The sequence below is a fragment of the Delphinus delphis genome, chromosome 1 (genome assembly GCF_949987515.2).
Source record: "Delphinus delphis chromosome 1, mDelDel1.2, whole genome shotgun sequence".
Classification (NCBI taxonomy): Eukaryota; Metazoa; Chordata; class Mammalia; order Artiodactyla; family Delphinidae; genus Delphinus; species Delphinus delphis.
The window spans coordinates 127,334,675-127,388,228 of record NC_082683.1 but is presented as its reverse complement, the minus strand read 5'-3'; the positions used below and the strand labels follow the sequence as shown (position 1 = coordinate 127,388,228).

At 43.9% G+C, this 53,554-nt stretch overlaps 2 protein-coding genes and 2 long non-coding RNA genes across 4 annotated transcripts in view; 2 read left to right on the top strand and 2 right to left on the bottom strand.

Moving 5' to 3' along the window:
- LOC132423576 (uncharacterized) overlaps positions 1-12,763 on the bottom strand; it is a 30,895-nt gene extending 18,132 nt beyond the window's left edge. Inside the window, exons 1-2 of the long non-coding RNA XR_009519007.1 lie at positions 12,629-12,763; positions 12,344-12,482 (exon numbers count right to left, since the gene is read on the bottom strand). This is a non-coding gene — a long non-coding RNA (uncharacterized lncRNA). The remainder of the gene's footprint in view (positions 1-12,343; positions 12,483-12,628) is intronic.
- A 4,616-nt stretch (positions 12,764-17,379) lies between these two features.
- Positions 17,380-19,581, top strand: LOC132423570 (uncharacterized). The gene is made up of 3 exons (XR_009519006.1): positions 17,380-17,532; positions 17,643-17,698; positions 19,514-19,581. It is a non-coding gene; the product is annotated as an uncharacterized lncRNA (long non-coding RNA).
- A 4,230-nt stretch (positions 19,582-23,811) lies between these two features.
- Positions 23,812-38,290, top strand: MYOC (myocilin). The gene is made up of 3 exons (XM_060009464.1): positions 23,812-24,424; positions 35,168-35,293; positions 36,906-38,290. The coding sequence occupies exons 1-3, from the start codon at positions 23,911-23,913 to the stop codon at positions 37,688-37,690; spliced, it is 1,425 nt and encodes a 474-aa protein (XP_059865447.1). The 5' UTR covers positions 23,812-23,910; the 3' UTR covers positions 37,691-38,290.
- A 5,178-nt stretch (positions 38,291-43,468) lies between these two features.
- On the bottom strand, positions 43,469-46,975 carry MYOCOS (myocilin opposite strand). Its single transcript, XM_060015657.1, has 2 exons — positions 46,881-46,975; positions 43,469-43,628 (listed from the first exon to the last, which is right to left on the bottom strand). Exons 1-2 carry the CDS (start codon positions 46,973-46,975, stop codon positions 43,469-43,471), a joined length of 255 nt encoding a protein of 84 aa, XP_059871640.1.
- Between the last annotated feature and the right edge of the window lie 6,579 nt (positions 46,976-53,554).

Below are 53,554 nucleotides of genomic sequence, written 5' to 3'. Positions count from 1 at the left end.
AAAAACCCAACCTTTTATCCCCACCTGACTACCCTACTTTTCACTATCTTCTTCCTGGTCACAGGCTCTGACCCAGTGCCACATGAGAGTCACACATTTCCGAGCATGGAAAGTAGAGCATATGCTCTGTCTCCATCATCCTCTCACTCTCCCTTTTCTCCCTCCTTCTGCCTCCTCCCCTCCCTTCTCTCTGTCATCTCCAGAGCCATCATTATCATCACTACTATTTTGAAACACTCAAGCAATGCCAGGCACAGTCTAGGTGCTTTATATGCATCATCTCAACATTAGTCACTTTGTCACAAACACTCTATTGTTGCAGAGGGCAGACAGCAGAAGCAAGAAGAACTATAATCCTGCAGCCTGTGGAACAAAAACCACATTCACAGAAAGACAGACAAGATAAAAAGGCAGAGGGGCTATGTACCAGATGATGGAACAAGATAATACCACAGAAAAACAACTAAATGAAGTTGAGATATGAAACCTCCCAGAAAAAGAATTCAGAATAATAATAATAGTGAAGATGATCCAGGACCTCGGAAAAAGATTGGAGGCAAAGATAGAGACGATGCAAGAAATGTTTAACAAAGACCCAGAAGAATTAAAGAACAAACACCTAGAAGAATTAAAGAACAAACAAACAGAGATGAACAATACAATAACTGAAATGACAAATACACTAAAAGGAAACAATAGAATAATTAAGGCAGAAGAACAGATAAGTGACCTGGAAGACAGAATTGTGGAATTCACTGCCATGCAACAGAATAAAGAAAAGGAATGAAAAGAAATTAAGACAGCCTAAGAGACCTCTGGGACAACATTAAATGCAACAACATTCACATTATAGGGGTCCCAGAAGGAGAAGAGAGAGAGAAAGGACCCGAGAAAATATTTGAAGAGATTATAGTCGAAAACTTCCCTAACATGGGAAAGGAAATAGCCACCCAAGTCCAGGAAGTGCAGAGAGTCCCATACAGGATAAACCCAAGGAGAAACACACCAAGACACATAGTAATCAAATTGGCAAAAATTAAAGACAAAGAAAAATTATTGAAAGCAGCAAGGGAAAAATGACAAATAACATACAAGCAAACTCCCATAAGGTTAACAGCTGATTTCTAAGCAGAAACTCTATAAGCCAGAAGGGAGTGGCGTGATATACTTAAAGTGAACAAAGGGAAGAACCTACAACCAAGATTACACTACTCAGCAAGGATCACATTCAGATTCAACAGAGAAGTCAAAAGCTTTACAGACAAGCAAAAGCTAAGAGAATTCAGCAACACCAAACCAGCTCTACAACAAATGCTAAAGGAATTTCTCTAAGTGGGAAACACAAGAGAAGAAAAGGACCTACAAAAACAAACCCATAACAATTAAGAAAATGGTCATAGGAACATACATATCGATAATTACCTTAAAAGTGTATGGATTAAATGCTCCAACCAAAAGACACAGGCTTGCTGAATGGATACAAAAACAAGACCCATCTATATGCTGTCTACAAGAGACCCACTTCAAACCTAGGGACACATGCAGACTGAAAGTGAGGGGATGGAAAAAGATATTCCATGCAAATGGAAATCAAAAGAAAGCTGGAGTAGCAATACTCATATCAGATAAAAGTAGACCTTAAAATAAAGAATGTTACAAGAGACAAGGAAGGATACTACATAATGATCAAGGGATCAATCCAAAAGAAGATATAACAATTATATATGCACCCAACACAGAAGCACCTCAATACATAAGGCAACTGCTAACAGCTATAAAAGAGGAAATTGACAGTAACACAATAATAGTGGGGGACTTTAACACCTCACTTACACCAATGGACGGATCATCCAAAATGAAAATAAATAAGGAAAGAGAAGCTTTAAATGACACAATAGACCAGATAGATTTAATTGATATTTATAGGACATTCCTTCCAAAAACAGCAGATTACACTTTCTTCTGAAGCACGCACGGAACATTCTCCAGGATAGATCACATCTTGGATCACAAATCAAGCCTCAGTAAATTTAAGAAAATTGAAATCATACCAAGCAACTTTTCTGACCACAACGCTATGAGATTACAGATGAATTACAGGGAAAAAAACATAAAAAATACAAACACATGGAGGCTAAACAATATGTTACTAAATAACCAAGAGATCACTGAAGAAATCAAAGAGGAAATCAAAAAATATCTAGAGATAAATGACATTGAAAACACGACGATCCAAAACCTATAGGATGCAACAAAAGCAGTTCTAAGAGGGAAGTTTATAGCTATACAAGCCTACCTCAAGAAACAAGAAAAATCTCAAACAAACAATCTAACCTTACACCTAAGAAACTAGAGAAAGAAGAACAAACAAAACCCAAAGTTAGCAGAAGGAAAGAAATCATAAAGATCAGAGCAGAAAAAAATGAAATAGAAACAAAGAAAACAATAACAAGATCAATAAAACAAAAAGTTGGTTCTTCAGAAGACAAACAAAATTGCTAAACCAATTACCAGACTCATCAAAAAAAAGACAGAGAGGACTCAAATCAATAAAATTAGAAATGAAAAAGGAGAAGTTACAACAGGCACCGCAGAAATACAAAGCATCCTAAGAGAATACTACAAGCAACTCTATGCCAATAAAATGGACAACCTGGAAGAAATGGACAAATTCTTAAAAAGGTATAACCTTCCAAGACTGAAACAGGAAGAAACAGAAAATATGAATAGACCAATCACAAGTAATGAAATTGAAACTGTGATTAAAAAATCTTCCAACAAACAAAAGTCCAGGACCAGATGGCTTCACAGGTGAATTCTATCCAACATTTAGAGAAGAGCTAACACCCATCCTTCTCAAAGTCTTCCAAAAAATTGCAGAGGAAGGAACACTCACAAACTCAGTCTATGAGGCCACCATCACGCTGATACCAAAACCAGATAAAGACACTACAAAAAAAGAAAATTACAGACCAATATCACTGATGAATACAGATGCAAAAATCCTCAACAAAATACTAGCAAACATAATCCAACAACATATGAAAAGGATCATACACCATGATCAAGTGGGATTTATCCCAGGGATGCAAGGATTCTTCAGTATATGCAAACCAATCAATGTGATACACCATATTAACAAACTGAAGAAGAAAACCATATGATCATCTCAATAGATTCAGAAAAGCTTTTGAGAAAATTCAACACCCATTTATGATAAAAACTCTCCAGAAAGTAGGCATAGAGGGAACATACCTCAACATAATAAAGGCCATATACGACAAACCCACAGCAAACATCATTCTCAATGGTGAAAAACTGAAAGCACTTCCTCTAAGATCAGGAACAAGACAAGGATGTCCAGTCTCACCACTATTATTCAACATAGTTTTGGAAGTCCTAGCCACGGCAATCAGAGAAGAAAAAGAAATAAACGGAATACAAATTGGAAAAGATGAAGTAAAACCGTCACTGTTTGCAGATGTCATGATACTATACACAGAGAATCCTAAGGATGCCACCAGAAAACTACTAGAGCTAATCAACGAATTTGGTAAAGTTGCAGGATACAAAATTAATGCACAGAAATCTCTTGCATTCCTATACAGTAATGATGAAAAATCTGAAAGAGAAATTAAGGAAACAGTCTCATTTACCATTGCAACAAAAAGAATAAAATACCTAGGAATAAACCTACCTAGGGAGACAAAAGACCTCAATGCAGAAAACTATAAGACACTGATGAAAGAAATTAAAGATGATACCAACAGATGGAGAGATATACCATGTTCTTGGATTGGAAGAATCAATACTGTGGAAATGACTCTGCTACCCAAAGCAATCTACAGATTCAATGCAATCCCTATCAAATTACCAATGGCATTTTTTACAGAACTAGAACAAAAAATCTTAAAATTTGTATGGAGACACAAAAGATCCCGAATAGCCAAAACAGTCTTGAGGGGAAAAAACGGAGCTGGAGGAATCAGACTCCCTGACTTCAGACTATACTACAAAACTACAGTAACCAAGACAATATGGTACTGGCACAAAAACAGAAACATGATCAATGGAACAAGATAGAAAGCCCAGAGATAAACCCATGCACCTATGGTCAACTAATCTATGACAAAGGAGGCAGGGATATACAGTGGAGAAAAGACAGTCTCTTCAGTAAGTGGTGCTGGGAAAACTGGACAGCTATATGTAAAAGAATGAAATTAGAACACTCCCTAACACCATACACAAAAATAAACTCAAAATTGATTAGAGACCTAAATGTAAGACCAGACACTATAAAACTCTTAGACGAAAACATAGGAAGAACACTCTTTGACATAAGTCACAGCAAGATCTTTTTTGATCCACCTCCTAGAGAAATGGAAATAAAAATAAACAAATAGAACCTAATGAAACTTCAAAGCTTTTGCATAGCAAAGGAAACCATAAACAAGACGAAAAGACAACCCTCAGAATGGGAGAAAATATTTGCAAATGAATCAATGGACAAAGGATTAATCTCCAAAATATATAAACAGCTCATGCAGCTCAATATTAAGAAAATAAACAGCCCAATCCAAAAATGGGCAGAAGACCTAAATAGACATTTCTCCAAAGAAGACATACAGATGGACAAGAAGCACATGAAAAGCTGTTCAACATCACTAATTATTAGAGAAATACAAATCAGAACTACAGTGAGGTATCACCTCACACTGGTTAGAATGGGCATCATCAGAAAATCTACAAACAACAAATGCTAGAGAGGGTGTGGAGAAAAGGGAACCATCTTACACTGTTGGTGGGAATGTAAATTGATACAGCCACTGTGGAGAACAGTATGGAGGTTCCTTAAAAAGCTAAAAATAGAACTACCATATGACCCAGCAATCCCACTACTGGGCATATACCCAGAGAAAACCATAATTCAAAAAGACACATGCACCCCAACGTTCATTGGAGCACTATTTAGAATAGCCAGGTCATGGAAGCAACCTAAATGCCCATCGACAGACGAATGGATAAAGAAGATGTGGTACATGTATACAATGGAATATTAGCCATAAAAAGGAACGAAATTGGGTCATTTGTAGAGACATGGATAGATCTAGAGACTTTCATACAGAGTGAGGTAAATCAGAAAGAGAAAAACAAATATCATATAGTAACACATATGTGTGGAACCTAATAAAATGATACAGATGAACCAGTTTTCAAGGGAGAAATAGAGACACAGATGTAGAGAACAATCGTATGGGCACCAAGGGGGAAAGTGGTGGCAAGGGGGTGGTGGTGTGATGAATTGGGAGATTGGGATTGAGATATATAAATTAATATGTGTAAAATGGATAACTAATAAGAACCTGCTGTATAAAAAAATAAATAAAATTCTAAAATTAATTAAAAAACAACCTCCCCCCAAACCCACTCTTTAGTTGAGGATATCAACTAAGAAAATAAGCCTACATTATTTTTACTGTAATTAGAAGGTGAATCTTAAGTGGATTATCTTAACACTATTAAAACAAACCAGTGGTTCAAAACTGGAGGTGATTTTATACACTCCTCCAACCCAAGGACATTTGTCAATATCTGGAGACGTTTTTGGTTGTCATAATTTGGGGTGGGGGATGCTATTGGAGTCTAGCTGGGTGAGGCCAGGGGTGCTGCTAAATATTCTGGAATACACAAAACAGCCCCCCATATCAAAGAATTATCTGGCTCAAAATGTCAAGAGTGCTGAGGTTGATAAGCTCTAAGATAAACTAATTTTTTATAGGGTTTGGAAACAATGCACCATTAAGAAAATCTTAGGTTACCATGGACTCTTTTACATCAAATTATACAATTTTTAAAACATCATCAATTTTTCCACCTTGCTGCAATCATCAGAACTACATTTCAAAGCATTTAAAACAAGTCAAAATTCTTTATATCTCCATAAACTGAAGAGCAAAAAAAGTAGGTCTTTAGCATTATAAAAAAATATAATTTTGTTAGTTAAAAAATGTTACTAGCTCAATGAACAATGACTTCTTTTATTTTAAAAAAAACCTGGAAAAATGTCATTGTTTTGTAACTTTTTCTGTTTAACCTTCCATCTTGCTGACAAGCACTAAACTGAACCTGTTTACTATCCTTTAAGATGAAACACTTATTTCTCATCTTCTCTTTAATCAAAGGGCCTTTTCATCATTGTAAAGGCAGGATTAAAAGAAAAATTTTAAAACCCTCTGTTTCAGGCAAAGAACAACAACAATATCAGCCAACAATAACAAGAACCAAAAAAGCCAATCGTTTTCTTTCATTTCTGGTATTTTTTTTAAAGATTTTTTTTTATGTGGACCAGTTTTAAAGTCTTTATTGAATTTGTTACAATATTCTTCTGTTTCATGTTTTGATTTTTGGGCCGCAAGGCATGTGGGATCTTAGCTCCCTGAGCAGGGATCAAACCTGTACTCCCTGCACTGGAAGGTGAAGTCCCAACCACTGGACTGCCAGGGAAGTCCCTCATTTCTGGTACTTAAGCTCATATTCGTCGATCTAACTTATTCTGTGGAACATTTTTCTTATTCTGTATCTTAAATAGTGTCAGTTTTCCCCTGGCTTTCCTAAAAAGCTTCATTTCCCCCAAAGTTTATATTATCCTGCTTTCCCAAAAAGCTTATATTCTCTTCTAAAATTCACCTCTATACCCATAGTCCGAGTCCCACTTCTTTTTTTTTTTTTTTTTTTTTTTGGTACGCTGGCCTCTCACTGTTGTGGCCTCTCCCGTTGCGGAGCACAGGCTCTGGATGCACAGGCTCAGCGGCCATGGCTCGCAGGCCCAGCTGCTCCGCGGCATGTGGGATCTTCCCAGACCGGGGCACAAACCTGCGTCCCCTGCATCAGCAGGCGGACTCTCAACTACTGCACCACCAGGGAAGCCCCCGAGTCCCACTTCTTGATGGCTTTCACACTTGAGATTCCTTCAGGTGTACAGCCAGCTCTGGGCTTAGCCAAATTGGCTTCGATTTTATAATACATGCCCAAAATTGCCTGGAGAAATATTGGTGCCCGGAACGAAATCCAAGCATTACTTATTTTTAAATTCCATAATCCTTTTCGTTTAAGCACTCCTCTTCCTCTCCCTTCATCCCTGTTTCCAAATTAAATCAGCTTTCAAGTTAGGGCTCATTTTAGAGCCACAAAGTCTTGTTTATCCTAGAAACTTGGCCAGCAGGTTTTGAATTCTGAACAGTATGCCCTACTTAAGAGGGGAGTTTAGGGGAAGAGAAAATAGCTTTTCCAGAAACATGTCGCTAAAATTTTTACCAATCTACTTTTAAAATTTGGAATGATTTCTTCCTTCCTTAGTTTCCAAGAAAGTCAGGTTGAAGGCCATTGTTGCTTGATGACTTCCAAAAGCAGCACTGTCCTATGTTTGTAAACAGGTTGTTTCTTACTAAAGACCTTCATCCTCTATCTAGTCCTCAGTATCTCCTGCCTTTGTCCATTCATCAGTAGTTTATATTATTTCTTGAAGGAAATGGTGATCAGATACTTGTACTGTAATAATTGAAAATACAAGTCAGCTCTAAAGAGATTGATGATTTCCTTCTTGGCGTTCTGCTTGTGATTATAGTTGACATTTCCAAGGAAATATTGGATCCTTGTATTTGGCAGTGGTCCCCAATTGTAAACTTGCTCCAGATGTGATTGAAGTAATCAGGGTGATTTAACAACAAAAAGTACAAATATGAGCATAACTTACCCACTTTCCCCACAACTATTTTGCTTAATATAAATAAATATTTGGAGTAAGACAAAGAAATCTATTCACCAAGGTACAAGTTAGGCTCTCTTCTCACATTAAACCCAAGCATGAAATATCACCATTTAACTATTATTTCTCCCATAAAGATTTTTTTAAACTTCTTCCATTTAGAGTTTGGAAATCAAATGCCTAAACATAGCTTCTGCCTGTCCTAATTACATCTGCCTTCACAGCAACTATATTCTTCATTTAATCACCTTGCTATTAATTCTAATCCTCTAATAAAAGACTCTTTCTTGGGGTTGCATCCTGATATTCCTAAAGTCCAGATTTTTTCTTAAGACTTTTTCTCTGTGTTTTCTTTTCTTAGTTCCCCAAATGGAGAAAACTAAAGAACTTATTGTCTTGTAATAATCTCTTCTCAATCAAGAAAAAATTCCTAAGAAGCCACATCTTCAAAGAACATGTCATCTTTTCCCAAGCCCCTTAATTTCCGTCCTATTTTCTATCTCTTTGTTTCTCTGCAGTGCCGTCTTGGAATATCTTCCAATTTGCTTTCTAGCTCATCAGTTTTCTCTCCATCTATATCTAATTGCTGTTTAACCTCTATATTTCAGGTTTTAGTTCAACCATATTTGTCATTTTTAGAAGTTATATTTATTTTTCAAATCTGCCTTTTCTTTGAAAAAACAGTACCTTGCTATTTTCTTAGGATTTCAAGTCTTTCTTTCAAGCCTTTAATTATTTTTACAATACCTGTTTTTTTAAGACATATTTTTAGTTAAGACGTATGTTGTTGAAGTTGAAGTTCAACAACTGAAGTTCTTGGGCTTTCCTACCCCTGTTGCAGTGCCTGCTGGTTCTTGCTGGTGGTAGATGGCTTCCAGGGCCACCCCAACACATAACTCCAGGAGCTTTGTTCTCACCACCGTGCATGTGCCCCTGCTGTGTGCAACACACAACCTAGGCAGGCACCTGTGGTGGGCCTAATGGGGTCTGCCTTGTTTGGTACATTTCTACTGGTAAATTATCTTTAGTAGGGATATTTTTTCCTGTGGGAACCCCATAGAAGTTGCTTTCCGGTTTCACATTATTTCTGCCAAGCATTCCAAGAGTATTATCAGGGATCTATTTTTTATATTATTTCTCACCTTGGGGGTTTCTGGACCATTCAGGTGGTATCAGTTCAACCCTCAGATCTGTGCAAGGTGAAAGACAGTTTCAGTTTCTTGGAAGGCTTCTCAGGAAACAGACTCAAGCTTCCTTTCATTTCCTTGAGTTGGTAGCTTTCTTTCTCTCTTGTCATTCTTACACTGTTAGACAATACACTTCTGTTGTTTAAGCCACCCAGTTAGTGGTACTTTTGTTATGGCAGCTCTAGTAAATTAATACATTACTATTAGTCCAGAATTGAAAACAACCCAAGTGTTTATCAAGTGGTAAAAGGATAAACATATAATGGTACATCTGTACTGTGGAATACTACTCAGTAGTAAAAAGGAATGAACTTCTGATACATGAAGCAACATGAATGATCTCAAAAGCATTCATGCCAATTGATATAAGCCAAAAACAAAAGGCTGTGTGTCACATATTTTCACTTTTATGACATTCTTGAAAAGGCAAATCTATAGGGACAAAAATCAGATCAGTGGTTGCCAACAGCCAATGAAAAGGAAAAAGGGATTAACCACAAAAGGGCACAAGGGGACTTTTGGGGAGCAAAGGAAATATTCTATATTTTGATTGTAGTGTTGGATACATAACAATATATTTGTCAAAACTCACACATAAAAGAGTAAATTTTATCGTATGTAAATTACACTTCAACAGCCTGACTTTTTTTAAGTCTAAAATCTTTTCAAAATTGAGGTATAGTTGATTTACTATATTATATAAGTTTCAGGTGTACAACATAGTGATTCACACTCAATAGCTTGACTTTTAAAAATTAAATTATATTGCAAAAAAATACGAAGATGAAAACCACAGTATCATGTAATCTCATCACCTAAATATAATCACTATGAACATTTTGCTATATATGTCTAGCTTTTATATATAAAAATAGGTTTATAAACTTAGGTTCACATTGTATATACAGTTTTATAATTTATTTATTTCATTTAATAAAATATTATAAATACTAATATTCTTCTGAAACTTTATTTCTGACTGTTCTACTTTATGGTATATGCTTTTTTCAACCAATTCTCTATTGTTGAAAATTAAGGCTTTCCCTGCAGTGTTTTGCTGTTATAAACAATGCTTCAATCAATACCTTTAAAACTTAGTTGTTATACACATTTAGAAAAATGGAATAATAATGTTTATTAAACAACAATTATAAAGGTATCATATGATATACTGATATAAAGCTACTGGTTTAGGGCTTCCCTGGTGGCGCAGTGGTTGAGAGTCCGCCTGCCGATGCAGGGGACATGGGTTCGTGCCCTGGTCTGGAAGGATCCCACGTGCCGTGGAGCGGCTGGGCCCGTGAGCCATGGCCGCTGGGCCTGCGCATCCGGAGCCTGTGCTCCACAATCGGAGAGGCCACAACAGTGAGAGGCCTGCGTATCGCAAAAAAAAAAAAAAAAAAAAAGCTACTGGTTTAAAGTTGATCTGTTTCGTATATATCCCCATTGCTCTACACTTTTAAGTACTGTCTTCTTCCTGAGAGGAATTTAGAGAGGCTGAATAGCACAGTGGAAATTACATGGGTGCTGGAATCAGGGCACCTTAGTTTGTGCCCCCGCTCTGCCTCTTTGTGACTGAGTGATCAGCATGCACACTAGCTTTCCCATCTGTAAAGAATCCTATGTGGTCCACGCTGTTGGTTGGCTAACCAGATTTCCTTGCCAAAATGCTTCACTCTTGCTCACCTTCACTATAGATGACCTGGAAAAGCTAAATAGTTGCTTTTCCACTCTCCTTTGCAGCAAGGATGGCTGAGTGACACAGTTCTGGCCAATGAAAGGTCCTTTGGGAAAGTTTTTGTTTTTCTAATAAAAGCAAAGACGTTCCTGGTACCTGCTCCTTTCCTTACTCCTTCTTCCAGACTTAAACACCAATGTGATGCCTGGAGCAACTGTCACATTATGAGGGTGAGAGGCCAGCATTCTTATCAGAATGGTGAAGTGGGAGGTAGAAGGAACATGTGTCCTTGATGACACTGTTGGGCCCCACACCAGTTTCAGAATGCCACGTCCCAGCCTCGCGTTAAATGAGAAAAACAACCTCCATCTATTTAGGCCAAGTTTCCTGTTACATGTAGATAAAGGATTCTAACTGACATATATTGTTGTGAAGGACAAATGAGGTGTGTATGGGATTGTGCTTTGGAAAATGGGAACCAACATAAACATTTCAGATACTAGTTGCTGGTCAATTAAATATAGAATTAATAGCATACAGACCGTCTTTATTTGGGATCTTTTTTCTCTCTCTAAGCCTCTCATTCATCAAAAGTTTATATTACATTTCTTATACTCTTTCAACCTTTTTTTCAGTTATTTACTACTGATTGATTATTTTCAGAAACTTTTTATGATTAAACCAAAGTATACTGTGCATTGCAATTTTTGGAAAAGAAATAAAATTAGTTGCCTTATTCAGTGAAATGAGTGTTGTACCAAACAGTACCATACCTATATCATTAAAAGTAAGATTATGAATTCCATTGTCATATTAATGGATAAAAAAGATGTGGTACATATATACAATGGAATACTACTCAGCCATAAAAAAGAGTGAAATAACACCATTTGCAGCAATGTGGATGGACCTGGAGATTATCAAACAAAGTGAAGTCAGTCAGAGAAAGACAAATACCATATGATATCACTTGTATGTGGAATCTAAAATATGACACAATGAACCTATCTACAAAACAGAAACAGGCTCACAGACATAGAGAACAGACTTGTGGTTGCCAAGGGAGAGGCGGTTGGGGGAAGAAAGGACTGGGAGTTTGGGATTAGCAGATGCAAACTAGTATATATAGGGTGGATAAACAACAAGGTCCTACTGTATAGCACAGGGACCTATATTCAATGTCCTGTGATAAACCATAATGGAAAAGAAGATGAAAAAGAATGTATATATATAAAGCTGAATCACTCTGCTGTACAGTAGAAATGAACACAACAGTGTAGATCAACCATACCTCACTACAATAAATTAAAAAAAGAAAAGAATTCCACTGTCAAAAGCAAAGATCCCGATTGCCAGCATCATCTCAATCCCAACAGTTGAGTCAAACCTCTTTAGGAGGGTGGTGCAGCCAAACAGTCCTAAACTATTGCTCCGAGAACATCATTTCCTGAGCTAGGAATTCTCATTCCACTTCCTTAGATGAGAAGTGTTGGAAACAAATGCTGATTATGATTTGAGGATGTAGAGCTCCACATTTATCATCATTCTTTACAGGGTGTTTAAAGAGAAAAGATGAACACTTTGAACAAGTCTGTAGCCACAGAGGCTCAGCTTTCTCACTTTAATATGGGATTGCGGTCGAGGTATTTATCTACCTACCCTGAGGGATATCATTAAGTGTCACAGTAATGTAAATAAAGTCTTGGTACTTACTGGGTGCTTCTTAAACAGAAGCTTGGCTTGCATACCAGGAAAGGCAGCTACCTCTGCATTCCTGAACATCGAAGCTCAGATCCCCTTTATTTAAATCACCCTCATTGGGTGATCTTGGACAAAGCCTCATATTTCTCATCTGTAAAATACAATGATAATAACAGTACCTACTTTATAAGCGTGTTGTGAAAGATTAGTGATGCAATCCTGCTAAAGTGCTTAGCATGGTCCCTGGCACACGGCTATGTTTAATAAGTGTCAGCTGTTATTATCATCAGTACTTACCCTTCTGCTCTGTTGGTGCTTTCGCTTTAGCGTATAAACACATCAAGTTTTCTTCCATCTTAAACTAAAGTAATAGACCTTAGATATTACCTCTTATTTTTTTTCGCCTGTCCAGTTATTTCTTCTCTGTTCATATCCCCCACCTTGCCCCTAGCCACATACACAGAGCCTAGGTGAAGGCAGAGTCAGTCCCGTCTACCTGACTACGGCCCAGGGCCAGGGCAAGCACGGCACAGGGGAAGGACAGGAGGTTAACAGCCAGAGGGTCATCGCTCTGAAGCTCCACAACTTCCTAGGTGTGTTTACCTTGGGCAAATTTCTTGTCATCTCTGAATGTCAGCTGCCTCGCCAATAAGTTGGGGATGTGAACATCTGCCTTGCAGGACTGCATGCAGTGAGGTTAAAACAGATAATGCAAAACAAAACAAAAGAAAAAAGGGACTTCCCAGAGGTCTAGTGGTTAAGACTCCGTGCTTCCAATATGGGAGGTGAGGGTTCGATCCCCGGTCAGGGAACTAAGATCCCACATGCTGCACAGCATGGCCCATAAAACAAAACAAAAACAAAAAAACAAAAACAGATAATGCACGTAAAGTACACAGCACAATTTCTGGAACATAGCAGGTACTCAATGAGTGGTTAGATATAATTATTACCTAAAATATAAAGCGCATTATAACTTGCAATCTATATCCATAGATATAGAGCAGAAGGAAGGAAAGAACCCAGCTAAGACAGAGGAGAAGCAATCAGAGGGGCACAGGAGACGCAGGGAAGATCAGTGTTGCTACAAGAGTGAAGCAATATTCCAGAAGGAGTGCAGAATCAATATTAAATGCTGTAATGATAGAAAAGAATGTAAAATGTTTAAAAAAGGAAGAAAAGCAAAGTTATATTTAACTTGGCTGTGCTATGTTCTTAGTTTTATTTTTTCTTTGTTTTTGTTTTTAGCAGATTTACCTTTTTATTCAGTCTTCCTGGTGCTAATAGTAAAATCATTCTGACTTCCCTGACCACAGGCTAGCTAGATTTTGTGGAAAAGTTGCCTGAGAGATTGGGAGCTTGTTTAGGAAGCTCACTGGACCTGAAATACAGCTACAGAAAACCTGCAAGACACATAATTCCCAGCAGGATGCTCAGGGGTCTTTGACATAAGGTCCTTTCCTGATTTGCCGCATTCGATATTTTTTCACTTTTACATGGGGCAAAAAGCCACAGAAAGATAGCTCTTACTTTTGCGTCCCCCTCCTCCCTCCCCGGAACATTGGCTATAACCTAGCAGCACTGGGTTTTTAAAGGACAAACTGTTCTCCCTTAAACCCAAACTGCCAACTTTAAATGAATGTGTGTGTCTGCCTCCGTGGCATTCTTTCATCATTCAGTTTTGCTGGTGGCAGATCACAGTTCCATCTTTAAAAATAAAATACATTGCAATAGTTTCTTAATTAAAAACCCTTTGAATCATGCTTACTGAAATCTATTACATGGATTTAACTGATCGGCAGGGAAGAGATTTTCTGTTCCCAGTGGAATAAAAGAATTCAGAAAGGAAATGAATGGTTGAAAGTGTTCCCGCAATGAAATCCCTCTCTTTAACACATGTCACACTGAGAAATTATCGACTGGAAAGTTTACTTAACTTCACTCAAGTAAGAAAGAACAAACTGGTCACTCAGGGAGCCCAGGCCCTGGGGAAGAGCTGGGTGCACATCCCAGCTCCCATTCTTACCAATGCGTTTTTCTTTGAGACTCAGAAACTGAATTTATTCAAAAGTCATGTGGGGAAAATACTAAGCATCTAATAGGGTGGTTGAAATGATGATTGCACCTAGTGTGTGATCCGGGCCATTTTATCAGGAAATGATTCTTAACTCTTGTATCATCCAGTCTCATAACAAGAATTCAGGAGAAACTTTCGTCCTTATGGAGCCCCTTTGCTCCACTAGAGGTACAGATGAGTGATAACGAGCATTAAAAATCCTGATGCTATGCTCTCAAGGTTCTCGGTCTAATTTGGCATCTGATCTTGACAAGAGCTTTTTCTGAAGCATTTTAAGTCCAGAGAAACTGAGGTATGACCATGTGACCAGTGCCCCAGGGACACAAGGAGTGAACAGACCAGGTGGAGATATCTAGGTCCCATTTTCTTTTTGCTGTAATATACTGACTCCTAAAGAGCAGAAATATAAGCAATAAATAAAGAGATTGGAAGAAGCTTAAAAAAAATTTAAGGTAAGTTATTTAATAATCACTTAAAATAAGTTCAGGTTGATTATTAATCTTCCACTATCAGACTAAAAGCAATACAATGGGAATATTTCAATAACTTTTTATCACTGTCTATTGAAAACATTCTGCTTTTCTGTGAAAGTAAAGTTTATACTAATTACCTGCCAGGAAAAAAATCAGTATAAATTTAATATAGATCAGGGCTAAAATTGCTTAACTTTTATATGATTTCCATGAGGTGGAACCGCGGGTGAGTAGAGGCATGGGAGAATATGGGAGATGCCGTGGTGCCAGGGGGAGGGCGGTGCTAGACTCTGTAACCCATTCATGGATTGACAAGTCAATTTCCACAGTTTCCTCCTTTGTAAGATGGGGTTAATGGCACTTATCTCTCAGGATGGTCATAAGGTTCAAAACAAACATGAGTTGGTAAACGTAAAAATATGTTTACATACAGAGGTACTATTCAGAGAAATAAGGCAATATTTTATCTATTTATAAATGTTCTCAAAAGCCCACAGTTTTTGCTCATGTGTTTTTACACACCAAGCTCAGTCCATCGTGTTGCTCTTGTGGCACGGGGCTCTCTGAGACTCTCATCACCCCTCCACTGAGCACTGACCATTTATTTAATTAACAGTAGATCAAGAACCACCTCGACTCCACCCCAAAGATCACAAGTGGATTGTGCTCCATCAATAACTGATAAACTTTTAGTGTATGAGAAGCCATATATACATGGCTTTATATATATATATATATAAACTGAATCACTGTGCTGTGCACCTGAAACTAATACAACATTATAAATGGACTATACTTCAATAAAATATAAATTAAAAATAAAATAAAAAAGAAGCATGTTTTTCTTCTTTGATGCAAGCCATGAGAACTCAGCATTTTCCTACAGAAAAATGTAAATGATAAGTAGAGGCCCCCAAAACCCATAAAAGTTTATGTTACCGATGTTCTTACTATTGGCTATTGTGTACTCAGTTTTTTTTCCCTCTATGTGGGTGAGAAGGGAAGTCTAAGTCATCAGGAAGTTGTCTCTGTCTTCCCCTTAACCCCTAACTTTGAAATATCTGTCCCATGCCTAGCACAGTCCTGCGCACACAGAAGTCCCTAGAATATTTATTAGATGAATGTCCCACCATGTTTCCTTCCATGGTAATAAATATTGCCTAAACACGGTGAGGAAGATATTACTTTGGGGGCACTGAACTAGAGTTGCTAGCTATCTCACATCTCCTTCTAAGGGAATCTTTTTTGCCAGTAGGCTTTTCTTTTCTTTTTTTTCTTTTTAACATCTTATTGGAGTATAATTGCATTACAACGGTGTGTTAGTTTCTGCTTTATAACAAAGTGAATCAGCTACACATATACATATATCCCCATATCTCCTCCCTCTTGCGTCTCCCTCCCACCCTCCCTATCCCACCCCTCTAGGTGGTCACAAAGCCCCGAGCTGATCGCCCTGTGCTATGCGGCTGCTTCCCACTAGCTAGCTATGTTACATTTGGTAGTATATGTAAATCCATGCCACTCCCTCACTTCGTCCCATCTTACCCTTCCCCCTCCCTGGCTTTTCTATTCTAAATAGTCCCCTCATCCCCACCCCCACGCAAAAACAAAACAAAACAAAAAAAACACATAATTAAACGGATTGAAGTTGAATTTCTGTCCCAAGGGCAGAACTTCGGTGGGCCACTGGACAACGTCCAACTGGTGTGGTCGGCTTGAATGAATGAGCTCAGCCAATCAAATCTCTCAAGAACATAGTCTGGGGCACTTCCCTGGTGGCACAGTGGATAAGAATCCACCCGCCAATGCAGGGGACATGGGTTCGAGTCCTGGTCCGGGAAGATCCCACATGCTGCGGAGCAACTAAGCCCGTGTGCCACAACTACTAGCCTGTGCTCTAGAGCCCGAGCACCACAACTACTGAGCCTGCATGCCACAACTACTGAAGCCCAGGCACCTAGAGCCTGTGCTCCACAATGAGAAGCTACTGCAGTGAGAAGCTCGCACACTGCAATGAAGAGTAGTCCCTGCTCACCGCAACTAGAGAAAGCCCGTGCGCAGCAACGAAGACCCAATGCAGCCAGAAATAAATTAATTAATTAAAATAAAATAAAATAAAATAACGTGGCCTGGGAGACAGACACTGAGTCAGTAAGCAGAGCTGAAAGGCCCTGTGCTAGGAGGTAGGCTCAGGCCTGGGGTGACCATGGGGGACCAGATGAAAGCTGAAGTCAGCAGGAAGATACTGGTAAAGTAGAGAACAGAGCTGACATGCTGAGAAGCAGAGCCACCATGAGTAAGATTTCGCAGCTCTTGAGAAGCAGGGAAAATAGTTCATTTTTCAAAAGGTCAGTTTCAGTTTCAATTTAGGAGAACACTTCTCATATCCTGCTTCCCTACCCACCACTCCCCTCACACACACACTTTTCTTTTTTCTTTTCTTCTTGAGGAGACTTGAATGGAAATCTGTACCTTGAAACTAAAACAGGAGAATTTCTGTGCTCAACCTAAGGAAGAGTTATACCCTCAGCCCTCACACAGCCTCTGGAGGAGTCTTGGATTGCCCTCAGGGTTAGTCCGGGACTCCCGGGTAACATCGCAGGCCACAGAGCAGCTGCTCATGTTTCTTGCGAGAGGTTAAATAAAACGAGGTATGTGAAAGTGTCCTGTAAAGTATATGTCTTTGGTTGCGTGATAAAGAATTGAATAAGGAGTGTCAGCTCCAGGGAAGTGCTCAGGCTATATCTGCTCTTGTTTTTAGTGTCTGATGCTCCTCCTGACAGAAGCTGACCTTCAGGAAGAATAAGATTCCATAAGGTAAGTCCATTAAGGCGGAGCTAAGAAACCAAACACGACCAATTATGAGACTTGTCCATGTGAAAATCCCAGGAGAGCAAATAATAATGGAAAATGAAGTTTTCCCTTGCTTTTAACTTCAGGAAGAAAAAAATGATGAGAGGGGCTTCCCTGGTGGCACAGTGGTTGAGAGTCTGCCTGCCGATGCAGGGGACACAGGTTTGTGCCCCGGTCTGGGAAGATCCCACATGCCACGGAGTGGCTGGGCCCGTGAGCCATGGCCGCTGAGCCTGTGCGTCCGGAGCCTGTGCTCCGCAACAGGAGAGGCCACAACAGTGAGAGGCCCGCGTACCGCAAAAAAAAAAAAAAAAAAGATGAGAATCAATAGTCAATGAGTAAGGAAAACAGCACAGAAAAAGACATTTCTAAATTGATAATTAAGTACCTGTTCCTTAGGAAGGAACTTCCATGGAAACTTGAAGGAAAAATGGAAAAAACATAAAAAGCATGATCTGATCAGATCCCAAAGTGGATCCTTATTTAAAAAATAAAACAAAACAAAAGCAGACAGTATCACTGTGCAGAGGCGAGCTCAGGAATGTAGGGCAAGAAAAGGACAACAAAACTCTCCAAATGCAGGAAGCAAATGGGGACCAGGCAGGCTTTCATAACAGAAGGTGATGAGGTAGTAAACATGTTCATAACATCTCCCTGTATCAGGAGACACAAACAATTGACTGGGTTAAGTCAGGCTTTTAAGGGAAAGATAAAAGAGCAGAGAGTAAAACAAAAGACTGTTTATAGACACCTAGAACATTGAGTGTATTCAAACCAGCAAGGTCTGATGGCAGGGACCCTAAATCTTTTTTAAAAGTCCAGTTTTCTTAGGAAATCTCAAGAAACTCTCAAAAGAGAACTAATTTTAATTATTCTAAATTAAAAATAGATATAAGTATGTGGCATATAATTAATTTAGACAAGGCTAACAATTTTGTAAAGTCAGGCATACAAGAATACTGTATCCAACTTCTGATTGGTTAGAAATCATTAGAAATCACTGTCCGACCAAGCCTAGTTCTTCTACCCTGATCTATCACAGCCCTTGTAACACAGGCCCGATGCTCTTTTTCAAACTGGGCTATTGTTTGGTCTTTCGAAAGTGTCTCACTTTTTCTTTCCGTCCTTCCTTTCATATCTCCATATCCCACCCCCTAATCCCCTATAGAAATCCTACCCATTAATAGCTGGAAGAAAACCAGCTTAACATGCCATATAATAAGGATTCACGGGATGTTCATGGCACTAGTGGTAGAATCTGTAGGATGAAAATTGCCAACTATGTTATTGTGATAAGTGTGGTTTGACACTATCTAGATGATAGCATGACATTTGGAGCTCTCAGAACTGCCACGAGGGCTGTCCCTATACACATTCACGTCTCATAAAAGCCTTCCTCTCCAGGCAGGGACAAGCTCCTGGGCTATACTTTGTAGCTGCAGCTGCTGGGTCCTACCCTTGTAAGTCCCTCTCTCTCCCACTAGGGAGAGGATGCCCCAGTGCCCAGGGCCAGCTCCCATTGGACAGCACCAGACAAGCACTGGATGGAAGAGAATGTGCAGGGGTCAATGGCTTAAGATCCACGCCCCCCCTCCCAGCTTCCTGCTTTGGGTAAAAGGGTGGTGGGAGGCAGCCACAGAGGAAATAGACATGTTTAATGTGAAAGTGATTCCGCGTGCCTTGTCATTAGACACAAGGTACACTGAAAGAACCCAAGGCAGACCTATAACCAGTCGCAACCCGAGGACCTGAGCAACTGTTAACATGTCATCTCTTTAGGTCTCTTTACAGATGCATCTCCCCTGTGAAGCCCCCCCGTTCACGAGGGACACCCACCTCCCCTGGGCTTCTCCAGCACTTAGGTTACTCCACCAGCCCCACCCAGCGTTACAGCCTGAGAGATCCTTGAGGATGGGGTCCACCTCCTACATATTCCTGTGTGTGCCACAGCCCTTAGCACACAGTAGGTGCTTAATAATGAATCACTTCAATGATGAACCATCCGGGAAACAGAGGAAAGCTGCGGGGTGGAGAATGGTGCCTTGAGCTCCCGGGTTAAGACTGCGTCTCATCAGTCCCTTCCCTGGTCCTCATTTTCATGGTAGTAAGTTACCATTTTAATTCACCAGTGTTTTGTAGTAAGCCTCCTTATCCGTAGTGAAATAAAGGCATACATAAAATAATTCCAATTGAGGCTATGTGTGTGCATTTGGGGGAGAGGAGTGTGTCCCCAGCAAAGCCTTCCTCTCCAGCTGGGAGAGCCCTGCTGGCAGACCCCAGGGCGGCGCCCAGAGGGTCCTGAGCAGCCCAGAAGATGGCACCATCCATGGCTTTACTCTCATGCCTGAGGGCTCTTTTGTGTTCTATTTCCGCTTGAAGTAGGTACCCATCCACGAATCCATTGAAAATGTATTGAGCGCTTATATCTGCCCGACCCTGGGGACAAGATGGTGAGCCAAGCGGTCCCCAGCTCTACCCTCATGAAGGTTCCAGTTTCTCGTGGAAGAAATGCAGAAGAAAACCAGTAGCCAACCAGCTTAAACTCCAGGCTAAAAGAACGGAAATAAACACAACCTCGAAACGAATTATGTAACGGATATTCCTTAAGCATGCCGCTCCCTCGTGCCCCCTGCTGCCCCCATCTTGCACGGAGGCCCCAGGCCAGCGCCTTCCGTGACTGCTCCGGCCACAAACCTAGCTCTGTGGGTGGCCGGACGCACGCCTTTCCGGCTGCCGGGAGCATCTGAGCCGGAGACTCCCTGGCTCCACACTCCGGAAAGGAAATGCAACTGGAACACACAGTCTAACGGCGAATCTGGAGTGGACGGGGTTTCGTCAGAGGGAAAGGGGTCTCCATGTGCAGGGTTCCAGGAGGTGGAGACTGGCGCGGGGAGTCGGGCGCTGGCGCGGGGAGGGTGGTGAAAGGCAGAAGGGTGAAAAGGGCAGGAGGAAGCCGACCACATGTTTATTGCTGTTCATGGGGCTAGAAAGTTTCCTGTGTCTTCTAGTGAACCTTTTCTCTGCTTTTAGGAAAATAACTCTATTTCATGAAAGGATGCAGTTTTGTAAAATCAGCTGTGAAAACTCAAGGGTATGCATGGGTTTGCTTCACTGAAGGCCTTTATTTAATGGGAATATAGGAAGCTAGCTCATTTCCTAGAGCAGTGATTCCTTGAAGAAGTGACTGGAGTCTTTCACGTATTCTGGGCAATTAGTGGGCCCTTGGGTAGACTAGGCTTAGGCGAGAAGATGGAAAACCTTGGAATCTGGAGACCTCGGTTTTCTTTCTGGTTCTGCCACTCATTGGCTGTGTGACCTTGGCAAGTCCCTGTCCTTTCTCATCAGTAAGTGCCCTGGTGGCTCGAGTGTTCCATGAGGGCTTTGAGAGGGAGATGCTAAGAGCGGGCAGCAGACAGAGCTCTGGCAGTGAGGTGTAAATAGGGGTCGTGATGACGGGTCAGGGGAGGAAGGCAGAATGTGAGGGCCTGGTCAGTCCTTATCATATCTGGCTCCAGGGGGAAGACGGGACAGTGAACCACAGTGATAGAGAAAAGGTCAATGAACCCAGCAGCCACATTTCTTTCCCTAAGCACAGTGGCATTTGCCAGGAACCATGCAGAATGTTGAGAATGATTGCTTTTGCCTGACAGTCAAAAACTGGGTTGGTCCAAGCAAAAATGCCAGGGATTGTTAAACTCTTCACCCCTGACTGGCACCTACACAGCTCAACAGTGACTGGCCTGCAGCTTAGGGGAGATAAAGCAAAAGAGAGGGCTAAAGTGTGGGTGAAAAAGACAAAAATTCACTAAAGGGCATTGGGAACTGACTGGAAAAGCCCCGGGAAATACAGATTGTGTGCTCCTGGATTATCCGAGGCAGTGCTGTATCACAAAAAGGAAATCAATTCAAGGGAAGTCAGAAAACCTGATTTCTAGTCCTATGTTCTTCCTTTACAAGCAGAGTTATCCTGAGCAAACCGAATGCAGCAAAATTACTTACGTTTCTCTTTATCCAGAACTCTTTTCCTCCATGGAGTCGGCAGCCCAGGAACGATCTTAGTCCTTTTAACAGAAAGAGAACATTCCTAAGAGTAAAGCCAAACAGATTTGCTTCGGTTCTTGCTGACTATAAGATATTAAAAAAAAATCATTTTGGTAATGTTTATTACCTGATTCAGGAACTGAGAATAGTACCCTTTAGTCAGCAGTAAACAGACACCCACTTGCAAGTGTCTCAAGTTCAAGTCTAACTTTAGAACCAATCAAATAAGAATAGAATCTTTAGAGCAAAATGTATTTTCTCAATCTCGAGCAGAGACTGCCAGGGCACATCTGAAATATTATATTTACTTCAAAAATACTGAAGATGGGCTTTCCTGGTGGCGCAGTGGTTGAGAGTCCAACTGCCGATGCAGGGGACACGGGTTCGTGCCCCGGTCCGGGAAGATCCCACATGCCGCGGAGCGGCTGGCCCCGTGAGCCATGGCCACTGAGCCTGCGCGTCCGGAGCCTGCGCTCCGCAACGGGAGAGGCCACAGCAGTGAGAGGCCCGCGTACCACACACACAAAAAAAATACTTAAGATGTTATTGGTATCAGACAACATCAATTGCTTAAATGCAAATGTTATTTAAAAAGTTACCTATGAGGCTGCTGCACACGTTCTGATTTGCGTTGACCTCTTCTTGGCATATTTGGTGGGGTTTTTGTTTCTCTTTAGATTTATTAATATAAAGCAGGGATTATTAACCTAGGGTCCAGAAAGCTCATGAATTTGGATGGAAAAAAACGACATCTTTATTTTTACCACTTTTGAAGTAAAATTTGGGTTTAACATTTCCTTCCATATGGATCTAGCCATAAATCCAAAGTTGTGTTAGCAGTACCTGCGACTTTGTCACCAATAGAGATCACAGACATTTTACATTTCATTACAGTTGTTGCAGTTAGCATGCAATAGTATTTACGTGCAAAACTACTTTGAAATTAGATACCCCCCTGCTTGACCTTGTTTTTAAGACGTTAATAAAAAGGACATGTATATTTCAATTAAAAAAATTTTTGATAGTAGTATTTCAATATATGTTTCCTTTGCAATCCTATATATTTCATACATTTAAAAACATCTTCCTGGGCTTCCCTGGTGGCTCAGTGGTTGAGAGTCCGCCTGCCGATGCAGGGGACACGGGTTCGTGCCCCGGTCCGGGAAGATCCCACGTGCCGCGGAGCGGCTGGGTCCGTGAGCCATGGCCGCTGAGCCTGCGCGTCCGGAGCCTGTGCTCCGCAACGGGAGAGGCCACAACAGTGAGAGGCACGCGTACCGCAAAAAAAAGAAAAAGAAAAATCTTCCTGAGGAGGCTTCCACAGATATCATCAGTGAGATCAATGGCATTTGCATGCACACGTACACATGTGGTGAGAACTAGTCTAGAGGCTAGCACTGACCTTGGCACCTGAGAAGCAAGACTAGAATCGGAACGTCCTCCCAAAGATACAGCCACATTTGTTTTAAAGGGAGGGGCGGGGGAAGAATTCTGCTTCTAACTGCTTTTAAAGCATTGCTGCTCCCTTAAGCCTGGCGGCATGCTGCCTTTGTATCCTGCCTGGCTGTTATTCATCTCCGTCACTGCTACAGGGACAAAGGGACTGTGTCTTAAGTATGGCTGTATCCCCGTTTTCTAGAACAGTGCCTGACACAGAGCAGGTTCTCAATAAAGTTTGCAGAGTAATGGAAATAGGAACTAGAAATAAATCCTTGTTGAAACGGACACACAAGTAGTCATGCTCAATGAGGTGGGTATGTGTGAGTGTATGTGGGAAAACAGGGTGGGGATATAAGGCCTGCTATGGGGATGTGGGGTGCATAAAGTGGGACATTCTTTTTTAAAAGAAATTCAAAACAGACTTCTGGAAGGTCATTTTCTAAGACTCTTGCTGGCAGTGTGAAAACAGCGCCCCCCCTTGTGCACGGCCTCACCCAGCCTCACGTGACCGCATCATCCTCCCCCCACGCAGGGCTGCCTCCCCCAGTATATATAAACCTCTGTGCAGCCAGGGCAGGAATCAGCCGGGCCACCCAGCCAGACACCTCGCGGCGCAGGGGAGAGTTTCAGAGGGAGCCTTGTCCAGCGGCTGCTCTGAGGGCTTCTGTGCACGTTGCTGCCACTGCAGGCCCGAGATGCCAGCTGTCCAGCTGCTGCTGCTGCTGGCCTGTCTGGTATGGGGTGTGGGTGCCAGGACAGCACAGTTCCGGAAGGCCAACGACCGCAGTGGCCGATGCCAGTACACCTTCAGCGTGGCCAGCCCCAATGAGTCCAGCTGCCTCGAGCAGGGCCAGGCCATGTCGGCCATCCAGGACCTGCAGAGAGACAGCAGCGAACAGCGCGCGGCCCTGGAGTCCACCAAAGCCCGGCTCAGCTACCTGGAGGCCCTCCTCCATCGCCTGACCTTGGGCCAGGCTGCCACGCCCTGGGACACCCAGGAGGGGCTGCAGAAGGAGCTGGAGTTAGCCTACAGCAACCTCGTCCGTGACAAGTCAGCTCTGGAGGAGGAGAAGAGACGACTGGAGGCAGAGAACGGGGATCTGGCCAGGAGGTTGGAAAGCAGTAGCGAGGAGGTAGCGAGCCTGAGGAGGGGCCTGTGTCCCCAGGCCCGCAGCACCTCTGAGGACGTGCCACCAGGCTCCAAGGAAGGTAACACCATGGGGTGAAGGTGGCACGGTTCACGGAAACCTGTTACAGGTGGCCAGGCCTGTCCTTCCTGCCCTCTCCTTTCTCCTGGAGACCACGCATCTAGCGTGAGTCAGACAAATTAGGGAGGGCAAAGCAATCACTTTCACATGTTGCTAGTGAGTCAGCTCCCAAGAGTTCTGTTGAGGTTCGTGGTTCTGAGTTCTTTTTTATTATTTTTTTTTAAATTTATTTTTTGGCTGCGTTGGGTTTTCATTGCTGCGTGAGGGTTTTTCTCTGGTTGCGGCGAGTGGGGGCTACTCTTTGTTGCGGTGCGCAGGCTTCTCATTGCGGTGGCTTCTCTTGTTGCGGAGCACGGGCTCTAGGCGCGCGGGCTTCAGTAGTTGTGGCACACGGGCTCTAGAATGCAGGCTCAGTAGTTGTGTTGCTCCACAGCATGTGGGATCTTCCCAGACCAGGGCTCGAACCCGTGTCCCCTGCATTGGCAGGCGGATTCTTAACCACTGCGCCACCAGGGAAGCCCCGGTTCTGACTTCTTGTGCCTACCCATGACAGTTTTCACAATCCATAGCAAAATGAGAAATATAAAGACCAGGTGAGATGCAAATATATAGGATCAGTAGAAAGTTGCCAACTATCCTTTTTAGAAAACTGTCCTTTTGTGAGTCTTTGTTCAGAGATTGTTGACGCTTACCTTTTGTTGTTAAAATGACCTCTGTTTATGAAATGACAATAGATTTATGAAATGATGATAGGTGGTAGGGTTTTTTTTTAAGTGTCCTTCCTGGGCAAAATAAAGAGGCAGCAACCCAGTGTGGGTTCCCTCAATATGTTGTTTTGGAAATTTTCCTGCTCTTGGTCCAATCTGAGAACCTCTGCTTTTTTTTTTTTTTTTTTTTTTTTTTTTTTAACATCTTTATTGGGGTATAATTACTTTACAATGATGTGTTAGTTTCTGCTTTATAACAAAGTGAATCAGTTATACATATACATATGTTCCCATATCTCTTCCCTCTTGCGTCTCCCTCCCTCCCACCCTCCCTATCCCACCCCTAGAACCTCTGCTTTTAAGTCACTTTGAAGTGGCTTTTGCTACCTGAGATGTCATTCTGTTCATCCTGGTCCCTGCCAGGTGAGTCCATGAGTGTACACTGAGGGAGGAGGGACACTCTTCCCAGTAGTTGGGAAGAAAGTATTTGTGTCACTTTTTGTGAAACTCTGCTCCCAAATATTCACTGTTTAATAAGTTTTCCAATCATGAGGGAACAAGCAAGCAAATCCAGTTAGGGGACTATTAGTCTGGGCTCTTCAAAGATGTCAACATCAAGAAAGAAAAAATAAGGGAGCTGGGGGTGGGGGCCTTGTTTTCGATTAAAGGAGACTGTAGAGATGTAGTAACCAAAGGCAGTACATGATGCTGGAGTGGCCCCTGCATCCAGGGGGACAAAGCTACAAGGGACAGGTTTGGGATCCTTGAGGACATTTGAATATAGACTGCTTATCAGGTTGTGTTATTGGATTAGTGTTCAGTTTCTTGGGTGAGGTATGGTATTGTGGTTATGAAGAATATCCGTGTTCTAAGGAGATACATACTCAAGCACTTAGGGATGAGGCATCAGAATGTCTACAGTTTACTTTCAAATGGTTTGCAAAGACTGTAAATATATAAAGAGAGAAAGAAAAATGATACAAATGTGACAAAATATTAGCAGTTGACGAATCTAAGTGAACGACACATGGGGGATTTGTTGTACTGTCTGTTATCTTTTCAAAAGCTTTGAAAAATCTTCAAAATAAAATGAAGGGAAATTATCTTCTAAAGAGGCTCTGCATGAAAGGCAAAATCTGCACAGATGTGACACCAGAAAACCCAAGGGTCCGTGCCTGGGTGTGACCTCGGGCATGTCATTTAGTCTCTGCACCTTGGTTTCTCACCCATAACGTGGCAATGAAAATTCCTGTTGTGAATAATGATTTTTGTAGGGTTCAAATGAAATGACTCTAAGGTATAAAGGATTTTTTAAAATCCTGTATTGATAGAGTTGGAAAAGATCCAATTCTAAATTCTACAATGAAGGGAAGTAAGGTCACAAGATGCCAAGGGATCCCAGGTTGAACAGCTGAGCAGTGATGGTGCTGAGACTTGCTGAACTTGAGTCTTTGAGCACAAATGAAAGAATCATTATTAATAGAAGTGTTATGAGGCATTACGTATTTCAGACTGTTAACTGAATGAACAGAACCCATGAGAGAGAGACAGAGAGAGAGAGAGAGAGAGAGAGAGAGTGTGTATGTGAGAGAGAGAGAAAATAGAGGAAACATTTTTTTTATTGTCTTGTGGTCATTTAACAAGTTTTTGGGAATTTATTCAATGTGTTCTCTGATTTTATATACATATATTTTAAAATTTATTTGTTTTATTTATTTATTTTTGGCTGCATTGTATCTTCATTGCAGTGTGCGGGCTTCTCATTGCGGTGGCTTCTCGTTGCAGAGCACAGGCTCTAGGCACGCGGACTTCAGTAGCTGTGGCACGTGGGATCAGTAGTTGTGGCTCGTGGGCTCTAGAGCACAGGCTCAGTAGTTGTGGCGCATGGGCTTAGTTGCTCCATGGCACGTGGGATCTTCCCAGATCAGGGCTCGAACCCGTGTCCCCTGCATTGACAGGCGGACTCTTAACCACTGCACCACCAGGGAAGCCCTGATTTTATATTTCTTTTTGTCCTTTCCAGCTGCTCTACTTTTGAAATAAAGACAACAGCCCATTATAGTGAACTACAGACTTGGAAGCTCTTTTCTAGCAGTGGGTTTTTCGTGAGCAGGAAATTACATTAGTACAAGAATGTATAGCTGGAAAGGGGGCCTCGAGAGCATCTGATGCCTCTGGCTCATTTGTGCAGATGTGGAACTTAGGCCCAGAGAGGCTGCTCAGAGGTTCCCGGTCACCAGCCCTCTAGTGGCAGAGCCAGGACTAGAATTCAAGCCCCTCCCCCGATGTTCAGTGGCTCTTCAGGACCCTGACGTGACCTCTAGTTTATAGAACCTAAAGATGAATGACAGAAAAGCTACATTTAAACATCAGGGAAAGAGCGCTTGGAACAAAAGATGTGCTTCAAGGTCCTAGATTTGAGAGTAAAGGGGTGTTTGGTGCGGCTGGGATTCAGGTGTAGGTGTGCTTTAGGCAGGAGAGGCAATAAGTGAGGGATGGAGGGTGTGGGACTGAGGGCTTAGTGAGGCCGAGTGGGCAGAGGAAAGGCCTGAGGAGGTGGACTTTTCCTGACTCCACCTGTAATTCGAACTGTCACCACCATCTTCTTTATTGTGTAGTTATTATATAGAAAAAAAATGTCCTTAGGGGGCTTCCCTGGTGGCGCAGTGGTTGAGAGTCCGCCTGCCGATGCAGGGGACATGGGTTCGCGCCCCGGTCCGGGAAGATCCCACATGCCGCGGAGTGGCTGGGCCCGTGAGCCATGGCCGCTGAGCCTGCGCGTCCGGAGCCTGTGCTCTGCAACGGGACAGGCCACAACAGTGACAGGCCCGCGTACTGCAAAAAAAAAAAAAAAAAAAAAGTCCTTAGAATCATGGAAGTCACTTGTTTATACGTGTGTGTGTGTGTGTGAGTTGAAATAATATATGCATATAAGATGTTGTAGTAATAATTCTGTAGTGAAATGTCTAGAAATCTTTAAATCTTTTAAATAAATAGAAAATACAGATTACCAAAAGAGAAACTAGAGTTGCTTATAGCGTCACAAGAGAAATCCCACCTTCCCCTTTATTTCTCGTCTGCTTTGGACTCTCAGAGAACAGAACCTGGGATGAGGGCTTGTGTGCAGTGTTTGTATGGGCCACGATCCCAGGGAGGAGAATCGGGGACAGGGGAGAGTGTGACAGGGAAGGAAAGAGAACCAGCATGGGGCAGTGGGGGAGGGCCCTTCTTCAACTGGTCCCCATGGTGGGCAGCAAAGGCTGTACCCCATCAAGACTTCTGAGAATCTGTGTAGAATGCAACAGAGAAAGGGAGCATTCCTTCCCAGATTCGATACTCTGTTGGCCAAGGATCATCCCATGGGGTATATTGCACTTCCCTGATCCACAGATGTGAGCACCAGGCTTGTTCTTGCAGAGGTTGACACAGCAATGGCTAGAAAAAGGTGGGCAAGATATGCAGGGAGGGGCACCAGAGTTGCTCAACACAAGTGCTGCAGATTCACTTCCTCACTTACAGGATGGGGAGAATAATCCCCCCAATTAGAAGTAACGCAGGAGAGCATCCAGCACAGTGCCTGGCACTGAGTGACCACCCAGTAAATGGATTATAGCTACGAAGGGCTTCTTTTGCTTGAGCTCCACTGTTTAAAAATGTCATTTATAGGGACTTCCCTGGTGGCGCAGTGGTTAAGAATCCATCTGCCAATGCAGGAGACAGGGGTTCGATCCCTGGTCTGGGAAGATCCCACATGCCGTGGAGCAGCTAAGCCCGTGCTCCACAACTACTGAAGCCCGCGCACTCTAGAGCCTGTACGCCGCAACTACTGGGCCCATGCGCTGCAACTACTGAAGCCCGTGCACTCTGGGGCCCGCGTGCCGCCACTACTGAGCCCACATGCTGCAACTACTGAAGCCTGCGTGCCTAAAGCCCGTGTGCTCTGCAACAAGAGAAGCCACCGCAATGAGAAGCCTGCACACAGCAATGAAGAGTAGCCCCCGCTCACCACAACTAGAGAAAGCCTGCGCACAGCAACGAAGACCCAGTGCGGCCAAAAAAAAAGAATGTCATTTATAGATCAAAATGTCAACGTGTACATATCATTTCTGTAACACACATTGATTCCAGAAACAGTATATGTTGGAGCAGCACCCAGGGCAGTAGTCTGCTAGCTAATATTCACCTTCTAGAGTATTCACGAGAACCTGTGATTATGTTGGCACCTTTCTTTTTCTTCATCCTCTTCATGTATATAATACTGACCTAACTTTTCAGGCAGTGATGGAAAATAACTACAAAAATCATTACAACGTCATTTGCTTATATATCTACACATAAGTATATAAATACGACAGAGCATGAAGAAAATATTTCCAAAATTTTATAATAGACATGAACTTCTCAACCGCAGAAGGACTGAATTTTCATAGAAACAAACAAAAGCCCTAAAAATTTTTAGCTGTCTGATACAATACAGTCCTTAATCTTTTCATAACCTCTTTTTGTTTTTCTCCCACATTCAGAATGAAATTTGAGTGATTTTGAAACATTCCAGAGAAATTTTAGTTTTGTTACATTTTTACTGAGGATCATTTATAGTTTGAGCTAAGAATTCTGAGGCTCAGAGAAATTGAGTAATTGCCCAAAGTCACACAGCTGGTACGTGGCAGGACTGAATTAGGAAACTATGACTTCTGGCTCAGCCAGGCCCCTTCACGCAACGGCTTCCCTTCCTTTGGGCTCTGCATCCTCTCCCACAGGCTTTGCTTCTTATGCCAGGCGACTCTACTCTGGGCATCTGACCGTTGCCAGGTGTTCCTGGCTGACACAGCCAAGCAGCACCCAGCAGATTTGCAATCCAACCATCCCACCTGCCAACTGAGAACTGGCCTTACAGTCATTCTGGAAGCCATTCTCTGACCCTATGTTTTTGGGGGTTTTTTTTGCGGTACGCGGGCCTCTTACTGTTGTGGCCTCTCCCGTTGCGGAGCACAGGCTCCGGACGCGCAGGCTCAGTGGCCATGGCTCACGGGCCCAGCCGCTCCACGGCATGTGGGATCTTCCTGGACCGGGGCACGAACCCACGTCCCCTGCATCGGCAGGCGGACTCCCAACCACTGCGCCACCAGGGAAGCACGACCTTATGTTTTATTGTGATTCTTGTTTACCCCAAAGAAAGCACATGAGGTGTGGTTCTTGCAAAGGGTTTGGGGGTTAGGGGGCCAGGGAGAAAGACCCCCTGGTTAGAGCCCTGAGGACCTTGGTGGGACCAGGAAAGGAACTGGGCACCAGCCAGGCACGTGTAGGGGAGGAAGAGCTGACGGGAAGATGTCTCTCTGGGAAAATCGCCTGGGAGCGGTGTGTGCATGAGCCACCCACTGGAATCTGAGTCAGCTCCAGGAGTGGGTCACCCCCTGAGGTGCTGAGCAGTGTAGAGCCTCTGGAAGCAGTCTCAGTTCAAGCAGGAGGCATATACCACATAGCAGGTTAAGTCAGGGATGTTCAATATAAAGAATTAACTGATGAAAGAGCAACTATGAGATAAAATAAACCCCACATGGCACCCTAGGGCTGAGGGAGGGTACAGAGGAAGGACAAACTTGGAATGGGTTCCAACATCACTGAGGAAGGTGGGGTTGAGCCCATCAGGGAGCAGAGACGCTGGCTGGTTAGCCCAGGCTGGAGGTGGAATGGACATCTCCTGAGTCTGGGAAAGGCTGCAGGAGCCCTGCAGAGCCAGCGTAGGGGCTTGCAGAGGTCTGCAGAGCACGGGGGTCCCCATGCAAGGACTCTGGGTGTGGTGTTGAGAGGGTCGTGGAAACGTTATGGCCAGGCTGAGGCTGCAAGGTCACAGAAGAACCACATCCTTGGCAAGTGCCTGAGGCAGAGCTCCACCAGATGTCCTCACACTCCTGCTGCCAGCCCAGCCCCTGCGGGACACTGCAGGAGACTGGGCGCCCCCCCACCCCTGCACTGTGTCCCTCTAGCGCCCTCTACTGAGAAAGCCTAACATCATACTCACTTTAAAGGAGAAATGTCTCTTTTTTTGAGAGAGCATCTATGGAAGGGTGCATTCAGCACTGACAGGCAGTACATTTATAACTGACCCACATCCCCACCACAGGGTGGAAAGGTTCACAACTGCCATGACGATGGCACACGTGGGTTCAAGTCCTAGTCTCACCACTTACCAGCTGTGTGACCTTGGGCAAGTAACTTAACCTCTCTGAGCCTCAGTTTCCTCTTCTGCAAAACGAAGATCATAACGTTCCCTCTTAGGACTGTTATGTGGAATAGGGGTAATGATAGCAAAAGCCTAGCACAGGACCTGGCTCATAGGAGGCACTTAGTAAGTGGTGGCAATAGTTAAATTAGGGGCAGACTGCAGTTCTAAAGCCTTATTCTATTTCTCTAAAACTTTTGAAGGCACCAGATCACATAAATAATTTATATAAAACTGCTTTGAAATGTAGAAAGAGCCATAAATACCTGTTAATCATCTCTTACAAAGCTGTTTTTCAGTATTTCAGTGCCAGTACTTTAAATGTCTTCAATGAAGTTACCTGGGAAAATGCCTGTTTGGGTTTGTTTCCCCCTCACTTTTTTTTTATTCCCTGTGGCTAAAGAGGGCATTTTCCTTTCTTTCTTTTTTTTTTTCTTTTGGCTGCACCACGTGGCTTGTGGGGCTCTTAGTTCCCCGACCAGGGATCAAACCTGCGCCCCCCCACATTGAAAGTGCGGAGTCTTAACCACTGGACCACCAGGGAATTCCCGAGAGGGCATTTCCGCACCAGCATGTGGCATCTTAGTTCCCTGACTAGGAACTGAACCCGAGCCCCCTGCACTGGAAGCGTGGAGTCTTAACCACTGGACCACCAGGGAAGTCCCCCATTTTTCTGAATTTTCTTCTCACTGACTTGCAGGTGTGTGCCTCTACTTTTCTCAACATACATCTTCTTTTCAGTAAAAGTTCTCACTGAATTATATGACCATCCTAGCTACACTCACAGAGTGAAATAATTTGTATCAGATGCACCGAGGAAGGAGCCAGGTGCAGGGGAGGGCAGGCTCACAGTAGCCCTTGATGGATGGCAACTGCGAGTCAAGGAGCTGAAGGGCAGGGAGCTGGGGTGGGGTGAGGGAACTCTCCAGCTTGGTACAGATGTCACTGCAGTATTTCTCTCTCACTTCACGTTACTTGACACCAGCTCCTATGTTCTGAATTAATGGAAACAAAGTTTGAATTATCCTGAGGAACAGTGGTCTAAGGAAAGGTACAAAGGAAAGGAAAACAGCTCATCTCAGGGAACTCGCTCAGTGACATGACTTTGAGAAACGGCCACCGTGTATGAGCCTCTGGTCAGTGTCAGAGGTTGCATAGGCAAGGCAGGGGGTGGTGGCTTCTGACAGCCAGGAGTCAGGGCTCTCTCCTTGTGTTTTAGGCCTAAGAGATAAGTCAAGTGGTTGGGAGAGGCAGACAGAGGGCAGAGGCCTGGGCTTCAGGAGGCTGGGACGGTTGAAGACAGCTCTGTCAGCCCCTCGTAAAGGAAGGGGCTTCCTCACACTTACCTATTCCTGGCAGCACAGAAGAACAGGGGACCTTGGGCACCCTGTTCCTCTCGCATGCTGCCCACGCAGGTCCCGGACTGGTCTGGTCTAGGGAACCTACATCTGACCTAGTAGAGCAGCCTCTGCCTTGGGTACCCTCCTAGGTCTAGGCAATCTTTAGAGGGAAGAACGGAGGTGTTTCCTCACCTCCACAGCTCTTCAGACAGGGAGAAGGAGATTCAAGGAACCAAATTAACTTCCCAGGACTTTCCAGCAACTGTTTGGATGGTCCAACCGATCCTGGTTCCCAAAGTAGCCTGGAATGAACCCATGTTACTTCCTGGCCAAGAGGACTTTGCCAGATTATCCATTCCTAAAGGGAACCATGGACCAGCTGTATCTTATTCACCTGTTTTCTCCACATCTAGTCTTAACAGTTAATAGGTGCTCCAGAGGGGCTGGCTGACAGGATGGATAAACAGCTTCCCAAGGCTGCGGACACCGAAGACCTTCCATATCGCTAGGGGTACTCCCAGTTACCCCTGGAGTGTGGAGTGCATATCTAGGATGACCTCAGTTGGCGACACGTTTTGGCTTAGAGTTCATAACCAGTCACCCGGCCCAGTCTAGACTGAGGAACGTCCCAGGATGTGAGCATGCACCCCCTCCAGGGCAGTCACACTCCCCTGGAGGCCAGCTGAACACTCCCCTGGAGGCCAGGCCCCTGCATGAAAGGCAGGGGTGGAGACTGCTGTGGGGTCGGGAGGGGAGGTGGAGGGGCTACACCTGAAGGCCAACCCCAGCGCCCTGGCCCAGCCCAAGCCTTAGCACTTCTTAGCTGGGTGCTTTCCCTACCTCCTTATAGGAGCCTTTTCTAGTACTGTAGTTCACCTAAGCTGAATACCAGCGACTATAAGAGGGTACCTTGATTCCAGACATGTGAAAATGTGAAAGAATGTGCGGCTGAAGATTGATGAAATGTGGCACATCCGGGAGGGTTAAGAGTTCCATTGCCTGAGAGGTGAATTTAGAAGAGTTAAGCTAACAAGTGATGAAAGACAGAGAATGTCTTCCTGACTTTCTGGGCTGTGTGGGAGCCCAGCCACAGGCATTGCCCTGACTGCCCTCCCTGCTATTCTGCTGGGCTGGGGGCCAGGTCAGACTGCCTGAGACGTTCAGCAAGAGAAAAGGCCGATGTTTTAAGCATATCTTTTGACATCTGGGTCTTGCTGATAACAGGAGGGACTGCCCCTCAGAGGGTTAGCCAATTCTTAAAGATGGTAAATGGCTCACCTGTAAGCACACCTTTCATACGCAAATGAACCAATTCGATGCCTACACCCCCAACCCCTCCTCCATCGGGTCTCACACTCAGGGCGACTATTCTCCTGCCCTGATCAATGCGGGCCAGGTACCAGACAACTGGGGACAGCTCCTACGCTTCAGAGCCTGCAGAAATTATTCAGAGTAGCCAATCCTAAACCTGCTTACCCTGCCTCACTCATTCCTTCCCCTGGAAATCAAAATAAAGCTCTCACCCATGTTCCCCCTCCCTCCTGATGAACCCTGGTGCTTCACCGTGTGGCCCTCTATGGGGTGGGGTCCCCCCTCCTCTAGGGATCAGTGAGTATAACGAGCTATCTTTTTAATGGCGATTGTCTCCTGATCTGTTGGCCTCATCATACCTGAACCATAATCCAACCTGCATTTTAAAACAGCTGCTCCTGTGGCTGTGCTTTTTCCTTGTATTCAAGGGCTGCTATATGCCATGATCCTAAGTCAAAGTAGCAACGTGTGATACACTGTGATGACTTAACGTCTAACCAGTGTCATCCACACCTCTTCCCTTCTCCATGGCTCAAACCGTCTCCCAAATTCCTGTAGGAAACCTGCACACTCTCTTCCTTGTCTAAAATGGTCTTGGAAAGGGATCTGACAGAATATTTCAGCCGAGCACGTTAAAGCTTAATATGTTACTTCTTACGGGAACATTTGCATTATGACAGGAGAAAAAAACACCTAAGTCAGGCAGAGAATTGTTAATTGTTGAATTTCTGGCGTCCCAGAAAATGCTAAGGATTTTCTCAATATCCCTGCATCACACCTCACCTACTCATAAATCAGACCTTCTAGTGGGAATTATTTTAATTTTGTACAAGCTTACTTTATTTTGAATACTCTACTCTGTGCTAGGCACATTGCTATGCAATTTATTATTTGTGAGCTTTTTATCATGGAATTTTTCAAACATTCACAAAAGTAGAGAGAATAATACAAACCCTAACATATCTATCACCCAGCTCCAACAGTTGTCAGCATAGCCCAATCTTGTTTCATTGTCCCTCCCCCTCCCTGAACCCCATTTATTATCTTAAAACAAATCTCAAACATCCTCATGTCTTTGGAAGCCTATTTAAATCCCATTCTCAACATAGTCTATCCTTAGGCCTTTTTCCTCACAGTAGTTTTGCCTCTTTCTTTTAATATAGTTTCTAAATGGAATTTGGAGAACGCGGACTTTCAGGAATTGAAGTCAGAGTTAACTGAGGTTCCTGCTTCCCGAATCTTGAAGGAGAGTCCATCTGGTCAACCCAGGAGTGAAGAGGGAGGCACTGGTATGGAGTTCAATTTCTCCTCTGCTGTACCAATGTGGTCTTTATCTGTGTCTAGCTCTGCATTCAGAGTTGCTCAGCCCACTATGGGGGAGTGGGGTGGACAAATAACCTCCCTGGGAGCAGAGGCAGGAAAGGGGAAGAGGAACAGAAGCCCCTTTCTGCTCCCTTTCCAGGGCACACTGGCAGGATGTTGGCCTTTCCCTAGCAAAGCTCTGTATCTTATCATCTACACTTGGGATGGGGACTGGGCTGCACTGAGGGAAGATGAGAGATGTGTTTGTTCCACCCACTTGGTTGTCATATAGAATTGATTGCACCTGAAAAACAACATTTTTCAGTAGATCCTTCATATCTTTATCTTGGGGACAGAGAGACACCATGGACCATCCCAGTATAGTGTCTGTTACTAAAGGTACCTTTTCTGAACTTTGAGTATTTAGGAAAAGTACAATTGACCCTCTGAAAGGTGTTCCCTGAAAGCCTGACTTTAAGACAAGGGCTGTGTCTTTCAGAGACAGTGACTATCCATGTTGTTGACAGTTATTGCTAGTACAGAGGGCATGCATGAGGATGGAGAGTTTTGAGATATTCAGAATATGATTCTCCGAGATATGGGCAACAAAGAGTTTCCACTTTCTGTAAGGAAATTGAGATGCCCATTAAAATACAGAGGTTTATTGTGATTCGATCAAATTTAAGTTTTTCAACCAACTCTTCATTTAAAAAATCATACTGAGATTTTATTATATTAAAATGATGGCTGGGGCTCCCCTGGTGGTGCAGTGGTTGAGAGTCCGCCTGCCGATGCAGGGGACACGGGTTCGTGCCCCAGTCTGGGAAGATCCCACATGCCATGGAGCGGCTGGCCCTGTGAGCCATGGCCGCTGAGCCTGTGCGTCCGGAGCCTGTGCTCCGCAACGGGAGAGGCCACAACAGTGAGAGGCCCACGTACCACAAAAAAAAAAATAGTAAAATGATGGCTGAAGTATGTGGTCCATTGGGGAAGGGCTTGAAAAACTTGTTTTATAGAGATTATTATAATGACTTGATTATTGTCTCATTTTTTATAATAATGAAATAAATCAGACATGAAAGCCATAAACAGTAATGCAATGAACATCATGAGACGTTGCCCAGCTTAAGTCAAATATTACAAATACAGTGTGAAGCCCTCTGTGCAGCCTTCATCTTTACAACCAATACTGAGTAGAAGTGTTTATTGAAAAGAATCCACGTATAAGAGGACCCATACTGTTCAAACCCATGTTGTTCAAGGGTCAACTGTACTCTGATATCACATAGTGATCACAGAAAATTTACTGGGCATTTACTCTAAACCGAGCACTTAACATGTATAATTACATTTAAAACTTACCACAGCTCTACTACCCAAAACACTACTCTTATCTCCCCTTATAAATCACAAAACTGAATCTTAGAGAGCAAAGTAACTTATTGAAAGTCACAATAAGTGACAAAATAAGGTGATGCGTGGCAAAGCCCGGTTTAAACCCAGACGGTCTGTCTCTGGGGGTCTCACTTCTACCGGCTCTGCCATGATTCCACATTGTGGAAAGATGGTGGCTACATGGTATTTGTTTTAATTCACCAGGATGTGGAGAACTCATTTGGGTAGGAGAACCTGTCACTCTGAGAACAGCTGAAACACTCACGGGCAAGTACGGCGTGTGGATGAGAGACCCCCAGGCCGCCTACCCCTATACCCAGGAGACCACGTGGAGAATCGACACAGTGGGCACAGACATCCGCCAGGTTTTTGAGTATGACCTCATCAGCCAATTCCTGCAGGGCTACCCTTCCAAGGTGCACGTGCTGCCCAGGCCGCTGGAAAGCACAGGCGCCGTGGTGTACCAGGGCAGCCTCTACTTCCAGGCGGCGGAGTCCAGAACGGTGATCAGATACGAGCTGCGCACCGAGACGCTGAAGGCTGAGAAGGAAATCCCTGGAGCCGGCTACCACGGGCAGTTCCCCTATTCCTGGGGCGGCTACACAGACATCGACCTGGCAGTAGATGAGACAGGCCTCTGGGTCATCTACAGCACGGAGGCAGCCAAAGGCGCCATTGTCCTCTCCAAGCTGAACCCAGAGAATCTGGAGCTGGAACAAACCTGGGAGACTAACATCCGTAAGCAGTCGGTCGCCAACGCCTTCATCATCTGCAGCACCTTGTATACCATCAGCAGCTATTCATTGCCTGATGCTACCGTCAACTTCGCATACGACACCAGCACCGGTAGCAGCAAGGCCCTGATGGTCCCGTTCAAGAACCGCTACAAGTACAGCAGCATGATCGACTACAACCCCCTGGAGAAGAAGCTCTTTGCCTGGGACAACTTCAACATGGTCACCTATGACATCAGGCTCTCCCAGGTGTGAAAAGCCGCCGAGCGCTAGCAGAAAAGGCAGAAGGAAATGATGTTGAGGGTTCCTGAGGGGAAAGCCAGCCAGCCAGCCCATGCCCATGCAGCTTTTCTGGCTTTCCAAGCTTGCATTAACCCAGAAGAATGTGCATGGTCACCATGTCCAACTGGGCGGGAATAACAGTCTGGGGATTTAGATGATTCCACATTATAATAGATATTCTTTTCTTCTGTCAGCTTTTAAAGGGATATTTAACCAAAATAGTTTAAGTTTTCTGGTGATTTGAGGCAAAAGCTATAATGCATAGTAGTTTCTTCATGAAAACCACGAAGTGTTTAATAAATGGCCCTCAATGGCTAAATAACATATGTTTGGAGAATAGTTTGGGAAAAACATGTTTCCCTACGTGGAACCTGTTCCATGCATCACCTGCTCTTGCATGTTGCCTGATTACCATGAGCTATAATAACAAGCAGCACTCCTAAAGGCAGAGGAACAGCTATTGCGGCAGCGCTGAACATATATAAAATGTGTTTACTACAGGTGGCTTCTAATGCTACAGTGGGATCCTGTTGGATATTACAGCAACTTTGCCCCGTGAAATAAAATCATCTTACACAATATTCTCCTTGAACTTTGTGGGATACTTTGCTGGAGAGAAGAGTACAGATTCCAACCATCAGATAATTCCTTTGGGTTGGGAGGTATGATTACAGGCTGCTAAAATTTCGGGGTGTGTGTGTGTGTGTGTGTGTGTGTAACTGAGAGGATTATGCCTGGTTTTGAGGTGTCACCCACGATGACAGCAGGCAAACAGTGGAATCCATACCTTCCTACGCCCATCTCCTGGTGATTTTGGTCCTTCTCGAACAATCTTTTCATCTTTTCTCCAACTTACCCTCTTTCACCCTAGCTCTATTTTGGTTCTTATTTGGTTCTTATTTGGTTCTTATTTGGTTCTAAGATTGCTGTCACAGGTATGAATTTCATAAGCCACAACCTCAGGTGAGCAGACCTAAGGAATTTAATTACCTCTTTACCTAAATTTAAATACCTCTTTAAAGGTCTAGCTCCAAAGACAGTCACATTCTAAGGTACTGGGGGTTAGGACTTTAACATATGAAGTGGCGGGGAGACAGTTCAGCCCATAACAACTGGGTATTACCACTCTACTCCACTGGTAGCAAACTCTTAAAACCTAGAAAACCCAGAAGTCAGAGTGCACGAAGCCATTCACCTTTCTAAGGACATGTAGCTGCCAGGTGTTGTTGAATGAAAAGTGGAAGACGAGACACTTTTGGGTGATGAGATGAGTGGTCACAGCACACACATAGGTAAGGCCAACCCTGCTTGCACAGCCCTGCCCACGTTTCCTTTTCTTTCCCTCCACCAGCTACTGCTTCTGGCTTCAGGATGGAAGAAGAGGGTGATGGAAGGAGGAACAGAAGGGAGAAGGAAACTCTTCACTTAGCTTCCAGGACATTAAACTCCTCCTCCATTATGGATTTCTCCTTCTTGGTTTTTATTTGTTTGTTCTGCTGGTTCTTCCTTTTAGTCTGTGTTAGTCAGACTTTTCCAGAGAAATAGAACCAATAGGAGACATATAAGTATAAATACAGATTCAGATATAAAAAGAGATTTAGTATGAGGAATTGGCTCATGCAATTGTGGAGAAGTCCCACTGTCTGCCACCTGCAAGCTGGAGACCCAGGAAAGCTGGTCCAAGTTCCAAGGCTGAAAACTAGGGGAGCCAATGGTGTAAATCTCAGAGCAGGGTAGAAGACCAATGTCCCAGTTCAAACAGGCCAGCAGGGAGCAAAATGGGTGAATTCCTCCTTCCTCCACCTCTTTGTTCTTTTCAGGCCCTAAATGGATTGTATGACACCCACCCTTACTGTGAAGGGTGATCTACTTTACTGAGTCCACCAATTCAAATGCTAACCTCATCCAGACACGCCCTCACAGACGCATCTAGAAATAATGTTTAATCTGGGCACCCCTTGGTTCAGCCAAGTTGACACATAACATGAACCATCACATAGCCCCAACCTCTTAAGACTGTAGCACCCCAGGGCTCACTTTAGGGTTTGTCTACTCATTCGTCTGGTGATCTCGTCTAGCATCATGGCTTTAAATGCCATCTCTAAACTGACAATGCCTCAAATTTATATCTCCAGCCCAGACTGCTCCTGAACTCCAGGTTCATACATTCATTTGCCCACTTGACTTCTCCATTTAAATGTCTGTTAGGCATATTAAGTGAGGAAGAATGGAATTTCTGAGTTTGCCCATCCCACCCGCTCAGATACTCCAAATCTACTCGTCTTGAGGCTGATGGAAACGCCATCCCTCCAGTTGCTCAGACCAAAAATCTTGGGGTCATCCCTTACTCTTCTCTCTCACAACCCCTCATCCAAACCATCAGAAACTTTTATTGGTTCTATCTTCAAATATATATATATCTAGAATCTGACCACCTTTCTCACCATCCCAACTATTACTTGTCCAAATTATCATTGTCTTTTTCCTGGATTACTACAGTAGCCTCTGAAATGATTCTGTTTCCTCCCGTCGTACAGCCTGTCCTCCACACAAACAGCCAGAGCATGCGTCTCCTTTTCTGAACACCCTCCATGCCTTCCCAGCTCATTCAAAGTCAGTCCTTACACAGCCCCACGTGATCTACCTCCTTCCGCCCCCACCAGTGACTTCATCTACTAATGGCCCCTGATTCACTCTACTCCAGCCAAGCCCCACTGGCCCCTTCTCCTTCTCTGGATACACCTTTGTCTTAAGGCCTTTGCACTGGCTCTTCCCTCTGCTCTGATGTCCACACACCTAACTCCATCACTGTCTTCAAGGTTTTACTCAAATATCACCTTCCTAATGAGGCCTACCCAGACCACCCTATTTAAAATTGCAACTCACCTGCTTCTTCCTCTGCCACTTCTAATCTTTCTTACCCTGTCTTATTATTTTTAAATGTCTTTTCCATTACATTTAACATCTCCTAACATATAATTCGTTGTTTTTAAATTATATATACCTTTTGTCAGTCTTCCCCCACTGGAGTGTAAATTCCACAGGGGCAGTGATTGTTTTGTTCAGTAATATGTCCCTAAACCCACTTGCACTGTTGGTGGGAATGTAAATTGATACAGCCACTATGGAGAACAGTATGGAGTTTCCTTAAAAAACTACAAATAGAACTACCATACAACACAGCAATCCCACTACTGGGCATATACCCTGAGAAAACCGTAATTCAAAAGGAGTCATGTACCACAATGTTCATTGCAGCTCTATTTACAATAGCCAGGATATGGAAGCAGCCTAAGTGCCCATCAAAAGATGAATGGATAAAGAAGATGTGGCACATATATACAATGGAATATTACTCAGCCAAAAAAGGAACGAAACTGAGTTATTTGTAGTGAGGTGGGTGGACCTAGAGACTGTCATACAGAGTGAAGTAAGTCAGAAAGAGAAAAACAAATACCGTATGCTAACACATATATATGGAATCTAAAAAAAAAAAAAAAAGATCAGAAGAACCTAGGGGCAAGATGGGAATAAAGATGCAGACCTACTAGAGAATGGACTTGAGGATATGGGGAGGGGGAAGGGTAAGCTGTGACAAAGTGAGAGAGTGGTATGGACATATATACACTACCAAACGTAAAATAGATAGCTGGTGGGAAGCAGCCACATAGCACAGGGAGGTCAGCTCGGTGCTTTGTGACCACATAGAGGGGTGGGATAGGGAGGGTGGGAGGGAGGGAGATGCAAGAGGGAAGAGATATGGGGACATATGTATATGTATAACTGATTCACTTTGTTATAAAGCAGAAACTAACACACCATTGTAAAGCAATTATACTCCAATAAAGATGTTAAAAAATAGACTCATGACCAAGATTTAACAAAGCCAAAATAATAATAATATGTCCCTAGAACAGTGTCCAGCTCACACAGTAGGTACTTAATATTTTGAACACATGAATAAACAGAAAAAATATCCTGGAACTTGCCCAGAAACAATCAGAAATAAAACTACCTCAAGGGGTACCCCTTCCCACCATTTTCCCTCCTTGATTCTATGCTTAACTGGCTGTGTGACCCTAGACTAGTCAGTTAACCTCTGTTCCAGCAGTAATGGAACTTTCTGTAACCACAGTATGCTCTATATCTGTAACATGCAGTATGGTAGCCACCAGCCACATGTAGCTATTGAGCACTTGAAATGTGGCTAGTGCAAGGAACTGAATGTTATATTTAATTTTGATGAATTTATGTTTAGGTAGCTAGTGGCTACCCTATTGGACAGTGCAGGCTTGTTCTCTCATCTGACTGAGGATGAGGTCATGTGTGTGTTGAGCCCCCAGCTGGCGATGACAGGTGCTCCAGGCCTGCTCCCCCTGCTTCACTGCTGCGGTGGCAGACCACAAGAAGGAACCTGACTTCCACATCAACAGCACAGCCTGCTATGTGGGGAGGGGATCTGAGCACACATAAGGGTGGGCTTGGAGGGAGAACGCCCACAAGAACTCTGAAGAAGTGAATGCAATAAAAGATGGCCCTGTTGGGGGCCAGGGTAGGCCACCCCAAAATGTGCTTCAATGGCGTATGGATTACCTTAAATACGTTACCTAAGAAACGGCCAATGCAAGAGGAATACTCTGACCCTCCTTTCTGTCTGACCCTTAAAGTAGGAAATAAATCTCTCACATAAACAGACACACTTATGGTCAGAGAGAGAATTCGGGCTGAGAAGCCTGTAAACAAATCTTGTTACTTCTTTTATTTACTACTCCAAGCCCAAACTGTTTAAATCCTTCATTAATTGAGCACCCCAAAACCTAAATTTCTTTGTCCTACCTGTTCCTTACAAATGTATTGTTTCCTTGTCTAAAAGGTATAAAAACTGCCTGCTTTGGCCACTTCTTTGGTCCCAATTCCATGAGACCTCCATGCACATGAATTAAAATTTATTTCTCTTTCTCCTGTTCATCTGTCTTTTCAATTTTACTATTAGTCCAACCACCAGAACTCAAGAGGAATAGAGGAGGAAATTTCCCCCTCCCCAACGGCAGCTGAGGACATTTCCCAGAAGTGGATTTGAATGATCACCTCTTTAATGCTTTCTGACTCTTCAGAAGAGTCCTGTGGGTCCTTAGAAGCGCTCTGGGGAGTCTTGAGCATGAGACCTAACTAAGGTCCCTCCTCCCTAACTAAGCCGCTCTGCACTTGGCTGCTGTTGAAGTTAAGTTTCTTCTGTTAGAGTTTGAAATTCACTTGAAAATCTCCAAGAAACAAACTTTGAAAATTTCGTCCATCAATGTGAAATGCAGCCCAGTCCAAGCCCAGGAGATGCCACAAAAGGCCACAAAACTGTCACGTCCCAGGCTGAGGTTTGAAAACCCAAACCCCTCAGGGTTCTCTGGAGCTCAGATCTTTAAATTGAGATTTTCGCTCATCCAGGTTTAGTAACAAACACTGAGGCCTGATAATTTTTTTTTTTAATTCAAATACAACTGACTACCATAAGTGTTCTACCGTGTGGCATAAATTAAAGACCAAACAGAGACATCAGAGACTTGGCTTGAGAAACCAAAGATTACTCTAAGTGCATAAGTAAGGATAAACAATGCTCAACAGTGGTTGTAGGAGAAGAAAACTAGGAAAGAAAGAACAAAGATTTTCCAAGAGAGTCTTCAAAGCCAACCCCAGTGACTTCACGGAAACTGTTTTTTGGAGTTTTCTGTCAAAGTCTAGTTCAAAATGATTGATGTTTTAGGTGCTTAAGAAGGAAACTTTGGAGTCTTCAGTTGGAGAAGGAGGTGGGGCTGGGGGTACTTCGGAGCCAGCTGCACTAGGAGGACGAGCTTGTCCCAAATCCATATCTGAGGGTATCTCCCCGGCTTCATCACTTTTCTTGGTAAATCTCTCTTCTCTGGGAAGAAAGGCACACTGAATGTCATTTAAAGGTGGGATTTTTAAAAAGAACCCCCAGATCCCAGCACCTAAAGAGCATACAGTATTTTGGAGGACATCTTGACTCACCTACCCACGTTTACAGAGCCATCACCTGGCAAAGATAAGATACACTCTATTTACACTTTGTGTGTCTGCTCTTCTCAGAGACAATTTAACCATCTCCACTGGTCCCATGGAACCAGTGTAGCTGGGGTCCACCCCTACCAGCCAGCTCTCTGTAGTTTCAGTCCAGGGCAGGCTCTCTCTCTCAATGTTTTATTTGCATACCAGCTATTCTCTGGCTAGTTCAGCCTGGGCTCACTTCAGCTCTCCTTTCTGCCTAGTCACCCCCTGCCCCCCTGTCCCCACCTCCAGCCTGCCAGGTTCTCCTTCCCATCTGCTAGAATGCACCAGGCATCTCCATTCTACTCAGGTCTGGGCAAACCCTGCCTTCAAGGGAATAGGACTAGCCAGTTAAGTGATTAGAGATTCAGAATTAACTGTTCGCTGAATGAACACCTACTCTGGTCTAGGGACTTGGAAATTAACTAGAAACTAACTACATTCAGATTCTCAAGGACAGCTCACCCCTGTTAAGTTTTTCAGCTGAGGAAGCTGAGACAGAAGGCGATTTACCCGGGTCATATGGCCAGTAAAATACAGAACTGGAGGGCTTCCCTGGTGGCGCAGTGGTTGAGAGTCTGCCTGCCAATGCAGGGCACATGGGTTCGAGCCCTGGTCTGGGAGGATCCCGCATGCTGCGGAGCGACTAGGCCCGTGAGCCACAGCTACTGAGCCTGCGCGTCTGGAGCCTGTGCTCCACAGCAGGAGAGACCGCGATAGTGAGAGGCCCGCGCACCGCGATGAAGAGTGGCCCCCGCTTGCCACAGCTGGAGAAAGCCCTCACACAGAAACGAAGACCAACACAGCCATAAATAGATAAATAAATAAAATAAAATAAAAAGGGAGATGGGTCACAAAAGAAAAAAATACAGAACTGGAATCCAAACTCAGATTTCCTGATCACAAGTTCACTGCTGCATCTCCCAGTGAGAGCTGATGCCTAATGTTGCTGCGGGGATGTGGGGGAATGGGGAGGGGCTAACCGGGAAGGAAGCCAGGAGAGGCCCCAGAACTGTGGGATCTCTTCCTTCCTGAGTGGATTTTAGAACATAGTGACCACAGCACCCTGGAGACAATGCCCACTCCACAGTCTAACCAGTGGTGTCAAATTTGCCACGCAGCCCCATCTGTAAAGGTTTAAAACTCCATACCTATGTTAACTAAGAAATTGTACATAATTTTTAAAATCAATTCACTAATATCTTACATCCCAACAAACTCTAAAGTCAAGAAGCACTGTGAACAAACTGGACAGAGGTTCCTATTTCAAATCAATAATTTTTATTTTGAGCCAACTTGTCAGGTTTCACAAAATCATTATTTTTAAGCTCATACTATACCCACAGAACTCAGACCAAAAGTGTCAGCTCTGCCAATTGTTGTTTACTCATATCTGCATTATTAGAATGACTTCAACCCAGGTTTCTTGGCAGAAATTTGTTAGGCCACTTTTCTCTGTTGAGGGTTGCATTCATTAAGACTAGACACAATAGGGCTTCCCTGGTGGCGCAGTGGTTGAGAGTCCGCCTGCCGATGCAGGGGATATGGGTTCATGCCCCGGTCTGGGAAGATCCCACATGCCGCGGAGCGGCTGGGTCTGTGAGCCATGGCCGCTGAGCCTGCGTGTCCGGAGCCTGTGCTCCGCAACGGGAGAGGCCGCAACAGTGAGAGGCCCGTGTACCGCAAAAAAAAAAAAAAAAGGACTAGACACAATAACTTATAAGTCCACTTAACTCACACAGACAAACTGCAACATGTTGGCATTTGCTGCGAGTGAGTGAAGCAGTCCAGTGAAGGTGGCCTTCCTCCAGCTTTGCAGCTCCCGTCCTCCCATCTGGAAAGTCTCAATCTACACACAACCTCCTGACACACAGGGAAGGTGCAGCATCCAACCAACATCAATTTCAATAGAGCTCAGTTTTCCTATAAATTGGAGTCCTAATGTTTTCTTTATATACCTTTATATATGAGATGTCTCAGGCACCTGACTTGATCTGGGGATCTCAGACCAGAGAGAGTGCAGAGCATCCCACAGTGGCCATCGTAGGCTTGCCAGATTTAGCAAAGGAAAATACAGGGTGCCCAGTTAAATTGGAATTTCAGATAAACAACTTTTACTGTAAGTATATCACAGATATCACACAGACTTACTTAGGCCAAAAAAACCCCAAATTTAACTAGGCATCCTGTATTTTATCCACTGAGCCTACAATCAGGGGAAGGTGTCAGGCAGTGGACTTGTTTGAGAACTCCAGCATGCAGCTCAGGCAGCTAACTACTCCAAGGCAGGCAAACCCTCTCCTTTGTGCCAGATAAGCTGTCGAGGCCTCCCCTTGCTAAGGGCATGCTAGCACAGTCCTGGGCACCAGGTGCAGAGTCATGAAGGAGAAAAGCAGTCCTTGCAGGGAGCTTACAGCCTAGCTGGGAATGAGGACAAGCTTCGGGGAGTCCATGCTGTTCCCAAACTTTGCAAAGTCATGCATTTGTACACTGAGAGGGTACATCATAACTTCCAGCTGATTATCAACGTGATCCTCACTCCCCAGTCAAGAGCCACTGACCTGAAGTTCATCCCAGCGCCCTTATCATTGCCTATTGAAGGATCACGTGACAAGGGTCTGTTTCCCACAGTGGGTGACAAAGTGTTTTCTCATCTGTAAAATCTGCCTTGCTAGAGAATGGACTTGAGGATATGGGGAGCGGGAAGGGTAAGCTCTGACAAAGCGAGAGAGAGGGATGGACATATATACACTACCAAACGTAAAATAGATAGCTAGTGGGAAGCAGCCGCATGGCACAGGGAGATCAGCTCGGTGCTTTGTGACCACCTGGAGGGGTGGGGTAGGGAGGGTGGGAGGGAGGGAGACGCAAGAGGGAAGAGATATGGGAACATATGTATAACTGATTCACTTTGTTGTAAAGCAGAAACTAACACACCATTGTAAAGCAATTATACTCCAATAAAGATGTAAAAAAAAAAACAATCTGCCTTGCTGCAATGGATGAATACATTTACATAAACCAGCATCTGGAGGCATTTTACGGCACTTGGTGAGGATCAGCATTTATGTTCCATCCTAACCCCCACCAGAGACCCCGGAAATACCTCATGGTCATGGTGATTCGGCGCTTGGTCACCTCGGAGGCCAGGTCTCTGTAGGGGAGGTTAATGCTGCTGCCCATGGAGCGTTTCTCTGCCATGGCCTTGCACTCAGAGGATTTATATTCACCGCACCTGCGAATCTAAAAGCACCAGCAAACATGCTTCAGGGGCTGGGACTGCTCTGCCTGGGTCCAACATGGCACGGTTTGCAGAGGACTTTCACTGCCATGTTCTCAGTGGGTCCTCCCTACAGCCCACCCCCCCCCCATTCCCCAGTCCCACCCCTGTCACGAGGCAGACATTTTCTCATTCAAATACCTGCTGTGGGGGAAGAGCAAGGTCCTCCCCACCTTAGATAGAACAGGTATTATTAACCCAATCTCATGCTATGGAAACCAAGGGCAGCGATGGTTTCCCCCAGGGAACAGCTGAGGAAACGGAGGCCCAGAGAGGTGAACAGTTTCTCCCCAGGTTGCACAGCTGGGCCCTGTCGGTGCTGCTTCCCCTCTAACGAGTGCCACTTCCATGGAGCCCTTCTCTCACAGGGCTGTTTGGCATCACTGACACACGCAGAGCCGCCCTCTTCCTGGAGCACTTACCTTCTAAAGAACAGGAAAGAGACATAGGATTGACAAGGCTACTTATTCAGATATGCACCTGGCAGAGATACTGGAGGCTTGATATTGAGAAGAAAAATAACAGCAGTGAGACCTCTTTAGTGTCGGATGTGGGATATCCTTTTACAGTATTCTGTTTGGTAACCACAGTAACTCGCAAGATAAGTTATTATGATCCCCATTGAGCCAATGGGGAAACGGAGCAGCAGAGAAATTAGGTAGCTTCCCCAGGGGGAATAGACCTAGAATCTCAACCTACGTCTGCCTGGCTTCAAAGACTCCAGTACAGAGTCAAGTGACCCTCCAGTTCTGCCTCGGTGCCAAGCCATTTCCAAAGGAGTAAGGGATGAGTCTTCATTCCTGGATACCTGGTCACACTTACGGGGTGACATGGCCGTTCTCAGAACGTGAGTTGCAATGGCCTGAGCTCGCCAGCCTGGTCTGCTGGCTGGAAAGGTTTGTTCTTAGGAGGAAGCCCAAATGACTCACCTTTTGATTCCAGATCAGCTCACGATATGACCCTTTCCACACCTCAGCTCATGGTCTTTGAAGAAATGCCCTCATTCTGTGCAGTCTCTGTTCCCACACGTCAGTTACTCCACCGTCTCAGAGAAGGAAAAGTCTAAAACCACCACTACTGCCGCCAACTGCCTCCCAGACTTTTTAAATCCTCCTGTAGTCAATCTCTCTCAAGAGCTTGAGTTAATTGATTGATTTTTGCCCTTCAAAGGTAGCAGCTGGGACTTTCCTGGTGGTACAGTGGTTAAGACTCTGAGCTCCCAATGCAGGGGGCCTGGGTTCGATATCTGGTCAGGGAACTAGATCACCCATGCATGCCGCAACTAAGAGTTCACATGCTGGAGCTAAGGAGACCGCGAGCTGCAACTAAGGAGTCCACCTGTTGCAACTAAGACCCAGTGCAACTAAATAAATAAATAAGTTAGCAGCTGACACAGATTTTCCCTGCAGAATTGACCTTGATGAGAAATCTCCAAAGATGTTGCAGCAGGGGAGATGGGTCTTGAGCGCAAAGCAGGGCAAGAGCCTTGGGCGACATGAGCAACGACGAAGCACAGAAAGAGGCTGGAAAGCATGACCTGTTACTACTGACTACATTTAAAAAGCTAATTCATGTACAGCTGTCCTCCCAGCACCATCATAATAATTGATCCCACTCCTTCCTGATGACTCAGCACTTCTGCTGAGGCGGCAGGTGCTTTGACTTTGAAATAAAAGGTATTGACTGATTTCATGACTCTCACTTTTGAGCTGCATGATCTTGGGCAAGTAATTTAACTTCTATAAGCCTCAGTTTTCCTACCCGTAAAAGAGGAGTAATACTCATAGCAGCACTATTCACAATAGCCAAGATATGAAAACAAACTAAATGTCCATCGACAGATGAATGGGTAAAGAAGAAGATGTGGTGTGTATACACACACACACACACACACACACACACACACACACAATGGAATACTACTCAGCCATAGAAAAGAATGAAATAATGCCATTTGCAGCAACATGGATGGACTTAGAGATTATCATACTAAGTCAGTCAGAACGAAAAAGACAAATACCATATGATATCGCTTACATGTGGAATCTAAAATATGACACAAATGAACCTATCTATGAAACAGAAACAGACTCACAGAGAACAAACTTGTGGTTGTCAGTGAAGGGGGAGTGGGGGAGAGATGGAGTGGGAGTTTGGGATTAGCAGATGCAAACCATTATATATAGAATGGATAAAAAACAGGGTCCTACTGTATAGCACAGGGAACTATATTCAATATCCTGTGATAAACTATAATGGAAAAGAATTTTTAAAGAATGTATATATATATATAATTGAATCACTGTGCTGTACAGCAGAAATTAACACAACATTGTAAATCAATTATACTTCAATTACAAAAAGTAATAATCTCTACAAGGGCAGTTGTGAGGATTGAGAAAATATTTGCAAAAATCCCTAATTTAACCTTTTTTGGGCTTTTAAAATGTTTAAATTCGTGTTTATATACACATACACACACACATATATATATATACATATATATACATTTAGCCCAGGATGAATATGAATATGTGTGTATACTGCCCTTGATGTAGTAACATGAATGTAAGCCTTTTCCTCACAAACTCAATTATATACTTTTTGAAAGTAGGAGCCCTATTTTTTTTTAAATTTTTTTATTTTTGGCTGTGTTGGGTCTTCATTGCTGCGTGCAGGCTTTCTCTAGTTGTGGTGAGCGGGGGCTACTCTGTTGCAGTGCACAAGCTTCTCATTGGGGTGTCTTGTCTTGTTGCAGAGCACGGGCTCTAGGCACACGGACTCAGCAGTTGTGGCTCGCAGGCTCTAGAGCGCAGGCTCAGTAGCTGTGGTGCATGGGGTTAGTTGTTACGCATCATGTGGATGTTCTCGGACCAGGGCTTGAACCCGTGTCCCCTGAATTGGCAGGCAGATTCTTAACTACTGCACCACCAGGGAAGCCCAGGAGCCCTATTTTTTCCCTCCCTCCTAACCCAGGCTTGGCACAGTGTTGAGTTCCTAGTGGGATCCCAACAATTACTTAAATTAAATCAGAAACTGCAATAGCATTGTGTTCCCATCTGTCTCCTTTAGCCATGTGATTACTAAAGTCTAACATAATCAAATTTCTCTATTGTGTTTGAATATGTCAGAAACAATTATTGGTTTGTTTTGTGTTTGTCTGGTGTTCTTTTGGCCCAATGACTTTGGAGAACGAAGTCTGAGCTCTTAAGTAGGAACCCTTGGGAAGTTTGCTGTCGTCAGATATATCTGAATGATTAACAGCAATACAAACCTGGACAAACCCCTACCTCCTCTGCTAGCCATCCTTTATGATATTCCATACAAATCTAAAACATGTTTCTGAACCCTGACATCCAAACATGAAGTTGACACTTCAGATGTGTAAGAAGAAGCCCTGGTAATAGAGTAGTTTGGTGGTAAGAGAATCGGTATTTCTATCCATTAACTATAATGAAATCACATTAGAAATTAGCTGCTACTTGTGAGATAACATGTGTTAAAGCTGGGGTTCATGAGGGGCAGGACCAGAATAAAGACGCAGACGTAGAGAATGGACTTGAGGACACGGGGAGGGGGCAGGGTGAGCTGGGACTACATGAGAGAGTAGCACTGACATATATACACTACCAAATGTAAAACAGATAGCTAGTGGGAAGCAGCCGCGTAACACAGGGAGATCAGCTCGGTGCTTTGTGACCACCTAGAGGGGTGGGATAGGGAGGGTGGGAGGGAGACGCAAGAGGGAGGGGATATGGGGATATATGTATGCGTATAGCTGATTCACTTTTTAATACAACAGAAACTAACACAACATTGTAAAGTAATTACACTCCAATAAAGATGTTAAAAAAAAAAAGCTGGGCTTCAAAACATGGTCTACCTGACACCAAAGTTCACATATTTAATGACTGCGGTTTTCCACTCACAAAATAGAATAAAATGAAAACATGTATTCTCTAAAAAACAACAGAAAACTATACAACTACCCATATTACTCATTTTACAACAGGGGAACTGAAACTTCTCTCTTAGGCTCTCTCAGCTACGTGGAACAAAGACCAAGGGATAGGGATTGTTGGGAGGATATGCAGGCAAAAGAGGGACAGGAATCCTCCTGGAAGAACAGGATGGGTCACCCTGCTGTGCCTCCCAGGAAGACTTGAACTGCGAAAGCCAAAGTGGAGACACCTCTAGGGACTATATTATCTTGCCATCCCTACAGCTACAAAAACTTCTGGCTCTAGCAGTCTACCCTGAACGGGATTCAGTTAGTCTCCATCTCTGCAAGATGTATAAGCCGGGTATAATTTTTATAGGCATAGATGCCTAGCTGAGGTAACAGGATAATTAGCACTAACACAGGTGTGTGAGTCCCTCAAGTCTACTCTCAGCTCCCTTGACCCCCTCTCTAGTCTGCATTTGCTTGGCTGAGTGCCAGCCTAAGTTACATTCACCTCTCTACCTCTTGAAGCTCCAACACACACCTTGATGACTACTCACTTGAAATTCATGACGGCAAACTTCAACTGGGTACTTATCTCAGGCCTAGAAACCTTCTCATCTCTTCCCAAACCTCCAACCCTTCTTCCTAATTCTCATTTTCAGCTGAGGAAAACAGCGACAATCAAGAGAACTTCCAAAAGTACCCACCACCCACCCATCTACCCACCTTCCAGCTTTTGTGCCATATTGTTTGCCTCTTCTCCCGTTACTATCAATGCCTTTTCAGAGACCAGTGCTTGCACTCGGACACCTGACCCCATCCTCTCTCATCCACATCAGGTCTTCACTCCAGTAATCCTCTCCTCTTGAATATCAAATGTCCCCTCTCTACTGGATCTTTCCCATCAGTGTTCAAACATTATTTCTCCCATCTTAAAACTCTGTCTTGAATCCAGTTTTCCCCACCGCAAAACAAGTCAAGAAAAATTTCTTGAAGAAGAGTTGTTTGTATTCATTGTCTCCAATTGCTTTCCTTCCATCCTCTATCAAATCCACGCCAGTGGTGAATTACCAAAACAACGCTCCTCTCACTCAGCCATCAGTAGCGTTTGAAACAGTAGATCACTCCCTCCCCCTTGAAACATTTCCTCATTGGCTTCCAGGACACCACACGTCTCCTGCCCCAACCTCACTGGTTACTCTTTCTTAGTTCCCTTTGCTTGTTTCTTTTCATCTTCCTAAACTCTTAACATTAGAGCATCCAAGGCTCGGTCCTTGAATCTCTTCTCTACTCTCATTTCTCTGTTGATCTCATTTAGTCACATCATTAAATTCCATCTCTAGGATGATGACATCCTGTCTGTCTCTCCAGATCTCTCTCCTGAACCACAGACTGATACATCAACTGTCCACTTGACATCTCCATTTTACTAATAAACACTTAACTCAAAACGCCTAAGAATCAACTCTTGATCAACTCCTTCAAACCTGCTCTACCTGCTGTCTTCCCCATTTCTGTTAATGGCAACCCCATCCATTCAGCTGCTTGAGCCTCAAATCTAGAAGTCATCTTTGTCTTATCTCTCTCCTCTCTCTCAAACTCACATTCAGTCCGTCAACAGATGGATTTTGAGCTCAACTTTTCAAGTTATATCCAGAATCCAGCCACTTCTCACCACCCTCACTGTTACCTGCCCTTGTCCGCAACTCATCATTATGCTTGGCATGGATAATTGCAAAAGCCTCCTAACTGGCCTGCCTGTTTTCATCCTTGCCCCTCCTTCAACACACAGCCAGAGCAATCCTTTAAAAATATGTCATGTTCCTCCTCTGCTCCAAACCCTCCAATGGCTTTCCATTTTTACTCAGAGTAAAAGCCAAAAACCCTTGCAATGGCCTTCAGAGCTTATTACAATTTGCCTCCTTCCCTCACTCCCAATTTCTCTGACCTCGACAATTGTTACTCCCCCTTTTTCTCACTCTGGCTTCCTCGTGTTCCTGAACACCCGGGGACACTCCCTCTTCAAGCCAGGCTTTGCACTTGCTGTTGCCTCTGCCTGGAACACGCGGCCCCAAATATCTACATACCTTGTTTCCTCTGTTCCTTCAAGTCTTCGTTCAATTTTGCCTGCACAGTGATGCCTTCCTCGTGTACTCCATTTAAAATATAGAAAAAAACATAGGTTTTTGCCTGCTATACTCCCTGCTGTATCTCAACACCTGAAACAACATCCAGCGCATCGTAGCTGATGCTGTGGCACGTCATCCAGATCCTCTTTCTGGCTGAGGCACTCGTTTCCCCAGATGCTAGGAGTGTTGGCGGCTGATGGCTTTCAGGTGAGTCCCTCTCCAGGCATTGCTTTCAGCTGAAGACAGTTGCCTCAGCCCCTCCCCTAGAGACAAATGATAGCCCTCATCCAATGACTGACCAGTGTAGGGGTATGAATGCCCAGACCCATCCTACCTCAGGAGCTGCCTATAGAATCAACCGAGGCCTTTGTTGTAATTATCGATACATGGCAATTCAGCTTCTCTCTCCCATGGCTACTGATGCA

Bases quoted from the DNA above. Each gene is read 5' to 3' on its own strand.
- MYOC (XM_060009464.1), top strand. From the start codon at position 23,911: ATGCCAGCTGTCCAGCTGCTGCTGCTGCTGGCCTGTCTGGTATGGGGT. The intron at 24,425-35,167 runs GTAACACCATGG...CTTTTAATATAG, and splicing joins GCCACCAGGCTCCAAGGAAG to TTTCTAAATGGAATTTGGAG. The intron at 35,294-36,905 runs GTATGGAGTTCA...TTAATTCACCAG, and splicing joins GAGTGAAGAGGGAGGCACTG to GATGTGGAGAACTCATTTGG.
- MYOCOS (XM_060015657.1), bottom strand. From the start codon at position 46,975: ATGGCAGAGAAACGCTCCATGGGCAGCAGCATTAACCTCCCCTACAGA. The intron at 43,629-46,880 runs GTATTTCCGGGG...CTTTCTTCCCAG, and splicing joins CGAATCACCATGACCATGAG to AGAAGAGAGATTTACCAAGA.